We start from the raw sequence: 72,089 nt of genomic DNA, 5'->3' as shown, positions 1-72,089 counted from the left end.
GAATGAAAAGATGTTTAAAAAGATTAAAATAGTAAAAAGGACTATTACTGTAACTATTGTCCTATCTAGCAATAAGGCGCTGTACATGGGACTTGAGGGAACGTTTTATCACAGTCTCTCTTACTTGATGGCCGACTGAGGGCTTTTATGTCTCAGTTTTCAGTTTCAGTGCGGCTCGGATTGCGTCTGTGAATTTCCCTAGTCGGGCCGCAATTTGAGGTGTTTTAGCGGAGAAGCACAGGTCTGTAACTTCCCTGCAACTTTGTAGGCCAAGAAACCTACAGATGGGGAGAACCAGATCCTTGTACTGGGGTGAATGTATGACATTGTTCTACATTCTGTCCATCAACTGTGTTTTTGCAATTTTCACCCCGAGTGTGCTGGGGATGCTCAGACGTGAGTCCCAGGCTCTCCACACCACTGGAGTCATGGTATCCAGGCTGATGAAGGCTGATAGCCAGAAACCGGTCCTTGGATGCTTGATTCCGGTCTGGGAAAGACATGGCTTGGTAGTTCGGACTGGACTGTTCCCATGAGGCACAGGGTCAGAGCTGAGTTGCATATAGCCAGTGTCTAACCCAGGGTGGTGTGGAGTGCAAAAAAACAATGGATTTAGGCCCAGATCCTTGTACTGGGGTGAATGTATGACATTGTTCTACATTCTGTCCATCAACTGTGTTTTTTGCAATTTTCACCCCGAGTGTGCTGGGGATGCTCACACGTGAGTCCCAGGCTCTCCACACCACTGGAGTCAAGCTATCCAGGCTGATGAAGGCTGATAGCCAGAAACCGGTCCTTGGATGCTTGATTCCGGTCTGGGAAAGACATGGCTTGGTAGTTCGGACTGGACTGTTCCCATGAGGCACAGGGTCAGAGCTGATTTGCATATAGCCAGTGTCTAACCCAGGGTGGTGTGGAGTGCAAAAAAACGATGGATTTAGGCCCAGATCCTTGTACTGGGGTGAATGTATGACATTGTTCTACATTCTGTCCATCAACTGTGTTTTTTGCATAATTAAGAGAGGGCACTAATTTTGCATAAGGACTTTCAAAATGGGCTCAGCAGGTGGACTGTGCAGTCGCTGGTTAAGGCTTTTTAAGTAAAAAATGATGCCTGCTGCTTTCCTTCTCAGATGTTTCAGGTGGGCTGTAGGTTTTGCCCCTTCCGATAGCCAGGAGCCCAAATAGTTGTAGCTCATACTTGTTTTGATTTGCAGGGCCCCAAGTCGCCATTGTATGGTCTTCTTTCGTGGGTACTTCCCGAATATAAGTATCCTGGTCTTCTCCTGATTCACCAGGAGTTTATTCTGTTGATTATATCCGTGAAAAGCTTTTAGGGCCTTCTGTAAGCCGGTTTGCGTGTGGTCCATTATTACGATGTTGTCCGCATACATGAGAATTTAAAGCCGCTTATTCCCCAGTCTTGGAGGCAGTAGACTTACCCCCTCCAGCGCTTTCCCAAGGTCAGTTGTGTACAGATTAAAAAGTGTAGCGGCAAGTAGGCACCCTTGTTTCAGACTATTATTAGTTGGTACCTTGGCGGTGACTGATGTTTGACTGATTTTAATACGGACCCAGGTCCCCTGATATTGAGAAAGTATGGCCTTTAGCAGCTGTTGGGGAATTCCTCAAGAATGCAGTTTTTCCCACAGCTTCCCACGATCGACCCGATCAAAAGTTGCACTATAGTCCACAAAACAGCAGAAAAGTGGTAACTGAGATGGCTGAGTAGCGCGATTAGACAGATGGCCCAGTACTAAGATGTTATCTGTGGTAGAGCTTTGGGCCCTGAATCCTGTTTGAAAAAGGGGAAGTATGTTATTATCTGTTGCCCAGGCTTCCAGTTCTTTCAAAAGTATTCTGGCATATGCTTTCGCCTCAACATCTAATAAAGCAACAAGCCGGTAATTTTCGGGTTTTGGGCTGTCCCCTTTTTTATAAATTGGGGAAAGTATTGAGCCTTTCCACGATGATGAAACAGTAGAAGTGGCGAAGGTATGCTTAAAAAGTGTTGTTAACTGTTCTGCCCAGAATCCTTGCGAAGCTTTGAACAAAGATGCGGGGACTCCATTGGGTCCTGGAGCGCCATCTGACCTCATTGTTTTGATCAAGGTAGTTACCTCGGCCACTGTGATCATCTTCTTTACTAGAAAAAGGCCCACCTTAATTGAAGAGATGACGCAGCAGTGCTTGAACCACCGCTGCATCTTTGCAATGTATAGATTGCAGGCAGTAGTGCTGCGTGAGAGTGTGGACACTTTTCCATGTTGCAGCACAGCACATTTTTCCCAGCGAAAAGAGCTGCAGACGTGGACACTGCCCTGGTGGAATGTGCCTTAGACTTACTTGTTAAGGAATTGTTAGCCTTGTCATGGCAGAATTGGATTGCTGAAAAGACCCATCAGGTGATAGTGGACTTAGTAACTGCTGTTCCTTCCCATCCCTGTCCATAAGCTACCAGTAGCGGATCAGGCTTCCTTATGTCTTTAGTCTTGTGCAGGTAGAATTTGAGACATCTATTAGCATCTGATGTGTGCAACACTTGCTCTGCAGGAGGAGATGGATTTGGGAAGAAAGACTGAAGTATGACTGGTTCATTAAAGTGGAACTGTGTCGGAACCTTTGAAATAAAATTTGGGTTTGTCTGCGGAGCCACGTAGTTGTCTTTGAAATGAAGAAATGGCTCCTTGACAGTAAAAACCTTGATTTCGCTAATTCTCCGTGTGGAAGTGAGAGTCAGGAGAGTCACTTTCCAAGTTAGAAATTTTAGCTCAGCTTTGTGAATTGATTCAAAGGGCTGTTTCATAAATTGTGTGACGACCAAGTTGAGCTTCTACTCCACAGGAGATGCTTGCACCGGAAGGAAGGCACGGAAGAGCCCCTTCATGAATTACTTTACTAGACTCCAGGCACAGAGAGATGGAACTTGAGGAGATCTTCTGTATTGGGAAATCGAGGCATGGTGCACCTTCACTGAAGAAAATGTGAGACCTGATTTTGCTAAAGAGAGGACATATGGCAACATCTATTTTGGAAATGCTTGCCATGGATGTAAGTTGTTACTTTGGCACCAGTAGCAGAACTGCTTCCACTTTAGGCGGTACGTCTTATTAGTGCTTTTGGCTCTGGGTTTTGCAATGATATCCCTGTACTCCTGTGAGATATTCATGTCTCTGAACTCCAAGAACTCAGAAGTCATGCATGCAAATGAAGAAACTTTGGGTCTGGGTGACATACTTGACCCTTGTTTCTGTTCAGGAGTGATGGAGGTGGTTGTAGACGTATGGGTTTAGATTCCGACAACAGAAGAAGTTGCAGGAACCAGTGCTGCCTCGGCCATCGCGGTACTATCAGGACGAGGTAACAGCTATCCATTTTCCTCTTGGTCAGCACCCTGGGAATTAATGAGATGGGGGAAAAGCATTAGCATATATTCCTGACCATCGCATTCAAAGGGCATTACCCCACGACCCTCGGACAGGAAACCTACTGGCATTTGGCGTTCTGTCATGACAAAGAGGTGTAAAGCTGGCTTTCCCCACATCCGATACACCTTGTTGAGCTGATACTGTTCCATTTCCCATTCATGGCAACTGGACTATGCTCTGCTTAACATATCCGCCAGTGTGTTGTGTAGCCCCCGGACATGCTCAGCTCTGAGCGAGATTCTGTGTTGCATTGTCCAGTCCCACAGCTCCTGCACTACCTGTGACAGTGTGATGGATTTGGTTCCCTCTTTTTTGTTGATGCAATACATGCTGGTCGTATTGTCTGTACAAACCAGCACGGAGGAGCCTGCTATCCTTGGCAAGAAAGCCTGAAGATATAGACAAGCATTGGAAATGCAATAGGTCTCGCATTAGAAAAGTTTGAGCTATTGGTGTTGTGGAATTGTAATTATTTTTTTAGTTATGTTTATGTTTTTCCAATAATAAAAGTATTAATTTTGTTCTTTGAAATGGCAATAATTATAAAAGTATCAAATGTGACACCTATAGCATTAGTAAAGGTACATGTTTAGTTTTTCCCTGTCTTACATGTATTGATCTAACAATTCCCAATGGCGTAGAATTTTTCTAAATAATTAATACTGACATAATATTTGTTGTAATTTATAATGGTACTAGATTTAACGTTTGTAATTTATCACTTGACTATCGATGGCAGAAAGGGGCGTCGAAAGATGGGAGGGGAGTTGGTATACTTGGTTTGCTTGCGCTGGACGGTAAGGGTCAGACATGGTGCGAATGGGGGTTGGTTCTGGGCAGTCGAGGTGCGGGGGTGGGGGGATATGCGGGCAGCTGCAGTGCTCGTGGTGGCTTGAATGGTGGTGCAGTCTGAGAAGAGAGGGCTGCTGATACAGGTTGTGAGGTGGGGGGGGGGTGGGGTGTCAGCCGCATGGGCCGCTCTGGAGCATAGCGTTGTAATATAGAACGTTACGGCCATTAAGGGGCTCCTGATGGCTCTGGGGATGGTGCAGTGCAAGGCGACCAAGAGGTAAGCGAGGTAAAGGGGAGTGGGGGGATTGTGGCACCAACGCAGTGCCCTCTTGCGCAGGACATGGGGGGGGTTGGCAGGCATCCAGGGGGGAGAGAAAATAAATGATTCACAGGTTCTTGAGCGTTATTGTCAAGACTTCAACCCTGTTTCCCAAGTTGTATTTTAAATTAATTGGTACTCCTTTGTATGGCATGGTAATGCGGGGTTGAAGGAGAGGGACTGCCGAGGCATTCACTCTTCTAAGAGTGCATGCTGAAAAGTTAAATAAAAAATGCGAGACACGGCCTGGCGGCCGTGAAAGTGAAAATACGGCCGGCCAGCCGTGTGAATATAGCATCTGTACTCGCAGATACAAACGGACCTTCTGCTTAGCGTAGATAAAAAACAAGGGTTGAATCCTGGACTTCCGATCAGTTACAAAGTAATAAATAAAGACAATCCCCACGTGTAAAAGGCAAGATTTACATTGAAATAACAGCAATACGGTATGTTAAATACGCCACGGATAAATAGCGTAAAGGGGAGAGATTAAGTGATTTGCCCAGAATCACAGGTTCTTGAGCGTTATTGCCGAGACTTCAACCCTGTTTCCCAAGTTTTATTTTAAATTGGTACTCCCTTGAATGGCATGGTAATGCGGGGTTGAAGGAGAGGGACTGCCGAGGCATTCACTCTTCTAAGAGTGCATGCTGAAAAGTTAAATAAACAAGTTAAAACGAGACACGGCCTGGCGGCTGTGAAAGTGAAAGTACGGCCGGCCGGCCGTGGCCAGTGAATAATTAGGGGAGGAGAAATGCCTGAGGCAGAGCGCATGCTGGGGGATGCCTGTGGGAGGGCAGCAGATGGCTTTGATGTGCACGCGCTTTGCGCTTTTTAGGTCAATGCGCTTGCGCATTGAGCTTGCTTTTCACGGGCACAGCATCAAATCGCCGCCGATGGTTAAGCTCTCGTTAAGCCCCAATATCTATCGCAAGCTCAATGCGCAAGCGCAGTGACAGGCGAGACCTAAAAAATGTCTTTGAGCTCTAGCCTGTTGATGTGCTGTTGCCTTTGCGCACCGGACCATTTGCCCTGTATTTGCAACTCCTGCAGATGGCCTTCCCGGCCGTTCATAGAGGAGTCTGTCGTCAAAATGAAATCTAGGATGGTTTGAAGGAAAGTAAGTAAGGCCTTTTGAGAGATTTGGTCTGTGAAACTAACATTGTAGGGTTCCCTTCATGCATGTTGTGACTTGTATTATATCATCGAAGGTTCCAGAGCCTTGCAGCCATTGCCTCTGTAGTTCTTCCTGAAGAGGCCTCATTCTTAGACTGGCTAGTGGCACTAGATCTATCGCTGATGAACACATTCCCAGGAGCGATTTGTATGTTTGTACTGAAACTGACCCTTTTTTTTTAATGTATTCTTTCCCAGTTGTTGCAATTGTATCTGCCTCTCTTGTGATAGGAAAGCTTTGCAGTTAATGGTATCGATATTAGATCCCAGAAACTATATAACTTCACTGGAAAGGAGTGAAGAGTTTTCCTTGTTTACAGTGAGGCCCAAAGTCTGGAACAACTGAAGGCAGGCTTTAATAGTTTGACTGGCCTGTGCTGTGAGTGCTTTGAGCAGCATAGCATCCAGGTATGGGAATACCTGGAGTCTGTGAGATTGTAGGGCTGCTGCTACCGGGACAAGGCACTTGGTAAAGATTCTTAGTGCCAATTTGAAGCCAAACGGAAGTACTTTGAATTGTTAGTGGGTACTAGCTACCACTTTCTGATGCTTATGATGGATTGGGATGTGAATATATGCATCTTCCATGTCGAGCGAGGTCATGAAGTCTCCTTTGTTGAGACGAGGTAGAATCTCTGAGAGTTTTACCATCCTGAACGTCTGTTTTCTATGAATTCCTGAGATCCAGTATTGGTGTCCATTCTCCAGATTTCTTCTTTATCAAGAAAAAACAGGAATTGAAACCTCTTCCCTTTTGAGATAGAGGGACCTCTTCTTTCGCTCCTTTGGAGAGCATGACCTGAGCTTCCTTGTGCAGTAAGTGAAGACGAGGGAGAAGGCTCCTCTAAATTGAGTATTCAGGGGGCACTGAGTGAATTATAGGGATTTTTCAAAAGTGACGATGTCTAACACCCACTGATCTGCTGTTATATTGTGCCATTGATGCACAGTGTTGGAAATCTTCGCAACCACAGGTTGGGAGAGGAGGGAAGCTGGTACCCGGACGTGATAATTGTTTCCTGTTAGAGCTACGACCTTGTGAAGGGGTTCTTTTGCGGCTCCCTTGGTGAGAGAAACCAGCTGTGGAAGACTGACGGTAACCTGGAGGGTTATAACTTTGTGGTATTGAGGCTGATAAGGCTGATACTGTTGGGCTCTCTGGCAACCTCCTTTGTATGAGGTAAAACCTCGTCCTTTAGACCCTCGGAATGGCACTTTTCAATAATGTTACGTGCCCAACGATTTTGCAGTGCCCCTATCAGTCTTGATCACTAAAAGTGACTTGTCGATAAGCTTTTCAAACAGGGAATCTCAGTTGAAAGCCATATCCAAGATCGTTGTGTGCACCTCTGGTCTAAAGGTGGTGGCCTTCAGCCACCCATCTCTTCTGAGCATTGTGGTACCTGCCAATTGTCGAAAGCCTGTGTTGGCTACGACGAGAGCACAGTTGATGTCTTCCGATGCTAGACGTTCTCCTTCTAATAGGATCTTCCTCACTTTCTGGCTTCTTTCCTCTGGTATACAATCTAGTAAATCTCCCATATCCAATCACATCTGGTGGTCATAGCGGCAGATGATGGCTAATGCATTCGCCGCCCTTATCATGACTGCGGCCATAGTGGAGAAGAGCTTTCCAAGAATGTCCATCCTGCACCCCTCTTACACGGTGGAGTAGTGATTAGAGTGGCAGGGTTCTTGGATCTTCTACGTGCCACTTAGGAGATAAACAAATCTGGCTTCGGGTGTCCTATGAGGCAAGATGGAGATTCCTCTGTAGCCCTATACTTCTCCCCTATATGAGGGTTTACCGGAGGTATGGTCGGCGGTGTTCTAAAATGTTGATGTCTTCTTGCTATATGTAAATCAATAATGGGTATGGAGCGCACCGACTTCCTGCTGTCCTCCTTGAAATCATACAGGAAGCAGTCGTTCTGCTTGACCGTCCTTGGCAAGTGAAACCTGGTAGATGCTTTCTCCATCAAATTGTGAAATCCTCCAATGTCCTCGGGGGAAGAATCTGATGGTAGGTGCAGAAGAGGGGAGGACCTTTGTATGATATAGTTCTCCCAAGGACCTAATGCAGAAATAGGATCCGGTAGCTCACCCTCTTCTCTCTCTTTGTCTAAAGCAGGCGTATAGCCTGAGACAGGGTTTGTTGGTAAGGGGCTAGGAGTAATTGTAGGTGTAACCGGAGACTGTAAAACTGGCGGGCTCGGTGGATCTGCCTGAAGTAATGGTCTCTCTTGTTGATCCCCTTGTGGCAGAAACCGTTGCTTGTAATCCGCCAATATCGCCTGCAAATCTTGGATGAGAGACAACGGTAAATGGGCCATGTCTCTGGAATGCGGTTCTGGTTGAAAACCTTATGGATGATAGTGTTGAGGTGGAGCCATTTAGCTCTGCTGATAGTATTGATTTTCATCCTGGTAATCCTCATCCTCCTCGTCTTGACATTTTACGTGCCTCTTTGATGGACTATGAGCTACACCATAAACACCATCATCATCAGAGTCCTGCATGTGCAAGAGATGTGATGGGATTAATGGTGACACCTTACTATTTTCAGAAATGTAAAACATCAAGCGAACAGAGCACAGCACCAATATAAGTACTATCTCACCAACTCAGGTCAGTATTGTATTTTAATTTCCCAAGTACAGCATAGCATACTCCAATCCAAATGACAAGAAAGTAAACAGCATATATTTGTTTGTACAAGTTGACACGTCGTTGTAGAAGATCCACAGCCGACACGCGTTTCGTCATAAGAACGACTTGCTTAAGGTAATAAATCCGTTATTTGTGGTCAAAGTTTTCTCAATAGTACTGGACAGTCTCTATTGATCCATATAAGTAAGGATCTTTAAAAGTATCTTAAGGTCAGAAAATCCATGTTGGCACTCTTTTCGAACTCTCTCTCTGATTAATGGTTTATGAGAGTAATAGTTACGTAATTTTGATAAATGAAGACAGGAGTCCAAAAAGTTGTCCGTATTAGTATCCAGTTCACACTAGTCGTCGGCAAAGGCTCCTTAATAAGAAACATGGATCCATTCCCCAACATCCGTACTGTGTCCCAATGTGTTCAGATACGGTGCACAGTGTTTAACATTGACCACGCCATAAGACAACATAGATAATAAGTGTGCAATACGTCAACAGAGGTGCTGACTGTTCTTGTAGCTACCACTGCCATCATATTAATATTGCATATTCAGAAATGGTTGGGTGATAAAAAAAGTCTTGGTTACCTTTGTGATCTGAGTAACCCTTGTTGACGGAGGAGTCAACGGAGCAGACATAGGTGGAAGGGCAGATTCCATCGTTCACAGTGTCATCATTGTCGGCAACAATGTCATTGTTGACGGTGTAATCATCGACAGTATCGTCCTCAGTGGTAGTGTCTTTGATGTGGTGGTCGTCAATGGCACACTCACTGATGGATCTCTCGCAGACGTAATCTTCGTTGGCAGTCTTCGATGAAGAAGGAGCACCCGGATAAAGACTTAGATGGAGATCCTGATGGACGGGGTACCCAAATGAGGGGGACGAGCAGACTCTACCAGAGACATTACTCGGAGCGAGGATATACATTGAGCAAGGGAGGACACAAAGCTACTAGTACCTTCTCCAGCCCAAGTTATGGAACAGGTGGCACTGGGGTGTTTCCTCACGCCAGGGCTCCAGCTTATGGCACATGTCGCAGGGGAACTCCCTCGTGGACCAGGAAGTGGTCACAGGACTCCCCTCCCATACACCCAACTTCTTATTAACACTTTTGACTTTCTCTGAACTAATTTAACTGAATGATACCTGTATCAGTTTGAATGTTTTAGTTCCCTTAAAGTTTGTTGCATATTAGATGCTGCAGTTCTTTTTGTACTGTCTTTTATTGCCTTGAATCTTGTTCTACACAACAGCTTAGCTCAAGCAGTAACAATAGTTGGGACACTTTGTTACCTGTGTACAAAGCACGTATTTTGTAGATCATTGCTTGGACGCTGAATGACTACGGATGAACTGGAAAGCTCAGAATATTGTTGCCACTATGTAGTACTGATTTCACCTCCGGGTAATGTTTATTATAAATGCCAATAAACATATGTTTAAAAAAAGAGTACTTACCTGGTTCAAATAATCTGAGTGTCAAAATTTATATAAAATTCTGTCTTATTTTTCTGAATTGGTCCCAAATTTCTTATTGAATGTGTGTCTCATTTATTGAGTTCGTGTTATAACAAGTGCTTAACTCTACCCTCTGATAAGCTAAACTGCTTGCCCACACTATCACAGAGAGAGAATTTGGGACTATTAATTTTACCCCTGTAAACCAATAAGGGTCACCTGGACTTTCTACATAATGTACTTCATTTTGGTACACTAATAAAAAACAAATTTCCTACAGTCCTACTTCTCTGTTGCACTCTGGATCAATTGATCACCACTGCCTTATCTCCTCCTACACATAGTACCGCAGGGTGCTGTATTAGGTATCTTCTGTTCTAAATAAACACCACTCTCAAATATTCTCTAATCTTTTCTTTCAATTATCTTGAAAACTCTGCACAACTGATTCCAAAATTATTGTTTATTTCAAGTCCTGCAATATGTGCCTTAATGTTGGTATCTCTGGTTGTCTCTCCTATCTAGACTTGGATGTAAATGTCTCCCTCCACTATTGCCCCACCATCTATTAAAAATATATATTTTTGGGATTGGGGGGCTGAGAAGAACAGGAAGCAAATTTCTGCCAGTCCCTCCACCTTAAGTAAAAAGCACTTTTATGCTACTTCTTTATATTATCTTGGATCGCTTTGAAGCTGTGTCATTTTGTAGGTGTAATGACAGGTGAGTGTGCCTGTGTCTTTAACACCTTCGCTGCAGCTGCTATGCCGCCGCAGCACTAAGGGGGTGGGGGGGGACGCGTGGCACGCCCATGCTGGTGACGGAACTGCTCCGTCACCAGCCTCGGTTGAGCTGTGCTCATGACGGAGCGGTTCCGTTATGGCCCCGCCCGCTCAATAGAACGCGCCGCACAGGCGCAAAATCAGCGCCGCACAGGCGGGCCATGACAGAACCGCTACGTCATCAGCACAGTGCTACCGCAGCTGATGACGGAGCAGTTCCGTCATCAGCGCAGAAGTGGTTAAGTAGGTGCATGCATGTTTAATGACACATAGACACTCCATCCTGCATGCATGAACACAAAATGATGAAAATGCACCACTGCATCTCTTCGTTTGGCCAGGGTGCATAACATAATGCTTATGCTGTACAATGTCAACAGAAGACTTTGACAAAGCCAATAGATCCCAACGGTAGGACCTACTGGCTTTGCGAATGCTTGTTTAATCTATCATAAGTCTGGCGCTAGCCATGACCTTTAGGTCTGTAAGTCTGGTATTAGACAAGAGCTTTTGATTTTAATACATTTATACGTATGATATACTTTATATGGACTTTCCACCAGCCTGCTTCATCCATCGGTCTGTTTTCTTTATGTTAAGTATACTGCAGGTTTTTCACGATTATGGAGCCTTTTCCACAGGTTTTTCAATCTTTACTGAGAAGTGGAAATTGTCCACAGAAACCCTTGTTTTTTTCGCATGTGTTTCCTCACCTGGTAAACTGGACTCTGTATTATTTCTTCCAGCAATCCAGGGTGTGGGAACATTGGGCGTATCAGTCTGGAGCTCTATTACTTATATCCCCCATTTTTAACCTTTCCCCACAAGGACATTGCTTTGGGCTACTCTTAATGAGGGCTTGAAAGCTGACTGACAGGAACTCAACTGACAGGACTCAAACAGCAGCAATTCTACACCGATGTTGGTATCCCCTGGACTAACTGTCGCTCATTTACATCCACCCTCCTTTCTATTATTAATCAGTAAAGGTTAGAGTGTAGGCTGGAAAGCTTAAAAGAACAAGAATTAATCAGTGCAGTAACAGGTTTGCAAGAGGGGGTTTGTTGACATTTATGGCCTGATTTCGATCTCGGATGAAGGGTTACTCTGTCACAATGGTGACGGGTATCCCATCTGCCGAAATATAAATCCCATTATATCCTGTGGGTTTCTATTATGTGGATGGGCTATCCATCGGAGTTGTGATGGAGTAACGCATCCGCTGAAATCTAAATCAGGCCGTTAGTCATTGTGAAATCCTTCTGCAGTAACAAATGATCCTGGAGTAATATAGCCCACCCTGAAATCACTATGGAAATCTAGGAGTAACATGGCAACACAGCAGGGCAGCAAAAATTAAATAAAAACTTACCTTCTCACTGCTCCTCACCACGTCTCTCCTCCGTAGTCCTCCCTCGCTGACCTGAACAACAGGAAGCACACCCAGTCTCCCAGTCAGCCAATCACAACGCTGCCTTAGCAGTTGTGATTGGTCTGAGTGCTGTGTTTCGGCGTTCAGATGCTGACTGGGAGCCTGGGCATGTTCTCCGTGCAGGCTGTACTGAACATGCGAAGTGCGCAAGACTGTTTTGGGCGGCCCAAGAGGGCTCAGCCAAGCAGTCATTGCACACTTAGGAGGGTGCTACAGCTCCTCCCCTGCCCCCGCCCTCTCACGCAAAGCTGCGGAAGCAGGAGAAAATAAAATGATAATAACGTGAGTTATCATTTTATTTTTTCTTTATATCACCGCTAAAAAGCAGTGGGGCAACGCTCCTCTGCCTTAGAGTAGGAGCTGCAAACGCACCTCATATAGGTACGGAACACTATATAAATGCTGCAATAAAATACAACTAATTTTCTACATGTTATTCTCTCTAAAAACAGAAATGCTGTCCTTTTTTGTTGCCTCTCTGTTCTTGTCTCATCCCCATTCATTGTCTTGCCACGGTGTCTAAGTGACATCTTCAGCTTGCCTTCTCGTGATATTTGACCCCTCTCTCTCTCTTTAGCTGATTACCTTATTTCATTAGTTTGCACCAGTCACGTTCATCTCTTTAATCTCCCTAAACCCCATCCTTTCCTTATATATGGCCCAAAAAATTAATGTTTCTACTCCTATTGTCTCCTATCTGGACTGGTGTTAGTCTGCCTTAACTGGGAATTACAGTTTATGCCCTTGCACCAATCTTTAGTGTCTCTAATCGGTTGCTCTTTCCCCTCCCTTCTGCTGCTTCTGTTTTTATGTTTCCCTGGCTTCTCCCACAGGCTCATGTTCAGTCACTGCATTCTTTATTTCCTCCCATGTGTCTTTCTGTGCATACATGGCCTTCTCAACACTTTCTTCCTTTGTCTCATTCGATATCCACTGCCACAATCCACAATCTGCCTTCTAGGGCCTGGGTATTTCCTCAGCCTCCCCCCCAGGTGCTCAGAATTGTTTATATTTCTAGCACTGGATTGACAATGTAGCTGTATGAATGCCTATTGTTAACAATTAATTCAAATACACACAGAGTGGCTTTTGCTCCGTCCAGAGAAGTATTTCTCTTGACTCATGATATTGGTTGTTTCGTGTATCACTTCGCCTTCTTGCATTGCAGTGTATGGGCGGACTGTTTTACATCTCAAAAGTACTCTAAATCATCCACATTTTTTTTATCGCATATGTGTGTTGTACTCGGACACAACCTTTTGGGATTTGTTTTTTTCCATACTGTATGCTGTTTTAATGTTTGGTCAGGAATCAAATGTAAAGCCAGACCGATTGGCTTTGTAAATGCTTGTTTACTTATTCTGTATCGAACACTGGAATGCGTTATCTCTCTCTATTATTTGTCATGAACCTGCAAACCTTCAGACTGCTCCTATATCTCCTCTCACCCAGTTCTTGTCATTAGTCATTGATGATCCTTAATTTACATTACCTTTTGTAGCTGTATGTATAACTTGAATATCCTCTTGGACAAACATTCAAGGCATTAAACAAGGAGGAGGGGTAGAAAAATCAGAGAAGATAGTCAGGAAGGGGCACAATTCATAGGTGCTTATTAGATGATGTGTTTAAAGTTGAAATCGTGGAGCCTAGTGCATAGATTCATCAAGCTTAAATCCGCTCGCAAAGGGCCAGATTAGCAGAATCTGGCCCTCTGCGAGCGGTTTTTTTGCATTTGGGATGCATCATCCCAAATGCAAAAATCGCAATTCCAGAAATCGCTAAATTGCGATTATTTGCATTTAAGGAATCTCAATTTGAGATTCCTTAAATGCAATGCATGAAAGTGTTTAAAATTGCGAATTCGCAAATAGGGCACGCAAATTACCACGAAGTACAACTTCGTGGTAATTAGCAAAAACGTTCAAAAATGCACTAAAGTGCATTTCTCAAAGTTCCTTGTTGCGCACACACATGCCCTAAGGGCATGTGTGTGCGCAACATATGTGCACATATCAATTTCAAGGGTGCAACAGGGAGTCCTTTGGACACCCCTGCACCCTTGAAATCGCAATCTCAATTTGAGAATCGCTATTTGCGATTCACAAATTGAGATTGTCTTCCCATTCATTCCTATGGGCCTCTAGGCCCATAGGAATGAATGGGGAGGTATTTCTTAATTGTGACTTGCAATTTGCGAGTCGCAATTAAGGAATTCTAAGAAATCGCTATTTTTTAATTGATTTCTTGATGCATTCCATTTTGCAATTCCTTAATAGGGAATCGGTATTTTTCGCTATTAAGGAATCGCAAATTGGTTTGTTGATGCATCTGGGGGTAGGTGTTTGGACTGAACAACTTTACAAAAATATAACAATTTACAACATCTCAATTATGATGAAACTAAATTTGAGTGCAACATTGTATCAATACATCTAAGATAGTTTAGTTCATTTGGGAGCAAGCTCCTCACACACCTCTTAAGAGCTATTGATGCTTTTCAGTAAGCTAGAAATAAAAGGATTTTCATCATTGAAAATTAGGACAATTCATACAATATCCCACTACAATAGTCAAAGAGTAAATTTCGACATTTAATCTACAACAAAAGCCATACGTTGCACTGACAAGAGTGTGACTCCTAGTACTCTGATGCAAGATTTCGCAAATTATACTTACAAGCAAGTCGCCCTACCAAAAAGGTGGAGGGAGTCTGAGCTCCTCTATAGAATCTTATGTGCAGTGGCGCAGCACAAGATGGTGAGATGCACACTGGCAATTGAAGCATGCAATCTAGAGTGCTCATTATGTATATGTAGAAGGAAAGGCTACTCTAGGAATTAGAAAATTATGCTCATAAATACTTATGGAGAAGCTGAAAATAAAAACCGACAGCAGCAACATATTAAAAAGACACCCGCATTATGTATTTTCAAAATATGATCATAGATTTTAAAGATGCACACATAATGGCACAAAGTAAACCGTTTTTGCATCTTTAACTCAAACGCATTTGTGTCTCTTCATTTCATGCTTTAAAAAAAAAAGATGAAACCGGTTTGTTCTTTTAATTTCTCATTTATTTAATGTTTTTGTGATATAACATAGATCAACCGTGGCCCCTGAGATTGACGAACCATTGTACATGATTGGATGGAAGCCTGGACAGAGTGCAATAGAAATACAGTAGAAATGCAAATGATAATATAAGGTATAACAACAATCATTAAACTGGTGGTGATGACAGACAACAGTTCTCCCAAAAATGTCTTTGGAGCTCTACAGGAATGCTATTCTGCGAGATCACATCCCTGAAATACTTGTTCTTAAAACAGACTTAGAAAGAATGTAAATGCGTTTGTAATAAGCTGACCATTTCTCAGCAGATGGGATGACACCATTATATTTTATATCCTGATTATGTTTTTAAAAGCCTGCTCTCTACTTGCACGTGAATAACAGGTGGTTACTATGCACACAACATTAAAACGTGAAACTGTTTAATAGATTGCAATTAAAAGACATTTTTAGAAATGTATAAAAATAAAAATGTGAATGTGAGTAAGACCAGGAACAATTGTGATTTGTCAACGCAACCACAGTTGTGTTAAGCCATTGATCCTCTACAGAGATGCACAAATCAACCTCCCTGTTAGAGCCTCCACTTAGTCCAGGTGTAGCCTTTATGTGTAGATCAGGGCCTCATGTATGAAAAATGCATTAGCTAAAAGCGGCTCGCAATTTCAGCACCGACTTTTACAGAATGCATTTTTATTTTGCCAACTGACCTATGTATTAAGAGGTCAGTTCACAAAATGCCGAATTGTAGTGGGTTGCAATTCGACTACCTTATAAATATTGATGAGGCAGGTCACAAACTGTGATCCACTATGATTGGCTACAATGGAAGGCATAGTGGCCTGCGTGGGTCAGCAGATCATCAGGATAGTGATTGCTTTTAAATAAAGCCTTTTTTTTTAAATGCAGCCAGTTTTCCTAAAAGGAAAATGGGATGTGTTTAAAAAAAGAAAATGAAAATATATTAACATATTTTTGGCGACCTCTGCCTACTCCTAAAAACGTTCTTTGATCATTCACAAAAGGGGAGGAGTCACCTGGGGACCCAGTCTCATTTGTGAATAGGTTATCACCTCCTTTGTGTCGCAAAATCTCCTTTCCGTCATAAAACATTAATATATACAATAAGAAACAGGCATTGGTAGAAATGCCCTTAAAATGCTCCTTCCAAAAAGAGATTCCTTAATGTTTCCTAAACCCATTTAACAATTTGAAACATCTTTTCTCAATCCTTAAATTGGTTTAGTGCATTTAAAAAAAGGCTTTAGCATTCTCAAACCCTCTTATTGACCAAATCAGAGGCTTTGAAAACGCAAAAACCCGTTTGTACATGATGCCCCAGGTTTGAGCAGAATAGTTAAACTCCTTTTAACAAAGTCATCTTAAGTTTGATTCCAAGTACTACAAGTGTGTAGCTACATTTCAAAATTGCTGCTTCAGCGTCTATAAGTATGCATTTAGAAGCATTCCAGTGGCAAAATTTATTCATATTAACCGGCACCTTATATTGGAATTACGTGTTCTATAACTTATCTAAATATATCTTAAGAAATGAAAAAGAATGGTTAATATTACCTAGAACATAAACATTGCTAATAGTAAATAAAAGTTTTACACAGATAAGAAATACTATGAGCTATTCACAGATCACTATTGACATTTTTGAAAATTAAAGACAAATAGTAACTTTCACATACTTCGTGAACATGTGTTTCAATTTTGAACTTCCTTTTTTTAAAATTCACTTTCCCAAGCCAGCATGGATAACAATGTATAAAGGCACCTGCATAGAATCGCCATTCAACACAAACCCAACTTCTGCTTTTATTGATTTCTACATTTTGTATGTAAAGTAACAAACACCGATTAGCTCAATATTGATGTTACCTTGAAAATGGCACCTATATTTACCGAGTGGCTACTGCCTTTAAACAATTTATCAGCACATTTTATGATCATCTGAAGATTGGCTTTATATAACACTTACTAATATTTTAGTGTGTGAGATTGTTTTCTCTGCAAATGTAAAGCAGATTTTTTTCAACTATGCTAGCTTTGCAAACTTTGTAATGGCTGCTGAGTTTATAGTGCAAGAACAGTAGGCTTTCCTGCAAAAACCCACTTCTCCAACAAAAGGTTGGTTAACATACAGCTGTGAGAAGCGCTTTCAGCTCCATCACGCTATAGAAAAAGGCAAAAGGGGGCTGCCCGCAGCCCCTGCAGCAATACATAAGGCTCCTGGTCCTATATTTCCCGGACCAGAATGAATGGGTCGGGTATTTTGGACCCAATATTCCCAAAGCCAGAAATACAGGCTTTGGGTTTATTGGGACACAATGACTTGAAGTGGTATTTTAACCCGGGATACCACCGCTCTGGGCCACTTGTAATAAAGGTCTTGGCACAGCCTGCAACTCTTTCCCCAGTCTGGAACCACAATCTGCAACCTGAGGGTCTGAAGGGATGAGTCTTTGTTATTTAAGCCACAAAGTTGTTTCTGCATTCTTCCTCCCACTTCTGACCTTCAGTAAAACCATCTTTTTAGGGCAGAAAGACAGTGTTTCAGGCTGGTTAATGGCAATGCCTTTATCTTGCCCTGCCAACTATTTTATATCCAAAGAAGAAGTTGGGACTATTCAGCTGCCCTTCTCATTCTTGGCTCTTCACACTAGCTGTCTGTATCTTGCCAATCTGCTTTGGCTTTCAAGAGGCAATCATATCCTATTTAAATCTCAGTGCATCGGCCATCCTTCCAATACCAAACAAAAGCCCTGATTTACTTCATTCACGTATATTATCGAGCATACTTTGTGGTCGCCTTGCTCCGCTTGCTGCTAGTTTATTAGATTCATTGGATGCGTGTTGGAGGGTGGCCCTTTACATCGCATACATAAACTCTGAAATTTTCTTCGTTTATCTGTATGTATGTAGTGTATTTTGTAAAGCGCACAGCTGCCCCAACGGGGCGTCCCAGCGCTGTATAACGCTGTGGAACCCTTCCTGGCTCTCCCTGTGAGATGCCCCTCCTTGGCACCCCCAAGGTGAAGCTTGGCATCCCAGTGTTGATGGGGCCGTTGTGGAGATTAGGCAAGCTATTGCCCAGAGTTGCAGCGTGGGACCCATGATTAGAGTAGGCGCTGATGCGAGAATTATCGAGTCAGGCGGACATTGAGCCCAAGACCCTGCCACGTCGGGGCTTGAACCCTGGTCCCGGGCCTGATCTCTGCTTCAGAGTCTGCCGCTCTAAACAGTGAGCCACACTTCTCTCGGGCTCCAGAGTAAATTGATGGCCTTCAAGAAGGTAGTGGTTCTCCATACAACTCCATGTCCTCCTCTTGTTAGAGATCAGTCCACCTAACGCTAAGACACAATTTCTAAGTAAGAGTGCACTTTTAAATACCAAATTAATTCACACATTCAAATACATCGTTGACAGGAACACTAATATTATTGCTATGGGAAGAGGAAATTACGTGACCAATTGTGATAATCTCCACCAAGAGCATTCCCTTTTGAGGTTGTGTAAGCAACTCTGTTTTGTTCTGAAGATTATCCAGAAGTTCGGCTTTATGCGTGGACTTCATACAACTCCTATATTTTCTAAAAAAACATATTTTAACAAGCACTTCTCTCCACAAAAAACGTTCTTCTTTAATTTGTCACCCTCTTCCTTTTTTTCAGTTTTCCACAACTTTTGGAAGTGATGAAGTTGTCAAATGTTTAAAAGAAACTTTGTGACGTGGGTGGAAGCGAAATTGCCCATCTTCGCTAGAGGCCACTTATCCTAAAGATAACCTTATCAACAACTCAGCCTTCTATCTGATGGTGTGCGAACCATGGACAACAGTCTCCTTAAACAGCTGCACCATGCAGGTACAGGCAGGCATCAGAGTTGCAGAATAAACTTCGCAAGTGAGCACTATACTAAGTTATAACTTGGGGCCTGATTTGGAGTTTGGTGGACCAGGTTACTTTGCCTTATATATATAAGGCCGCCATATTACAAGTCAGTTTTATCCCATGGCACTTGTAATACGACGGGCGGGATATCCGTGACCTTTGTGATGGAGTAACTTGTCCACCAAACACTAAATCAGGCCCTTCGTGTTTTTTTCTATCTTGACACAAATATGGGATGTTCCAAATATTGCAGCCAGGGATGTATGACATTACAACGCATGCTTTTACATCGCATGCTTTTACAACGCCAGTTTTACAACGCATACCATTACAACGCATAGTGCTTTGGGGCGCTGGATAGTGAATAGTTTAATTTACTATTCCAACTCCAGTACCCGTGGATAGTAGGGAAGGTGTTGGATAGTAAATTAAATCTATTCCCTATCCTAGAGCGCCCCCCCAGCGCAATGCGTTGTAATGGTTTGCGTTGTAAATACCGCGTTGTAAAGGCACTACATTGTAAAAGTTGTGTTGTAAAGGTTGTTCACCTGCAGCCGGGACAGTATTTAAATATAATTGAAATCCCCTGTCCATTCTAAATCTATTTAGCAAAACCATATATTGTCAGCATTCTATAAAGTTTTTCAAATAAACCTGTAATATAAAGTGCAGTATGAGAAAAAAAAGTAGGATAAAGAAGATTAAAATCTAAACCTAAAAAACTGTTTACAAAAAGAACAAGATTGTAATGCCGCAGCTTAACTGACATCCAGAATGAATTATTGTTATGTCCACAGTACTACTCCATTACCTATTATCTGCTTTTACAGGTTACTATTTTTTCAATGGACTAAGGATGTAATTTTTGTTTGGTGGACGGGCACTTATTCTGCTAGGGCCCCAGCCAGGCTGTAGCCAGCCCACCAGATCAAGATCCCCAGCTGAGTTGTCAGGGTACTGACAGGTTGGGAGCACTTTTGATGATAACTAATTGCCACTTGGCCTCAGTGTCATGGCGGCTCACTTTCAATATTTGTGTTTCGAAGAAAAAGAATTAAAGAAAGTGGAGTTTGTTATGTGGAAACGAAAAGTAAATACCCTAAATGTGCAGCGAGTTTTCTACGGGCACGCTGAAAATGTTCCTGCTTCTGTGCAAGGGCGTAACACAGGCCCACGCAGCCCCCGCGGGGCAGGGGGCCTCTAGTTCCAAGAGGCCCCCTCGGCACTGCAATGTGGCCGGAGAGCTCCTGATTGAGCCCGGAGCGTGCCCCTCTAAGTACGGTGCAGGGAGGGCCCCTCACTTTTCGTTACGCCAGTGCTTCTGTGTCCTTGCTTTCATGGCAGGGCCGGCTTTTGACATGGGCAGGCTGGGCGCCTAGAGTCGGGGGAGCGCACATGTAGCCGACCTCCCGAGCGGATTGGAATAATGCTTTTATTCCAGGCCACCTCACACCTTGCCTACGTAGGATGGGCCACCATCCCCTGTGACCCGCAGGCCCTGTGGCGAAAGTGGCGAGCCGTGGGTTTGGCAAAGGGGGGACACTGACAATTTATGACCTCCGTTGCCTTGGATTCCCTTACCAAGGTAGCTTAAATACCTACCACTGCTTTAGGCAAAATAATTCAAAGGCATATCAGACCCATTTGTATGTTTTTGTGTTGCTTCATTTTTATGGGCCTGATTTAGGAAGAGGAAAAAGGTGGGACCACTTGTTGATAGTAGTGTGTAGTGTTTAATCATGAACCGTTCTCTCCTTTTATACAAATGATTTTAAAGGTCCTATTTCTGATCACAGCAAACTTGTTGCATACTTATTTTAACCAATGTAAATATGTATTTAATAACTTGAAATTATTTTATATGAGCTTTGTGCTTTTATGGTCTATTTACAAAAGATCGAATAAAGCTGTGTGGCTGACTGGCATCCAACTTATTGTCTTGCAAGCAAAAGAGTACTACAGTGAAAATCCAGATCTCTGCGTGCTTGCTTTTACAAAGATACCTCGTGCTTGCTTTTACAAAGATATCTAGTTCAATGAGGGGAAATATGATACTAGACAGTTACAAAAAAGGGGAACGGAGTCCCTGTTGCACCCAATACCATCTGCTATGGTTAGCCTTCCAGTCCTTTGTTTCCTGGTGAAACCCCTCATTATTAACATTTGACCTGATTTATTAAGTTTATGCCATGCTGAAAACAGCCTAGGGATGTTTTAAGTCAGAAAGCATAGGTCTGATTTGCTCACTGTTTGACCTAAAGTTTTCTTATGCAAAGACCAAACCATTTCTAAACCACGGGCGTGTTTGCTGGTTTACAATAGTCTCAACACCCTCGTAAGATAGAAACAGAAAACCTTGAGTGTATCAGGCCCAATCTTCCAAAGATTAAACCGCATTCTTCCAAAGGTTAATAAAAACATTTTCAGTGTTAAAAGAGGTGAAGGAGACCTGCGTAAACTAATGATTCTTTCAGAAGATGAATATGTGAGAAGAAGGACTTTCCCAAAATTCCCAACATCGAATAGTACTCGTGACAAACAAATACCCAGAAAAACATACACACACATATTTCTCATGACCATGAATAAGGCTGTAAAAGTGTGAATGAAACTGAATAGCTCTGCTCCCAACTTTCTTTGAAAGTTGGCACTGTATCCGGTGCTATTTTTTTCCGGCTTATTTGCCACCCCTCTTCCCCACAATCAACACGATTTTCTTCCTTGATTAACAAAAACAGTGTCGTACTAATCACACAGGGAATGTCTGTGTAAGGGAAAAGAATGGAGTATCAGCGTTGCAGATGAGTCTGGAGGAGCAGAAACAATCTGAGAAGAGAGACAGTGGATAGAAAGAGAGAGTTGAAAAGATGAAACAGGTGAGTAATGGTGCCACAGATCAGCAGCATGTCCAAAACAGAACATTAGGTGTGGATCAGATTCTTAAACATATTTTGCATGCAATATATGTCATCAAGGAGTTTTCATCTTTGTCCTCTAGGCGCCTTCAGAGGCTGAGGTCTCTTTCCTTCACTTTAGCCATGACCCTCCACATTCAACCTCCTCACTTTAATGGATGTCGCTGGAGGTGTGCCGGGCGGGATGGCGAATCAAGCCAGATGGACTTCTGCTTAGTGGGACATGTTCAGTGGCGTTCCCATCATTAGAGCTGGAGTCGCATATCCACAAGACCTCAAAGTTTCTTAGACATATCGCCTCAAACTGGGACCTCATCCTTTGGGTGCTGGGGTGGGATAAGGAGCCAGAAACATGTCCATCTGTCCAATGGCAAGGAGCCGAGACTGGTGATATAAAATACTAGGCCACCACTGAAATCTGTAAACTCCTGAATGAAGTCAGTGACAAAATACACGTCAGCAGCAGAGAAGATGGAAAGCATGGAAGGTGATAGCATAGGCTCAAACCTTCTGTGGCGCCGATACAGGTGTGCAAGATAATGACGTCAGCATGTCTCCGACTCCACACCTGTGAGGGAAGCAAGGCACTGCCATTTGCAATGAGATCAGAGAGCTCAAGCCGATAACCAGTCTTGCCTTCTCCAACAAAATCAACTTCTACCCCAACCAGAGCTATAAGAGCAGATCGAGGAGAAAAATATCGTCCAGACAAAATATCAGATTGAAAATATCGACTCCCACAAAATCGTGAAGGTGAGTATATAAGGGTAAATATGGATTTATTCATCTTAACATATATATATATATATATATATATATATATATATATATATATATATATATATATATATATATATATCTTCGCTCCAAAACACCAGCCTGCCGCACTCCAGAGCGGGTGCACACGTAACGGGGGTGTGCCCGTTAAATATATACTGCTCCCAACATCCCCAGGCACTCCACCTGCTAAGGAACGTAGCACTCACAGGGGTGGTTTCCACTTCGATTTTATTGGGAAACACTCAGCACATCGAGATGTGCTGAGTGCTTCCCAATAAAATCTAAGTGGAAACCACCCCTGTGAGTGCTACGTTCCTTAGCAGGTGGAGTGCCTGGGGAGTTGGGAGCAGTATATATATATATATAAAAAAAATATATATATATATATATATATATATATATATATATATATATATATATATATATATATATATATATATATATATATATATATATATACACACATACACCCGCACATGTAGGTGTATATTCTTTGTATAGGTATGTGTATATATAAATATATATATATATATACACATCATATATATATAATTATTATATATAAATATTATATATATATATATATATATCATTAAGATACAAATATGAGGCGCTAACACTATTACATTTATACTTACCTATGCATGATATTCATGATATTGTACTTGCCAATATGTTGGCCACAATCATTTAGAAAGAAAATACTAAAATGCCAATATTCTGTTAGGATACAATTTCCCATGTATTATTTGTTCTCAGTGGTGGCGCATTGTGCTGGGAGGAGTCTGAGATACCTATTTTATGCACCATTGTTTGTTGTCATTGGTTGAGCAGTGTTTAGTGGAGGAGTCTCTTGGGTACCTCTTCCCTTTTGTTCAGCAGTGTGTGGTTGAGGAGTTTCTCTCAAGGGCCAATCTTGAGGGACTTGGCAGTGTGTATATGGGTAAACACTGTGAAAAAGCTGGTTCCCATTGGTGTAGTAGCATGGAAGGAGGGAGTTGCTCCTAGATACCAATCACTATTGGTTTAGCACTGTGTATGGCAGAACACTGAAAGAGCTGCCCTCCCTGCTCCCCTTGGGTTTGGAAGAGAGTGTGACGAGTCCTTCTTTGTCCCACTAGACGCACCAACTTGGCAGTCTGAAAGGGAGTAGTCTCTCTTCATTTCTTGCCGGTGTGGCAATGTGGGCACAGAGGCCTCAAACAACATCGCTTTAAGCTTTTAGGGAAAAATGTTGAAGGAGAAATTCTCTTCAGCCGAATTTTCATAAGAAACATGCATTCTTGGATACACACTCGCTAGTTCTCTGGTGTATATTGCCTTAGTTAGGTGTATGTTTCTATGTACACTTGTACATTTTCTTTGATATGTTACTGAGGATTGCAGACCCACATTAAAACTGGACCGCAGAGGCAAAGATTTAGGTAATCCTCGTTTTCAATGATGTTCAGTAGTAGTCAAAGGGTGGCAGACAGAAGATCTGCGGGTAGGTTAGTCCTTTTCATTTAGTTTTCTCTAGTCACTGTTAGTTGGCACTGTGGAGTGGTGCATACACATGTGCGTGTGTGTGGGGTTGTGTGTGTGAGGTGGAGGGTGTATGTATTTGTGTCTGTCCATTGGTTCTCAGTAGTGGTGTGGGATGTGAGTGGATGATCCACACTTTGACAAATAATACCCTAATGCTCTGGAAGATGCAATGTGCTTATGTCCCAAGGGGGGCAGCACACCTCCTTACCATTAGGATGTATGACATTACAATGCATGCTTTTACATCGCATGCCTTTACAAAGTGGTTTTTACATCGCAAACCTTTACAACGCATAGCGCTTTGGGGTGCTGGATAGTGAATAGTTTAATTTACTATTCCAACTCCAGTCCCCGTGGACACTAGGGAAGGTGTTGGATAGTAAATTAAACGTATTCCCTATCCTAGAGCGCCCCCCAGCGCAATGCGTTGTAATGGTTTGCGTTGTAAAAGTTGCGTCGTAAAGGCACTGCGTGGTAAAAGTTGCGTTGTAAAGGATGCTTCCCTTACCATTACAGTAGCAAGCACTTCTTCGTCTTTTTTGAAGGCTTTGGCTGTGGTTCGAGGACGGCTCTGATGGCTTCATCAAACACGGTCTTCAGATTCCGCTGCGTCATGGCAGAACATTCCACATACTTCACAGCGCCTACGGCGGAAAGAGAGAGAAGAAGGTGAATTCCTGTTAGCGACCTCTATCTCCCCAAAGGGGACTCAAGGACCACCCTGGTCAAGATAGCCCATGCCAGCCTGCTCTCTTGCCCAAGATGTCCACAAATACCATACCCAGGCTGGCCAGACGGTGTCACTGTCATACACACAAGAGCTCTCTCAATGACACAGACTGAGTGGTCACTAGATGCCATTACTGCACTAAAGTGAGCTATGAAGAGGGGCGAAAATAAGAGTGCTTTGCGAAAAAACGTTGTAGGGGAGAGGTAAAGACTACTAACATGCAAGATACAAAGGATGAAAGAACGAAAGACAGTCTTCCACTGATCCACTGCACTGGTGAGATTTTGCACTAGTAAGAGCATACTGTCCACTGGTTCTCAGGTCGCACTTACCTATTTCTTTAGCCAAAGCCAGACCTTGCGGATAGGTGATGGGCGACAGCCTTTTCTCCTTCAGTTTTTCAATTGTTTCCTTAGCGTCACGCAAGTCCATTTTCGTGCCAATAAGGACAATGGGTGTCTTGCTGCAGTGGTGGTGAACCTCGGGGTACCACTGGGGAAGCAGTGGAAATAAGAAATGAGATACAGCACCGGCTCCACGCGCAAACATTGCGTGCAAAAAATGTTTTGCAAAGACAGGTCACAAAAAGTGGTTGTAAATTGCACATCAACTGTTTGCATCGTCTCTGATTTTGTGATGCGACCTATATAATAAAAGGTTGTGCAGCAAATTCTTCAGTCACAGGAGGTTGCAGTATGACCTGCCTAATTATTTTTTACGAGCCTAGTCGCTGCTTACGACGCCCTGTGATTGTTTACAAACACAAGGATGCAGAATAGGAACAGTTAACCACCAACCCTGTGTTGGCATTCCCAAATAGGAAACTTTTTTTTAAAGCAGCTCGTGATCCATAAAGGAAAAGGAGTTGCATCAACGAAAAGCGTTTCTCAAGCAGGGCCGGACTGGCCATTGCGGGCACCGGGCGTTTCCCCGATAGGCCGCTAGGGTGGGGGCTGGTTTTGGCCCATGAGGGGCCCTTTTTGTTACCGGGGTCAGCAATATTGGCCCCCCGTAACAAAATCGGTCGAAACCGGCACTCGCAAACTGCTCGGCTGCACTCCCCCTCACCCCAGGGGGTGCCGGCTGAGCAGTTTGTCAGGGCCGGTTTCTGTTCCCAGTCCGGCCCTGTTCTCAAGGCTTGCTGATATTTTGTGAATCAATTGCCATCACCTTGGAAGTGTCAGCAACTGAGCAATGGTTTGCGACTGCAACTGAGGCCGCAAATAATTGATACTTGAGGACTCCCAATGAGGAGGTGATGTCCCTTTCACGCTCCCTCTCTATTTAGATTCAGAATAGATTTAGTAAAGAGAAAAAAGCAATTTTTGCAGTCACAATCCCTGTGATTTTGAGAAACACAGAGACTCCGATCACAAAATGGTTTTGCACATCATGCCTATAGTCTCCCAAACGTATTCTGGCAAGATGTCTAGCTTGCAGAAATATCTCTCTTCAGCAATTACGATATGTAGTTAGTTCCTGAATCCAGTCAAACACACTTCCTACATATTTTAGGGCTGGTATATTTTTACTATTCTAACATCAGTCCTACCAAATTTGAAGGCTGGTGCTTGATACTGGGATTAGGTTCAGGTTGAAATTCTTATATGGAGATATTTAAATAGTTGAAAGCTTGGTTGCATATATTTTGAAATTTATGTTTTTGGAAAAGATGTTTTTGAAATCTATGTTTTACTTACTGCCACTGTAATGTTACACATGTCGTAAAACTCCTTTAGTACCCAAGAGGGGGGCTTTTGGCACTGAAAAGCTGTAAAGCAATACTGTCTGGCAAGGAACATTACCCTTATCAAGCGGATGTATGACGTTACAACGCATACTTTTACAACGCCTACCTTTACATCGCAAGTTTTACAATGCATACCATTACAACGCATAATGCTTTTGGGCGCTGGATAGTGAATAGTTTAATTTACTATTTCAACTCCAGTCCCCGTGGATAGTAGGGAAGGTGTTGGATAGTACATTAAACCTATTCCCTATCCTAGAGCGCCCCCCAGCGCTATGCGTTGTAATGGTTTGCGTTGTAAAAGTTGCGTTGTAATGGTAGTTTGTTGTAAAAGTTTCGTTGTAAAGGCTGTATACCTTATCAAGCATGCTAAACTAACTTCTCGTTGCAGGTTCCCCTGCTAGGATGAGCCTCTATATCATTTTCCTGCAAAATAAAGGCATACACGAGCTAAACTGGAGGCACTGTTGACATCTGGATTTAAAGCTTGCAGACTAAAGCCTGGATTGGCAAGTAGTAATTTACAATGTAGTACAAATAGACTGACACCCATTTTGGGTGGAGAGGTAGTGCATGGGATAAGCTCCTCTCCTGTTGTTGGTGAAAGTAATAAACAGAGATTCTCTTCTCCCCTCAGTTTTTACTCATCACGTCGCATGTTCATAGCATAAGTGCCCCCTCCCCAGTCGGAGCTGACTCCAGGATACTCTTACCTTGGCGCGGACATTTTCATAGGATGCGGGGCTGACCACGGAGAAACAAACCAGGAAAACATCCTGTGAAGGAAGATCCAGGGAAGAAAGAAAGAAAAAGACATGCTGTAAGTATTCAAAGCAAAAGGGGGTGCGGGCACAGCAAGACAAAATTTAGTTTTGGTTTTTGGAGTTTGGAGTCCTCTTAACAGCGCCAGTCTCTGACCTTTCTTGTATCCTTAGATATGACGAAGCCCTTACAAAACATGCAAAGCATCACCATTAAGTTCTTCTTTATCATCCTGGATCGACAAACCAATAGAACTGGGTGACATTTCTAGCGTTCATCCCTGTAAATTCTTGCTTATTTAAAATAAAACCTGATCCTAAGATGAGATGCAGAAGCAAGAATTTTAAAGAGCTAATTCAAACTTAGGCCCAGACTCCCACTAAGATATCATACATGATATACAGAACTTTTCAAAATGTTATGTTGTTTATTGAAACGTCACACTATTTTAAAAACTACTATACGAGCTATTCTTAAGTTGTTATTTTGTATTTAAAACACTTTAAAATGCGTGTACAAGTGGTGTGTAAAATAGGCCATTTTTTTCCAAAGGCTACACAAGTTATGTATAACTTAAACATGATCCACATTTTTCATAGCACTTCAGGAAATAACTGTATGTTGTAACCTCCTGCGTGGGTTCTGCTCTGCGGTTTCCCCGCAACGATTGTGTTATAACTTCACTAAAATGACCAGAAGATGTTCTCAAAATAAACTAAGTTTGTAACAGATCAAAGATTCAGGTTAAAATAAAAAATCATATTCCATTGTTCAGGAAATCAGACTATAAGAATAGCAATGTAATACTACAAGGTTGCTTAGAAAGGTTTAGGTTTCTTTTATGTCAATTTTCTCATTAGGCTTTATGTACCAAAAGCACTTTAAAGCGAAAAAAAAATGTTTTGTTCTTTAACCCTTTCTGTTTTGTTTTTAATTTGATCTATATCTCACCTAAAATTCAAGGAGGGGCTGGTTGACACAATTCATGAGTCTGCAGTTGTATGGCCGTGCACAGGTGCGTAGGTGTACGGTTCAGGAATTCACAACACTTTCCACAAGCATTCTTTCTAGAAGTCCACCTGGATAGCTGGGGAAACATCATTTACTCCGAAGGCATCACCACGCATAACGTTTACCACGCTACACTTACCACGTAAATGTTTTTTCAACGCGGGTGCCTTCCACGACCGTCTTTACCACGCAAGTACGTTCTGCGTGGGTTGGGGAGAGACGTGGTATTCCTTCCAGTCGTTCTGCGTGGGCTTGGGGGGGATGGGGGGGGGCTCGGGGGGCTGGGAGGGAGGGGCTCGGGGGGGCTGGCGGGGTCTCCCCCCCAAAATAACAAGCAGTTTACATAAATAAAAAAAACGCACATTATTTTTGAAGTATAAGGAAAAAGCCTCCCCCAAAGACGTGCCGTGTACGTCAAAATAGCAGTCCTTTTTTTATTTTGGTAGACGTGTTTTGACGTTTGTTTCCATGGTGGATGGAAGTAAGGGCTGCTGGTGAAAGACGTGCAGGTAAGACGTTTTTTACGCGTGGTATAGTCCTTCGTTGTAAATACCAGCGTTGTAAAGCCACTTGCGATGTAAAATTCGCGTGGTAAAGCCATGCGTGGTAATTGTAAGCGTGGTATAATCATATATTCAATAGCTGTGACAGGAACGTATGTCAACTCCTGGTTGCAACAAAGTGAAGGCTTATTGCCAATAACGCTTGGTAAAATGTCAAACTTCTACAAGAACTCAATTTTGTTTGGGTTCTGCACAAGTAAGTCTCTGACCATTTATTTGAATTGAAGGTGGTTGCAGAGGAGCATGAAATGGGACTCGAAATAGGGACAAACCGCCCTGCATAAAAGTCCCTCAACTTGGGTTATTATGCTGATATAATCTTGCATAATTTTCGGTATTTCGCCATATGCTTGCAAGCGAAAATCCCCAAATTATGTCACTATATGGTGTGTAATTTCATGTCTATTCAGTTAAAAATACTTTTGTGAAAGCACGGTACATTATGAATGACAACAACACTTGCAGATGTGTTGTATGATCTATTTTTTAAAGCAAAATGAGTCCTTGTGTCCAAAATTGACAAGAGAACGCATTTGGTCTAAAATATTGAGCTAAATGCGTGGTTTGCATTTCCCAAAATTGTACACCAATTTGCTAACATTTCACGTAATTGTGCAAAAGGAAATGACATGAATTTCGTGCTCCCCTACTTTAATAATTCAGATGGCCTCGATGCTTAGGCAGCTTCCCATGGAATCTTCCCATTAAGTAGTTCATGGTGGGGTCAAAATCTGAACCTGCTAGCCAGAGGTGCAGCCATCCTATGGCTGGGAACCAGACTGGAGAAGGGTATATCCGATTAAAATTGCAGATGCCCGGTTAGCTTGGCTTCAGGAACTGTACAAACAAGGAACGTACAAAGGTTTTTGTATAGTTCCACTTTACAATCAAAAGGGGGGGTGCAGGGCCGGCTCTAGGCTCATGGTGGCCCTGGGCAGGGAGCGTAGGTAGGGAGCCCGGAAGAGGGGGTCCGGGCGGGGCGGAGCGCGCAGGCCAGTAAAGAGGGGAGGGGGTCAGGGTGTTTAGAAGTGGAACAGAGCCGGAGGCCGCCAAATCCCTGCCAGGGGCCACCACGCAAATATGTATCCATCCTCAGAGGATTAATATGTTAAGGATATATATTGGCGTGGTGGCCCCTGGGGTTTGGTGGCCCTGTGCAGGTGCACAGCTTGCACATGCCTAAAGCCGGCCCTGGGGGGTGTATGAATTTGGGAAGTTCCACGCTTCACAACTTGAGTTAACTTTTTTAAAACTTTGACAACATGGCGAGCTTTACAAACAAGCATTGCTAAAGCAATGCTTTAGGTCGAGACCTAAAAAGTGAGCCCCTGCACCCTGCAGGAGACAACTCCGCATCTTCTCAGGGAAGCGAGCGTGGCAATTCCACTGCACAGCAACTGCCATGTTTGATGAGAGAATTCTTGACCTGCCTTATTTGTAAAGTGTTCTTATTATTCGGAAAAGCAAAATAACTTACTGTTGTTGCTGTAAATTCTATATCAGAACCTGAAGCTCAGACAATGCAATCTTTCTTCTGGTTATTTTCTCAGCAGCCATAACAAATATAACACTGTAACAGTATACAGGAGTAGATTTTCCATGGGTCCCGTAAAAACATTAACACAGTAACAACAATCACAGTCCACTAATCATACCACTGTCCTTCCACATAGAGGCTCCAAAGAAAAGTCCTTCCCTTCCGCTCTCTGCCCTGCACAGTAGCCAGTTAAATACTTCCCCTTGTTTGATGCATTTGATCGCTTTGTGTGACACCCCAAGTGCCGAGCTTTCCACATGAGGTGGGTCCCGGCTCGGAACGCTGAGCACTGCTCATTGTGTGGGGGCATTGTTTATTAAGTGCAGGGCCTAGTAGTGCTGCATATCGTAAAAGAACAAGCATTTGCAATGCAATAGGTCTCGCATTCACCAGAGTTTGAACTATTGGATAGAAATGACAATGCCTTTTATTTATGTGTTGTTTTTAAAAAAGAGAAATAAAAGGCATTGTCATTTACAATGGCACTAGCTTAAACTCTCGCAAATGCAAGACTTATTGCATCACAAATGCGTTCGGCGCCCGTGCTATACATTTTTTTTAAAGCGTTCGGAGAGAGCGTGTCCTAAGCTATTTGGGAAAATAGTGCTTGCAGGCTGTAATTAAAGCATATCTGGGTAACAACACACATAGCAGGGGGTATCACCATGGGAGGTTACAAAATGAGACAAGGCGGTACTGAGGGACTACTGAGTGTATTGACCAATGAAGAGCCACAGTTTACAGTGAACAATGCCACAAGCCAATGAAAAATATGGGTGGAGAGTGGGCGGAGCTTCAATTCCCTACCTGAATACAGCATGCCTTGCAGCGCATGCGCTGCCCAGGCTAGACCTTAAAAGAGTTGGGCCTTTCAGTTATGGCCTTGGATGGCCACTAGTGTGTGGGGTGATCGTTTTGGGATCTGTACCCTTGAAGGCGGTTTTCGCCCAATTGCCTCTCTGCATGAGATGCAGTAGTACCGCAGCACCACTTGTGGGCATAGAGTCCTGATTCACTCCTCTACATGTCTCGTTGGTTTTCCCAGTATCAGGGGAATCAAGAGACAAGTGAACGGCGGCAAACACCCCACAAAGTGCAGGATTAAGCAGGCCACAGGATTAACAATCCCTTCTCCGCCATAGACTCGTCATTGAAGAGGGCAGCGTCAAATGCCCTGCACAGTGGCGGCCAGCACTGAACGGGGAGGTGAGGCGGCCGTCGTCTCTTCAGTCCAGAACACGGAAGCAGGAAGCACCTGGCTCCCCATAGCCAATAACAACACTGCAATGCAGTATTGTCATTGGTCTGAACGCCGTGGTTTGATGCTCAGCCAGGGACTGGGGGCCTGGGCAAGTTATCCATACAGGCTGTAATGCAGCCTGCGTGGAGAACATGCAAAGTGTGCATCAATGTTTGGTTGGCCGGAGACGGCCAGACAAACATTCATGAGCACTTGGAGTGGGCAAATCCCTCATCCCCTGCCCTGCTCTCGGAGCAGAGCAGCCCTGCCCCGCCCACAGAGCAGCAGCAGCAGGGTACATAAAATGATAATAACAACCAGTTATTATAATTTTATCTTTTCTTTATTTACACTGCTATAAAGCAGTTGGGTGACGCTTCTTCGCCTTAGCGAAGGAGCCGCCACTGACCCTGGGACCCTTGGGCAGGCAAATCCTATTGCTGGCCACTAAGCATAGCATGACCCTTCGCCGAGGGAAGATTTCTGGTCTTCTAAGACTTTGAATCCCTGGGTGTTCTGAATACCAATGGCAAGGCCAAAGTCAAGTTGGTTAAATCCTCCTCCGCCCCTTTAGATGTGTTTGAAAGGTTGAGCCAGGCCCTTTTAAAGAGACAGGCTCGGGCCCTTGAGGATTATACGGAGGCTGATCCAGAGAAGGCTCAAGAATGAGCTGGAAGCTTTCCACAGGTGTATACCTGTGATGACGTAGAGGATTCAGCTAACCCTGACCAGGATGGTGAATCATGAGATGATCCCAGTCTGAGCAGCCAGAAGGTGGCCTCAAATGCCCCAAAATAGTGACACAAACTGACATGGCTGGGGTTCCCCATAAAATCATGCATGGGGTGTTGGATCCAGATGTTATGTATCATCCGTGTTCAGTGGATTGGGCTCCATCGTCAAAAGTGGTGGAGTATGTAGGTACAAGAATCAGAAAGCCTCTGGAAAAGGAGGTGAGGGGCATACTTAAAGCAGAATGCCCACAACCACTGTTAGAGGGGACAGTAATACAAACCCCTAACATGGATGGAAAAATAGCTACCTGTGTGGCAAATTGTATCAAGGACCTGCAAAAGAGCATTGATAGTTCCTGGCCGGCGTGCCAGGACAACCTCTGGGATATTTTAGACCACTAAAAAAAGATCCTGGATATGGCAGAGAAAGCGAGGGAGGCTGGCAATGTAATAGCCCCTGATTTACTAACAGGCTTGGCACATCATGCCATATGTTTCTTGGCAAAGCAAATTGCGCTCTGTCACTGGAGAAATGCAGCTTCTATCAAGATACACCCCAAGTTGTAAGAACTGGCTACTACAGAGGCCGGCATGGTAGCAGATGGGGACATTTTTGAAGACCCATTTTTAAGGAGTTGAGGTATTTTGTGATCCCTTTCTCATCTTTCGACAAGGTCAATCAAGAAGGTCTTTGGCAAAAAGATTTTTGGAGGGGCTGGTAGAGGCAGAGGATGCTCCACCGCCATGCATATGTCTAAGCCTCCCTAAAATATCAAGGAAGGAAGCCATATCAGTGGCAGGATCAGAAGAAATTTGGAAGTTTCTTCCCCTCGATAGGTACCGACAGAGGTCATGGAAGAAAGAGAGGATTCTGTTGTGCATTCAGCTCCCACGGCGAAACTTCAAGTAAGGAGTACCCTTTTTTCCTTACCAAAGAAGGGTGGCAGGAAGACTGTTTTATTTACAAAATAAAATGAGGTGACCAGCAATGCGGGGTTCTCCAGAGTGTGGCAGGCTTTCACATAGAGTTTTATGAGACTCCAGTGCTGAGGTAAAAATACAACCCACTCTTCTTCTCAGAAGAGGATCCTCCAATAATAGATAAAGAAGTACAAACCATGTTAGAGAAGTAGGCGATCACTTCGACTTCCTTACATCCCAGGGGATTCCTCAGCAATTTCTTTCTGGTTCAGAGAAAGGACCAGGAATATCAGCCAGTAATACATTGACAAGAGTTCAATGTGTGGCCTTTTTATCATAATTTTAAGAAGGAGGGGATTCACCTCCTGATGGACGTTCTACTACTAAACAATTGGTTAGTAAGGTTGCATCTAAAGGACATCTATTTTACTATTCCAATGTTCTCTTCCCACAGATTATTTCTGCAATTCCAGTGGTGGAGGCAGGTGTACAAGTTTGTGGCACTTCCTTTGAGGCTCTCCTCCACTGTCTTTCACCAAGGGGCTAAGACCCGTGGTGGAGCTACTCCGTTTCAAGGGGGTTCAGAATTAATGTCTAGCTGGACATCATTCTTACCATGGCATATGTGCAGAGCAGCTACATCATGATTTAGCCTTGACTCAGTCACTCTTGCGAGAGTTGTGGTTTATGATCAACAATCAGGTCTGTTTGCGAACCTAGGCAAAACATTGTCTTTCTGGGCTTTGACATGGATTCTGTGCAACAGACCTTGCGGCTCCAACAGAGAAAGATGCCTCTCATTCGGAAGGGAATTACTGACAAATCTCACTCAGATACCTGGCAAGAGTAGTGGGTCTGCTAGCATCGGCAATTCAGGCAATATTTCCTGGACCACTACAGTACTAAGATGTGCAGCAATTGAAAGCAGTTCACTTACACAAAGGGGTGACTTATGCCAGAGATTCGATTGTCCAAAGAAGCCAGAGTGGAAGTACAATGGTGGCTGGACCAAGTGGAGGTGTGGATTGACAGGATCATCTTTGCTTCCTTGCTGGATCTATTAATAGAATCGGATCAGATTGGAGAGGGTGATGAGGAGATAAAACTATAGGGGGGCCTGTGGTCATCTCAGGAGAGTCGATTGTACATCGACCGCCTAGAATTCCTTGTGGTGGAATGCCCTATGAAAGACAGTTTGTTTTGCACCATTCTCTTGAAGATGGACAGCGTATCGGAAGTCTGATACATGAATTGTCTGGGAGGTACAAGGTCAAAAGCCCTGGCAGATTTGGCCCGGAACTTCTGGCATTATTGCCTGAACAACAAAATCTCTGTCATGGTGGAAGACCCTTCGGGAGACCTCAATTCCATATCAGATTGGAATTTCAGTTATCTAAGGGATTCCAGTGCCTGGAAGATGGACCCTGTGGTGTTTGACGATCTTATGCCACACTGGGGTCTGTGCCAAGAAGACCTCTTCACATCACAACCGGAACTCAACTTCCACTTTTCTTCCGTTGGAGACGAGATCCGATGGCGGAAGATAAAGATGAGTTTCTCCAAGGTTGGAGCCAGATCTTATGGTATGTGTTCCCCTTCGTTTTCCATGATCACTAAGATAATAGCTCCGGTAAGGAGGCAGAAGGCAACAGTGGTACTGGTGGTGCAATTTTGGAGGTCGCAAGCATGGTTTCCAGTTCTTTTGGAACTTTTTTCTGGATTTTCCAATCTCACTTACCCAGACTCCTCAGATTCTGCAAGACATCATGACAGAGCACACCCTCTGGCACTGGAGATAACACTTTAGTTGAAGTCAGGTTTGATTACAGGAGTTGCTGGGATATCCCAGTACTTTTGGAATATGCTTCTTCACTTATTAGGAAGGTGTGGGCGGATTCTACAACAAAGCAATGTGATTCAGCTTGGCAAAAATGGTCCCATTGGTGTGTGGGATGGAATCTAGGTCCTGTGAAGGCAGATATAGTGCATATTCTCAACTTTCTGTCAGAATTGGTGGAGGGCGGTATGGCACATTGCATGGTCAACGCCATTAGATCAACTTTCTCAGCAGGACATGGGCCTAACAATAAGATTCCAATTGGGGAACACCCACTTGTATGTAGACTTTTGAGAGGAGTGTATTTGTCCATTCCTCTGGAGTCAAGACAGTCTCATCTCTGTTACATTTTTGAGGTATTGGCCGAATAACACATTCTTGACAAGAAAACAGTTATGAGGTAAGTTAGCCAACTTTTATGTCTCATGTTATGCAAGAGAGTTTTGGGTGTTAGAGCACAGCATATTTTGGCCACAACGTTCTCTCCTGAAGGGGTTACTTTCACCGTATTCAGGAATACCAAATTGCATACCAGGGTGGTTCATAACCCGGCTTTCCCAAACAATCCACTATGTGCAGAGCAATGTATCAGTGAGTATGACTCAGTAACATGAGAGTTGAGATGTCTGATAGTAGACAAATACTGAAAGCAAGTAAGAAACCATAGAAACCCATGTCTTTTCCCTCGATTGCTAGATGGGTAAGCTACGAAAGGAGGTGTGATTAGTTCATGAATCAAGAAGAAGGACCTTTCCCTGGAGACTGCGTTACGCGGAAGGACTGCGATATAATTGGTGGGGCTGTGATTGTTACTGTATTAAACTTTCATCAGAACTAATGGGAATTGTAGTCCTGTATAGTGTTCTAATGTTATATTGGTTATGACTGCTGAGAAAATAAGACTGAAGTGTGATCCACTGTGGTGAAAAGTACTGCTTCAATGAACAGGTGTTTGGTGAAACAAACCTTCACCTTGGGTGAAGTAGATCAAAACTGGGAAACGTTATTTTTCTTCATGAAGTGCAACGTTTCCTCACTTTTCAGGCGAAGATTAAATATTAACCAACCGTTATCTGAAGTGGTTTCGGGGCACAATCCAGTACTCTACAGATCACACCAAAAATGTGTAAAATGCATACATCTGCTTATCAGGATAATATTTGGGGCCAATCAATTTTTAGGTGCGTGTGAAACTTGCTTAATTAGCTTTTGTGTAAGAATGCGAAATTCCCCAAAAATTCAGCATAAATATGTAAAATGTAAATCTGTCTTCTAGTTCTATATTTTACTGGGAAATGCATCCTTGCACCAATTTTTGACATGAGAGTGCATTTCAAGCTGAATGAAAGAGAGGGAAAAAGACAATTCCTGCGATCAACATTCACTCACGTTCTGGTTGTTCGAGTTGTCCTGTGCTCCACGCAACAATTTTGCAACAGACTGTGGCATAATTACACAACATGACATAATGGCAAGATTTCAGGAATTTTGCATAACAAGTGGAACAGAAATTAAGCAGTTTACGAAAGCGTATTTAAGTTTAATAAGGGCATAGTATTTTTTGTGCTGGAATCTTTGAAAACACAGCAATGAAAAATTTGCTTATTTAGCAACATGAGCATTCACTAAGACTTCAATCCAACCTAACAGCTGTCATACTGGTCGGCTACACTAAAAGGACAGTTACAGTTACAAAATTCAAACTTTTACTTGGCACTTAATAAGCCAGGCAATAGTGTTTCGCTTTTGTAAATTGTGCTCTGCGTGTTTGTTTCAAAATATTTGGTCAAAATTGCAAAAGGCAAAACTATTTTCAATGAAACAATCTGGACGATGCTGTATTGAGTTTGATAAAAAATAAAAATTAGAAAGACAAAACAATACATTTTAAAAATAATAAGAAAAGAAGGATCCCCTGGTATTCTTAGTCCTCCTTATATATCGAGAAAATACACAATTGTTTGTTAAACAATATTTTGACTACTCTATGTCAGAGGATATTTCTGTATAACATATTCTGACATACAACAACTTTGGGGCCCATTAGGATGGCGGGCGGATCGCCCCCGCCAGGCTGGCGGTAGCCACCACCGGCCTGGCGGGGGCGATCCGCCCGCCATCCGTCCTGGAATGACCCCCCGCCATATTAGTATGGCTGGGGGTCCGCGGCGGACGGAAAGACCGTCTGCCGCTTTTCCGCCCCGGTCGCCTTGCGACCGGGGCGGAAAAGAGTTTCTATGGTGGCGGTGTCTATCAGACACTGCCAGCCATATTAGGATGGGATTTTTAAATGCCGCCATGGAAAGGCATGTGGAGTCTGCATCGGGGGCCTGATGCCGGCCCCCATGAACTCCGGGGGGGTGGGGGGTGCACATGGGGGGTACCTACCAGCAGTTCCATGCACAGCATGGCAGGCACCGCATGGAAGAGCACTGCATGCCTTCCTGCGATTGTGGCGGGCGGTGCTGAGTGCACCGCCCGCCACAATGGTAGGAATGCAGGATGCGCCTGCCACTGTGGCGGGCGGATCCTAATGCCAGGCACGGGACCCCTGCCCTTATGGCGGGCGGTCCCTGGTACCGTGAGCATGGCGGGCGGGCAAGGTCCGCCCGCCATCCTAATGGGGGCCTTAGTGTCAACACCAGACGGTGATTAGTTTCGAGCACTTTTGACCTGCAACAGGTGAGAACATGCGCCTCCTGGTTTAAGTTCTTTAGGTATCCTTGTCCCTCCACCCCACACTGCCACCCTGAGACAATTAGGCCCTGAAAGTAACGCACCGTTTGTGGATATGAGAGGGGGCGGAGTCGGTCGTACTCCTCTTGTCCAGCTGTATCCCAGAGCCCCAGGTTCACAGTTTTGCCATCCACCATCATGTTGGCTGAATAGTTTTCGAATCTGCAAAATGGGCATAAAGGAGATTGGAGAAAAGCACAACAGGGATGTATAAAGGCAAAGGAGGAGATTATAAGTCACTGGAGAGACAAGGAGGTAGTTTTTAAAGAGAATTACATAGAAGAGACATATTATAGGGAAATGGGTGGGGTGTTACGGCAGCAATGTGCGGGATTGAGCGGGAGTAAGCAGAAAGATATGAAACAATTCTGGTGACTAACAGGCAAAACAGTTCACATGGACTCTTCTTTCATGGTATTAATGGATACTCACACAGTCGGGATATATTCCCCAGGAAAAGCATTGCTGGTGAAGCTGATTAGAAGACAGGTTTTACCCACAGCACTAGAAGGGGAGAAAAGAGAGAATAGCTGTCAAAATACCGCCAAGCACACACCTGTCATCCCCTTCCTCGTTCGGTGTTAAGTGTGAGAGTGTGGCCCATGTCAACAACGGTGAATTGTGAATTAAAGCAGAAAATTAATGCTATTGACAGTTAAATTACAGATTGTAACAAACCCAAAACGTTCCTATATTTAAAATGTTCTTGTTTCTTACTCCTGTGACAGCGGGTCTCCAGGCTAGGTCCTGCGAAACCATCCAACACCCTTCACTTTGTTTCTTGCTCTCCTTTTATGTTTGGGAACTGCACCCTGCGATTTTTTGGCATTGCAAAAGTTCCTTTTGTTGTCTTTTCACTTTCTGGGGTACTTGCTCCCTAAATCCTAACTTAGGTCCTCATTTTGATATCGGGTGGACCGCCGCCGACAGGCTGTTGGTGGAAGCTGGCCCGACATCCAGGCCATCGGACCGAACGTTGGATTACAATATCGGTGGTCAGTGCAATAATGTCAGGGGTAAGACCGCTGCCTCCGACAGGCTCAAGGAACCCGACGGGCGGTGGTTGGAGTCTAATATTTACAATGGAGCCAGTGCATGCGCAGGCACCGCCTTAGTGATTAGGATGTCCCTGTCCAACTACCTTTTCATGGCGGTTTCAGCACCATGAAAAGGGACTTTGGGGACCCAGACTTTTCCCCTGTCCCCTGTGGGCCACTGCTAAGTGGCCAGAGGGGCAAATGTGGTGCCCCCCCCACACATCCATGTTCCGTATATGAGGCACCTTATGGCGCCAGGAACAGGGTGCATGGATGTTTGTAAAGTGCCTTTTTCTACTTTTCCAGGCCGCAGTATAAAAAGGCATTTTACGACCGCCTTTAGGGCGTTCATATCGTAATAAGGCGGGCCTCCCAAGAAATGTAACTGCCTTATTGTCGCCTAAAACCAAGGTCTAGAGGGCCATGAATCCTAAAAGGGGGTGAAAAGTCATCCTACTCTCCTCATCTTTATTCACTGCTCTTTTCTAACTGTGGTGGTATATTGGTTGATTGATGTGACATAGCTCTATTTCCTATGTTTCCACCCCATGTCTGATCTCCATCTGGCATGTGGCTGACAGTAGGGAGTCTAGAAAAATAGAAGTAGGATAAAAGCTGGATAATGGGACTTTTCAGCATCTACCAGCTAACATGAGACTTGGTTTTATTTACAGTTTAGCCAACAGGATACTCCTCCACAAACGTGGTGGATATATCCTGTCTGCCAAATAACAAGTGCATTTTAGCCTAAGGTACTTGTAATGCAGTGGACGGAACATTCGTAATTGTTTGACAAAGTATCCCATCTGCCAAACTCTAATCAAGCCCTTCAATTGGATAGATGAAGGGATTTTCTAAGGAAATTGAGCCATTCAATGAAAACTGGAGCAGGTGGAAGGTGTATCAGAGTTGTGTCGCCCATCATAAATCGATGTTTGCCTTTGAAGTGGGACAGGGCTGCCTGCACCCAACAACTTGGATGTACCCGGGACAAGCAGAAACGCAAAGTGTCCCAGTACACGTTCAGTCCAGTCCTCTATTCTCCTTACATGCAATGATGCAACCCTTTTTTGTTTGCCTTGCTGAGATGGAAAAGTTATTTCTTGGTGATCCGTTCGCCATCCCTAGCGCTTCTGGTGGCAAAAAGTCATAGAGACGTTGCTGATGCGGACTCTTTTTTTTAAACTTATTTCCACGAAAGTGATTGATGACTTGCAAATACACCACTGCTTTGTAAGCAGTTAACCCACCCGTGTGCAGGCTTAAAATTCTACATTCAACAAAAAGGAATAGAGAAGGGCTGCACTCCTACAAACAATTTAAAACCCTCATGCATAATGTGCTATTTCATCCTGTGAACAAGGGCTCAGTTTTCATCTACTGATCCAGACCAGTAAGTAATCTTTATTGCTCAGTTAATTAAAACCATTGCAAATATTAATACATTAATTATATACAATTATAATAAAATATATAAAATGACAATTGCTTCTTATGATAAATAGTGATTACTACAGAAATGTATGCTTCTTTTCCACTGAGCTTGGATAAAAATAGCATAAGTCCCTTGTGTTGCTTGCGCAAGCTATATTAAAAGTCTTGCACCTGGGTTTTAAAGATATTAGAAGGCAATAACTTCATGCGGTAAATAGTGGTTACTACTGCAAATGATGCTGCTTTCCCGCTGAGCATTAATTAAGGTGGTGTAAGTCCCTTGTATTGCCTGTGGTGGCTGTGTAGAAGGTCTTGCCCCTGGGTTTTGAGCCACGCCGAAAAGTAAACTAGGTGCATAAGAAAAAATTGTTGTTCACCAAAGTCTTAAAATCTATAGCGATCCCCTAATATTTTTTTGTGTGCTGATTTGTATTAGGGAGTCTGTTCCTTGCCCGTATTAGAAGATGGTTCACTGTTCAATGCCCGTTTAGGTTTGCTTCTTTGGTAAACTTCAGCCAGTGTCTTCCATCTGATTTTCTTGTTTCTTTTCTGCTTTTTCCAAGAATTTGACAACATGGCTTGCTAATTGAATGTTTTTTCCGTCGAAGCAAGCCTTGACCGCTTGCCGGCATGTTCTTATGCCCAGCTTGTTGAAGGGCAATTTTAAGTGAAATCTGCGTTCTATGTCCAAACCTTTACAGGTGCAAATTAGATGTAGGATATCTTCTTTTACGTTCCCACATATTCGGCAGTAGATTGTTGCTTGGGGCCTTTTCCATGGAGGGAGATGTTTTTGTGATGGGAGTTGGCCCAGCCGTAAACGTAAGAACTTCTCCTTTATGTGCCTAGTAAAGTCCACATTTGTAAAGCGCACAATCACCCGTAAGGGTCTCTAGGCGCTGGGGGGCCGTCGGGAAGATTAAGCGAGCTATTGCCCAGAGTCACATGGTGCTGGGCTAACCTGCCGCCGGAGCCGGGGATCGAACCGTGGTCCCCAGATTCCAGCGTCAGTCGCCCTGGCCGCGGCGCCACACCTCTCCCCGGCGCCACACCTCTCCCAGTGAACCCGACCCGACCCCTAAATAGCTTTGGCAGAGGCTGCTTGTGTAGCTTTGAATGACCATCCAGCCATGGGCTCGGTCCAGACCAGATCCAAACCAATGGTACGATTTGGCTACTGCAAAATAACTTCACCAGATCAACCTAAAAAAAACACATAGCAACAGGCTATCTGGAATACAAAGCTAGGCAGACATATTGTGCGTTATCACACATGTCCTAAATGGGGGGGCGTGGCCAAGAACCGATCATGGCGGACGTGCAGTAAAGAAGCTCCGTCCGTAGCCCGCTAAAACTAGCTATTAATCCGGTCTACCCTCACCGCAACCCACCTTAAATCGGTAGCCCGGACCTACACCAGACGAGCGGCGGGCAGTGGCGCTGAACTGCCTTTTCCGGTCACCGACAGCCACCCTGATAAACTGCGGAGACTGCTGAGGCCCTCTGCGCTGGGGGAAGCCGCGGCCTCGATTAGCCCGGTGGCCAACTTGCCGCTGCTCTGCCGGCGAATTACCGAGGGGGCGCCGGAGGTGCACTGGGACGTGAAACTGTGTGCGCCTGCGACCGGAGGCTGGCGCTTGATCCTGCCGGCGCCGGGCCGCCTCCCCAATCGTTGGTGGACCCCTGGGGCCCCTCCGGACCTGACTGTCCCGTTACGGCCGGGGGAGCACCGGACTGCGCTGCGCACGCTGGGCTGCTACGGAGGTGCCCGCACCCGGCGAAAAAGCGCGTCGGATGAGCTGAGGGGAGGACGCTGGTGCCCCGAAGACTGCTGCAGCTACCTGGGACGCCCGGCTGCCATCCGACAAGCATTGGCGATGGGGCAGTGACGCGGGCGCCATCTTGCCTCCACCCTGGACACTTGCGAACCCAGGAGCGACTGCGCGGACACTGGCGCCACTCACGGCTCTTGAGGGTGGCGGGTGACACACGGCCCTAGGGACGTAACGCGGCGCCGGCTTGACCCCCGAAGATACAATACCGCTGATGACCCCGAGCGGCATCGAGGGGTCCGGTGGCACAGAGGCCCACGTGGCAGGTTACTGACTGCAAGATCGCCTTCCCTGGGGCAGGTAAGAGGCACCGCACTGCTGTTCTGCCTCTGGCGGCCCCCTCATCCTGCAACCCCTTGACCATACCCACCATCTCACCGGGGCCGGCGCGGCAGCTGCATAGAAGGTCCTCCAAGGAGCGCCGCCGCACCGACTGCAGGTGTCGCCGCCGCCACAACGCCATTGACCCTACCCGGCGCCGGGGACTCGCCATTCCCATTGCCTTCCCTGCTGTGACTCCGGTGACCGCGTGGAAATCCTAGACCCACGGAGCGGTGCACTGATGGCTGTGCCATCTGTAGACAGGACAGCGACTACCCCGACGCCGCTCTGCATACCAGATCAATGGGACGACACAGGGGCAGGACCCAGGATCCCGGTGCGTCGAAGGACATGCAGTCCACCGGCTCGGAAGACCCTCTGTCCTCCTCAAATATGGACGTTATCCCGCCAACTGGGGAAGGTACGCAGGACGCCAAGCTTGACCTTATCCTTAACGAAATACGAGCCACTCGGGAGGTGCTGGAGACGCGTATTGATAGCATGGCGACGGGTCTCTCATTGCTCCGAGCAGACCATAATAAACTTGCGGAGAGGGTCTCCGAACAGAAACTTGCGCTGAATGATCTCATACCCCAGCAAACGGAACATTCGACGAAACTGGAAGGCGTGGAGAAACAACTCAAGCAGCTATGGGACAAAGTGGACGATGCGGAAGGACGAGCTCGCCGCAATAACGTCCCCATCTTAGGCATTCCGGAACGCAGCGAGGGAAGGAACCCTACCCAGTTTGTGGAGGACTGGCTTAGAAAACTGGTGGGTCCGGAAGATCTTACGGCCCTGTACAGCGTGGAGAGGGCGCATAGAATGCCGTCCAAACCGCCGCAGCCAGGTGCGCCCCCACGTCCTTTGATCGCACGCCTCCTTCACTACAAAGACCGCGACACTGTACTACGAGTGGCCCGAGAGAAAGCGCCGATTCGCTATGAAGACAAGAATATCTCCATGTACCCTGACTTCACACCCACGGTGCAGCGTGCCAGGCCCACCTTCCTAGGGGTAAAACGCAAATTGCGTGAGAGAGACTTGAAATATGCCCTTCTGTTCCCTGCCCGCCTCAAGATACTGTACAGTAACAAATCATACTTCTTTGACTCGCCGGAGGAGGCGGCGGAGTGGATGGAGGTAATGCTAACTCCGCCAGCGTCACAAGACCCTTTAACGGACCCGGGGGAGACGGCCGTCGGGGTCGCACAGATCGGAGAGGCACCGCTTCGGACACCGGACAAACCCCATCGCAGAGGACAGCACCGAAGGATCAAGCTGCTACGGACCGTCTAACAGACCACATGCCGGTGGCACAATTGACGGAGAAGGCACTCGCCGCCCATGGCACAACCAGGGGCTTGATTAGCAACTCTGACACGCACACGGAAGTGTCAGGGTCAGCGGACAGCTTACAACTCTTCCCCAAGATCACGGCGCAGACGGCAGAAGAGTTTTAACGTCAACAACATGGCCGCATTCCGGGTGGTACTGTATTGACTGTATCATTTCTTGCACGTTGGTGGGTTGCACGAGGGCTTGGTTTACTAAGGGCTGCCATGCCACCACAGGCCAGTACAAGTGAGGCACTAGTGGACTGCGCCCCCACCGCAGGCACATGGAACTGTTTGACTTTTGCCCCTGTTGGGCGTTAAGGTTCGGACCTCGAGCCCGTTGGCCTGGGGACCTTAGAGTTCGGGGATTTACTGTTTGCTTGACACTCCTATTCTGCTATAAGATGTACCAGGCGCATGCACCCACGTGCTCAGTTAAGCCACTCTGCACGATCAGACATTAATGTTTATAACTTGTGCACCTGGAATGTGCGGGGCATGGGCTCAATCCACAAACGGCACAGGATACTCGCCCAGCTCAACCGCCGGGGAATTGTGATAGCCTGCCTCCAAGAGACACACTTGAACTGTGCTGAAAGTCTGAAACTGCATAAGAAGTGGAAGGGTCACCTTTTCGCCACGTCCTACTCTGCATTCTCTAGGGGGGCCGCTGTTTGGCTCCGTAATTCTGTCCCCTTCGAGCCGCTACAACAGAGGATTGACAAGGAGGGCAGATATGTCTTTGTGCGGGGCTTGCTGGATGGGGATAATGTCGTGATTGGATGTGTGTATTCACCAAACTCGGGCCAATCAGATTTTCTGATACATGTCAACGGGGTCCTTGCGGATTGGGCGGATCATCAATGGGTGGTTGGAGGGGACTTTAATGCTGTGTTGGATGTTGCGCTGGACAGATCACACCCCCCACTACACGCCACGGAAAGCAGAAGGCAGGCGGATGCACTGGTACAATGGGCGGATGGCTGGGGGCTGGCAGATGCGTGGCGCAGTACACACTTACAGGACAGGGAATATACCTTTTTCTCCCCACCACACCAACTTCACACCAGGATAGACCGCATTTTTTGTTCCCGTTCCTTACTAGGATCGGTTATTCAGGCCCAACACATGGGGAAGACCCTCTCTGACCACAATCCTGTCGAGATGACTTGGCAATGAGGCCGACAGACGACCCCAATACCAACTTGGAGATTACCCACGGAACTACTGGAAGATGTAGTCTTCAGGTCGACTGTGGCGGATGCCATTGAGAGTTACTTTGACATGAACACTGCTACTGCCAGCTCCCGACAAATAGAATGGGACGCATTTAAAGTTTTTATCAGAGGGGAAGCGATGGCCACTAGAGTGGGCATGAGGAGGGCGGTGATTGAAGACCTGAAAGACGTGGAGGGTAAACTGGCAACACTGGAGTGTGAAGCTGCAGGCACGAACACACATTTCACGCCACTGCAGGATGCGCATGTGAAACACGCTGAATTGTTAGAAGACCTGAGATTATTAGATTACAGGGAATACACAACTAGACAGCACACACAGGCGGACAGGTCGGGCACTCTGCTGGCCCGTATCATACGTGACTCCCCAGTGCACAATCCCGTCTTAGAAATACTGGACCAAGCAGGAATACTAGTTTCGACTCAAGTAGGAATCAACGCCGCTTTCGAGGAACATTAGACCACACTCTACAGCCCACACGACTGCCTCTCACAGACCGCGTTTGAGGGATTTATGAGGGATTTAGAACTACCACAACTCACTGACAGGCAAAGAGACGATCTGAAGCGTAGCATTACTGTTGCGGAGATTAAACAGGCAATACACGCACTTCCAAGAAACAAAACCCCTGGGACGGACGGTCTACCGGACGAGTTCTATGCCACATTCATGGACTTATTAGCCCCGCGACTACATGCCATTTACCTAGAAGCGCTGCGGACAGGCTACTTGCCACAGTCCTCCCCCCAAGCCTTGATAACCTCCCTCTTAAAACCAGGTAAGGATGGACTGTGCCTTGATAGCTACAGACCCTTATCTCTCCTTAATACCGATTACAAAATTCTGAGCAAAGTACTAGCGACGAGACTGGCACAATACATCCCGCAACTGATCCACCCTGATCAGTGCGGATTTGTTCCGGGTAGGAGCATGGCCATGAATCTTAGATGGCTAGCCCAACTGATGTTACGAGACCCGGCAGGCATGGGCTCTGAGGGGTGCATCTCATTAGACCTGAAGCAGGCCTTCGATTCCCTCAGGTGGGATTTCATGTTTGCTGCGTTCACGAAGTTCGGGATACCTCTCGAGTATGCCGCGTGGGTCAAGCTGCTATACACACACCCCACGGCACGGGTACGCACATCTAGATACATCTCAGGTCCCATAGCCATAGCGAAAAGGTACAGGGCAGGGCTACCCACTCCTCTTCATCCTGGCACTTGAACCACTGCTCTGTAAGCTCCGGACTATGGCCCCCCACTGTGGCATTCGGAGAGGTGAGACAACTCATATAGTGTCCGCCTATGCTGACGATATTATCCTGTACCTTCTTGATCTGCGGGGCGACCTGGACCCTATCCCTTCTATATTTGAGGACTTTAGATCGCTATCTGGCCTCACCATAAGCGAACAGAAGTCATACGGGTTTACCTTTGCTGCCGCTGACTCGACTACGCCACTGCCCTTCGCGCCACATGCGTTTCAAATGGCAGATACTACCTTCCGATACCTCGGGATACAAATTTACAGGGATGCCGGAATGATGATTGACGGCAACCTCGGAAGGGCTATTAGGACACTTAAATCTCAGATACAATTCTGGTTGTCGCTTCCTATATCGGTGGCCGGCAGAATAGCCATTTCCAAGATGGTGATGCTCCCCCGTCTAATTTACTATTTCACGAACCTGCCGTTCCTGATCCCTGCCGCGACGTTCAGGACGCTAGACACGCTCCTTACGGAACTCATATGGGGACAAGGGAGAAGGCGCATAGGCCTTGCTAAGTTACAGCTCACCACTGGCGCGGGAGGTATGGGAGTGCCAGACTTCAGGGCCTACAACTTTGCATGTCAGCTGCAGTGGCTAGCCTATTGGCTTGCCGGTAGAAACCTACATGAGATTGACATGAATGAAGACGATCGCTCCAAAGGGAAAATTCATATCCTGCTCTTACCCCACTCGGAACTGCCAAGAGACGCCTCACCGCTCCTCCGACTTGCGGTTCAATACTGGCGGAAGGCGGTGAAGTACACGGCCCCCATGTCTTCATATGCCCCCACTATTCCACTGCTGGGAATACCACTGGGGTCGGGACCGCTCCCCACTCACAAACTAGTGCCGTGGCAGGACGCTGGTGTAACACACGTGGGAGACCTTTTTGCTGACGGACAAATGCTGTCCTTTGATGACTTCAGGGCTGCACGTGGCGTCCCCGGGCGATCGTTCCTTCTGCATGCTGGCCTCCGATGATATGTGCTGGGAAAATGGGCGCCCGAAGGAGTAGAACCACCCACGAAACCCCTACTGACGATGCAGTATCTCATGGGAACGGAAAATCATCTAACTAAATGGCTCACTGCTAGCATCAGAACAGGACGGGCGGCCTCACTGTCGCCTCTCAGGACCAAGTGGGAGGGTGATATAGGGAGGCCACTACGGGACAAGGAATGGGAACGGATTCTTCAATTCCCCAAAAAAGTGGCTAGGAACCCCAAATTCAAGTTCATCCAGCTAATGGTCCTGCATAGAGCATATTTAACACCACACCGTATACACGCTATGTTCCTCACTGCTCCATCAGGATTCAAGCAAGCCGGGCCGAAGAGGCTGAAATGCCAGAAACCGGTCCCCGGTAGCTTGTCTCCTTTCTGGTGAAGAATTGGCTTGGTAGTTTGGTCTGCCCTGTTCCCATGATGCACTGGGCCAGGGACAGACTAATTTGCATATAGCCAGGTTCTGAGCTGGGATGGGGCAGTGAGATAAATAACGGTGATGGATCAAGCCCTGATCTTTGGACTGGGTAAGAGTGGTCTGCTTAATTCAGACACTCTGTTCATCACCACCCCCTTTTCTGTATCATTTTTGGCCACTATAGGTGTGGCAGGGTATACTCAGACATGAGTCCCTTTCTCACTGCTCCATCAGGATTCAAGCAAGCCGGGCCGAAGAGGCTGAAATGCCAGAAACCGGTCCCCGGTAGTTTGTCTCCTTTCTGGTGAAGAATTGGCTTGGTAGTTTGGTCTGCCCTGTTCCCATGATGCACTGGGCCAGGGACAGACTAATTTGCATATAGCCAGGTTCTGAGCTGGGATGGGGCAGTGAGATAAATAACGGTGATGGATCAAGCCCTGATCTTTGGACTGGGTAAGAGTGGTCTGCTTAATTCAGACACTCTGTTCATCACCACCCCCTTTTCTGTATCGTTTTTGGCCACTATAGGTGTGGCAGGGTATACTCAGACATGAGTCCCTTTCTCACTGCTCCATCAGGATTCAAGCAAGCTGGGCCGAAGAGGCTGAAATGCAAGAAACCGGTCCCCGGTAGCTTGTCTCCTTTCTGGTGAAGAATTGGCTTGGTAGTTTGGTCTGCCCTGTTCCCATGATGCACTGGGCCAGGGACAGACTAATTTGCATATAGCCAGGTTCTAAGCTGGGATGGGGCAGTGAGATAAGTAACGGTGATGGATCAAGCCCTGATCTTTGGACTGGGTAAGAGTGGTCTGCTTAATTCAGACACTCTGTTCATCACCACCCCCTTTTCTGTATCATGTTCCCCAATGCAGCCGACACCTGCCCTAGATGCGGTATAGAGGATGCATCACTAACACATATGTTGTGGAGCTGCCCCAAACTAGGCTATTACTGGACTACTATTAACGACACACTCATGGACGCAGGTGCATTGCTACGGACGCTCACCCTGGAATACGTGCTGCTGGGGTTGGGCCCAGCAGCGCGTAAGAGGAGCGTAGCAACACGTTTTGCTGATATAGCCATGTTACTTGCGAAACACGCCATCACGATGAGGTGGAAGTCTCCCAGGCCACCTGACCCCGAATTGTGAAAAACGGAAGTGATACGTTGGGGCAGGGCAGAGGGTGAGGCGCTACAGCGTGAAGAACGGAGAGGTCTCAGGAAAACGCCGATCTCATTGGATTGGTTTACCATTTTGGGGAGGTTCGAGGCAGGGGGTGATGATGAGTCTGATATTTCAATGCCGTAAACTGCAATGTGTCCTGCTAATGGTGGGCCTCCATGTGACATGCACACACTTGTTGCACTAGAATGTAATACGGGATACCCCGTGATATTATTGCTTATACCACTGACTGGTTGTGTAAAAATGCATGTTTGATCAGATCTGTTCGTTGGGGGCGACCTGGTACTAATTGATGTATAAGTATGTACAAGAGGGTGTCTAGGGTGGGATTTCTTATTGTGGGTGGTGGGAGGGAGTTCTTTCACTTCTTACGGGGTTTATTCAACAAATTGAAAATATAACAAAAGTTAAACTGTATAATGCACCTACTATTATTGAACCCGAAGGAGCTACATCACTTCGGGGCATGCCATATGATAACAACGCTGTACTGGTGTTCTAATCATTCTGCTAATAAACAGATTTTTCAAAAAAAAATCACACATGTCCTAAAAGCACTTCTTCACCCCTCCCCTGCTCAGTTCTAAGGACATATGCAAAGCTCTCTGCATCTTCAGATGCTGCCCACCGTTGGATCAAATGTTGGGTTATAAACATGGTTAGTCCGAGGTCATACATGGTTGACCATCCATACGTCTTGCAAAACCAAGGCTTGTCCATGTGCGCAAAAACAGGTGCTGACACACCTAACCACCCACCAACACAATTTATGTGATTGACACACTAAACCTTGTCCCACAAAGCATTGCGCCCTCTACTCTGCCACAAAGTGATGAAATTGAGAGCTCAACTAACCCACCACATTTGCTGTTCGAAAACAACTAAAAACTGGCAGTGAGCTCAATTAAAATTCCTCAAACTACGTTTTTTAATACTTTTTGTGCTTGCAAAGTTTCTGTACATCACACAAATCTGCCTTGAAAAGTAACAAAGTGGGAGAGGAACCGGATTAATGTAATGAATACAATGTGCTAAACAGGCACCTGGGGACTTTCCTTATGGTTTACCAAAAACGATGTCCGCACTACAATGTAATTGAATACAAATAAAAAATGTGAGTCAATTGTAGAAAAACCGGAAAATAATACTAAAAGGAATTTGGGTCAATTGATTGGTATGCTAATCTTAAAGTGTGCATTAAAAAAAAGGAACTAAGCATTATTAAGTCAAAAAACCAGAAATTCCTGTCAAACCATTGAAATAATTATTGAATAGGTCAAATGCAATTAATGCCTTACAATAAAAAAAACATGTAAGCAAAATAATTGCAAGTAATTATTGTTCTATTTGATAGTCTAAATAGGTTAGAAAAAGCATAACAGATTTAATTTAAAAACATTTAATCGGTAAGAATAAAGATTAGCAGTACTGTGAGGGGTTAGTGACCTGGTTATGGTCAGGCTGTAGTAAGCCTTAGTAAGAAGGGACAATGTTAAAGCCACTAGTTTTCTTCAGGTGTGGGTAAGAGTTACAGGTTGAAGGAACGGACATAGAATTATGGGACCAGGCAAGTATTAGGCTTTTAAAAAAAAGAAAAACTAAGGGCCTGATTTAAATCCTATGGGATTTATATTTCGGCAGACGGGATATCCGTCAACGTTGCGATGGGGCAACCCTTCCGCCGAGATCCAATCAGGCCCTAGATTTGCTGTTGAAGGATGTCCAGTGAGAGGGGCTTCAAAGCGTCGCTGCTTGCAAACCAAAGGCGGCAGTCACAGGTTATGGTAACATGCATGATCCAGCCAGAATTGAAATTTCAAAATAAACTTTTTCATCTTTATGCCACGCTCTCGCACTTGGGGGCTGAGGGCATGCATGCCATGTTTGTGCCTGCCCCAGCATCTCTCACTCACGTTCTTACAATGAGACCAGCTGATCCAAAACTGGACTTATAAATCCAACATGGCTGATCATGAAAAACAATTTCAGAAGAGATTTATCTTATTGCTCAATATGGCCGCTGGCTTTAGTTACTGCTGACCATTTCGTGAATTTGTGTGGGAAGGGGAAATATTGTCAGTGGGAAAATGTACTTATTTTTTCAATGACCCCCTTAATATAACTTTTGAGCCCTTTGATCCATTGTTACCTGACCCGGCATAGCTGGTGTCAGTCACCCATGCCATGGCTGCCAGATATGATGTGCAGGCTTGTGTGAAAAGATGATAACTCTGAGAAAGGAGAACGCGGAGTGATACTGAGGGATGATAAGTGGATACAGAGGGGCTTGGATGTAGTGGCTGTCAGTGTGGGTATTCGTGCATCTGGAAAGATGTGGAGGTATGTGGTCTTGTTTGGTACGTCATGGAGTGTCTTGTCTTGTCAAGGTTAATACAGTCTATTGGTGAAGTTGCTAAATGTGGAAACAGGAGATCTGGATCCAAATCCCGGCTTCTCCGTGTGGTCAGAGTGTGCGAATCTGGACAAATGACTTCCCCACTCTGTGCCTCAGCTCCTCATGGATCTCCTGAAACAAATTGTGAGCGCTTGAAAACCAGCCAGGCGCATGTATGAGGCGCTGTTCAACTAAATGAACTCCCACAGGTGCAGTGTGTCTGGGAGTGGTAGTGTCAGATTTGAATGATATCTCTCAGGCCACATCTGAAGCCTCGTGCGGAGGCGTTCAAAGGATGCTCTTGTGTTGGGCATCTGGGACTCTTAGCAGAGAACCACTCACCATAACGTGGCACGCATTTAGAGAAGGGCAGTAATGAAGCCCCGTGCATCACCATCAGGCATTCCTTCAGCGAAAACAAAATCCTATTCAGGCTCTCAGGAGACACTGGTGGGCTAGTATTACATTTACTGGTCGGTATTTCCGCCGCAAAGACCGGCGTTTAGGAGTTTCGCACTCGGATTTACTAAGCCCGTTACCACACATTTATTTATCACTGGCGTCCATTTTCCGCTGCTCTGAGCAGGAGTATATGCGGGTCTGCTGATAGGCAGTGGCACGGCGTGGGCATGGTGCTTCAAGTGCTTCGCCTGTGTAAGGTGAGAATTATCTGGGCTGCTGCAGGTGGCGAGCAGGGGCTTGGCAATGCTGTTGCCTTCTGTGAGAGGCCTGGTGTACAGTAGCAGCTGCCAGCAGGGAAAAGTGGGAGGGCAGCGCAGGGGACAATACAAAATACATTAAAAAGAAACCTTACCTGCTGCCTCGGTGCTCCTGATCACACCAGGCCCGATTCTAGCGGGTGGGCCGGGTGGGCCAGGCCCACCCAAAAATGAGCCTTGGCCCTCGCAGTGAGGGGCTTGGAGGCAGGCGCACAACGGCATTGGGCTCAAAGGGCTGTCTGTCTATGTGTGTGTGCCCGGGCTGATACAGCTTCCTGGGGGCGCACACACAGTCAGTTTTAGAGATTATCGCAGCCTGCATCAGAGTACTTCACAGGTCTTTAAAGACCATTTACATGTTAATGAGGCTTTGTTTATTTTTTCACCCCTTCATCTCCACATGGCAAAGGTGACAAATCCTTTCTTTGACAACGGTCACCTTTACCTACTTTTCTGCTGCGTGGATATTTCTTTTTCTGCAGGAGAAAAGAAGTTTGTTTATTCCTATTCACCTTTTCTGACCCCTGCAGCTCCTTATAACATCAGGCTGTGACACAAAGTTTGACTAATGGAGTAGTAGGTAAGAGAATGTGTTACTATTTGTTTTTCTTTTTTAAATCTGCACAGGCCCAGCAGGACACATACTTCGTGTGTGCTTAATTTAAACAGTGTTTATCATTATCATGGCCGATGCAGGACAATAATAAGACAATACAATATGCCCATATAATGCTGGTGATTAATGATCCTGCTGGAAATCAACCATTTGTCTGTTAGTAGCTTTTTAAATGCAGATGAACTGTATTTTCTGTGGATAGCTCAGTGGGTTACTGTCTTTGTCACAGAGATCCTTGTGTTACTTGCAGTTCAGAAGTTACAATCCTAACATAGGACAGTGACCAATGAACTGTCACCAAAGAGCTGTGTACAAACATGAATGGTATAGTAATAACTTTCCTTTTTTATTTTGTGATATAGTTAGAACTTCCCCAGTCTTTCATTATTCTAATGTTGCTAAAATGAGTATGTTTGGGCACATATACATTTTTACCAGTAAAGCTGACCTCCATGGAATACTCTTTAAATCCTGAGTTTTTGCTTCCCCAGCCCAAACCCTCTTAAAATATACTGCCCACCAGTATGGATGACATGTGATTCATACACCTTGTAATCCTCATTGGCTTATGTGACATTCCCTGTAAACTGATTTACATACTTGCATGATTCATTGTCTCTGTATTATGTGTGCGTGGTGTAAAGTACTTGCACACACTACACTGATATGAGTAGCGCTATACAACAAATGAAATGCATATGAGAGAGGGGCTACGTAAAGATGAGGGGCGCTGGTGGAGGGTGACAGTGAGGGAATCCGAGGAGGAGGTCATAGGGGGAAGGTGCTATGGGGAGATGAGGGGCACTTGTGACGTGTGGCAGTGAGGGAATTCGAGGAGGAGGTCAATAGGAGAGTCATGGAGGGATGAGGGGCACTGGTAGAAGGTGGTAGTAAAGGTATTTACAGAGAAAGAGGTTATTGGTGCGGCGCCAAAAAAGACTTTCGCATCAGTGCTTACTGTCATGGCCTTTCTGTTTTTGTTTATTTAATTAGCAGTCGGGCCATAAGGGCTACTGTGGAACATACTTTAAAGTGCATGCTAATTATATTTACTGCTATATTTAATGTTTTAAGTTTGAAGGTGATTTTACTAATGTTTTTACCGGGAAAAATTAAAGTGGAGCCCGATAGTGCCTGATATGGGGCTGGGGCCGAAGGTCATCTGTGAGATAAGGTGCACTGGGAGGAGTAGTGGATAATCAAGCCTGTAAGGGAGTGTGTTGCAGAGTCCGTGGTCAGGTGGAGGTAGTAATGAAGAGGGATTCTAGGCTCGCACAGAGGGAGCCCGAGAAGTGTCACTTGCCTGATACTTCCACCTCAGAAACCTCCTTTTCCCATCAAAGGAACATTACATGGAAAAACACGTTTTGAGAGTGCTAATATTTAGAAAGAGATTTGGAAAAGAGTGCATTTTACTGGGCCTTGTAAGACTAAGAAGAGATAAAGGAAGGCCCTGAAGCAAGCCTGCCTAGACATATATGCGACAAATCTGGAGAGATCTAAGTGCGCATGACGGTTTGGCCGTCCTAAGACAACTGGCCAATACGTCCTGCGCACTTGCAGTGCCCTGTACCCACCACTCCTCCTGATGCTGCAAGAGGATGCCCTGCCCTCAAGACTCCGCTCTGGCTCCCTCGTATAAAATAAAATGATAATAAAACTACTTTATTATCATGTTATGTTATATGCTTTTATTTACTGGCTGGGGCAGTGGGGTGATGCTCGTTCGCCATAACGGAGGAGCCACTGCTGCTGGTATACACAGGCCGTAAAATACTTATCATTTTGATTTGCATCTTTTCTATTGGAGTTACCACTCTGGGTGAAGTAGAACAACTTGTAATGAGGGTTGAGTCTGGCCGATTGGTTGAAATAACACAGGCTATTGCCGTCATGTTAGTTAAGATTTCATGGATGGGTGCTTACAAGGTGCCTCTACTATGGCCCTCACTATGAACGCCCTGTTAATTGCGAAAGGTGCAGTCATGAATTTGAATTCAGGGGTTCGAATTTTATCAGGTGCAATAAATATCACTACAATTACCCGCCACTGGTAATGTGGGCCTCAGTGGTGCATTAAGAGGCATAACTTACGCCATCTGACAAGAGCATTGGCAGAGTAATCTCAGAGGGATAAACAGAGCTAAAAATGAATCCTTTTCAAAGCATGTAATTACAACATGGTTGTTACAACAACCGTGTTGTAACAACGCATACCATTACCCTGCAAGTCGTAACAAAGACTTGCGGAGGGGGCTGAAGGTGCTGGATTTAAAATCCAACACCTTCCCTACAGTTGCACATACTGGAGTTGGAATAGCAAATCATATAATTCCAGTATCCAGCGCCCTCCTAGAGCAAGTCGATTTGCAGGGTACTGGTATGCATTGTTACAACGCGTCGTTGAGACGACCACGTTGTAATTGCATGCAGAGAAAAGGCATGCGATTTAAAGAGGCATATTCTCTCAGAGGTCTTCCACTAACGAGTGACTCCTTCAATGGCAGATTCAGCGACTCTGGCAGGGAAACTTGTAATGTCACAGTGGCTGACTATAAATATGGTGGGTTTCCATCCTCTCCTCGGCCATGGTGGTGGGGGGAAAGTATGCCGCAATGGACAGAAACTCCATAGCTGAACTCTAAGCCAGGCCTTTTTCCTTTTGTTTCTATCTATTGTTGTGTGGGCAATGACTGAATATTTGAACCATTTGTGAAATGTGCAAAGCTGACACTAGATATGCGTACGTGTCAAATATGATGTTATGCACAGATAAGAGGAATTTGTTATGAAATTCTTATTATGCGGAAGCCATTAAAAAAAATTACGTGAACGAACTTAAAAAAAAACTGTTTTGTAACCCTCATTTGCTACTCCTCTAATGCCGATAGACATTATGGCTGTACAAGCCTTTACACCTGTCCTTACAAAGAGCTTCACACCACTAATACCAAGTCAGTGATAATGATCAAGACAAAATGATCAAAACAAATATTAAAAACATTTTTTTACATGTATGTAATGTTGTGTCAGTGACTACCAAACTTCAGTGCAGCAAGTATGTGTGCGTGTTAAGACTAGCCAAAATGTGGTGATCTTTAGGCAATAATTTCAAAGTCTGAGGTAAATTACGATATTTGAAGTCTCTCTAAAAAGAATTATCAACAGTTACTTTTGTGAGATTGTGTCACTATTTACACATATGTTTCAAAAACCAAAGTTTCCTGTGGCAACAAAGGCGACATACACTACATCCCTACTCCAACATCTAAACAAGTTTTAGCAAAACAAATAGGTCTGGCTTCATAGTCACGTATATTTTTATTATTTATTTCAAACCCAAGCTCCAAAAATAAAAAGTGAAGAAAAATTGGTGTGTCCTAAATATGGATTCCATATGCATGCAAAAACATTATCCATAGCCGGACCCTCTCTCTGGAATAGTCTCCCAATATCCCTCAGGCTGTGTGTAGATCATCTTCCTTTTAGGAAAATGCTAAAAACTTTCTTGTTTGAACAGTAGATCACATTAGCTTCTAGCATCCCTTCCTCTTAACTCTTTGTAGAAGCCAAAAGCGCGGAGATACTCCTTCGGGAGTGAAGCCAGCGCAATACAAACCCGCAAATAAATAAATAAATGCAATACTAATGTTTAATTAGAACAACATTGAATTAATTTTAATAGTGCAGTATGTTACTTCCTAGCTGGCAGGCACAATACAGGTATACAAAGTATTTTACTTTCCATGCACATCGCAGTATATTTTTCTTATTGGTGCAATGGCGCGTATAAAATGTAGAGATGGCTTTGAAATATTGTAACATAAAGACATTGTTTGTACGTGCAAGGATTAAAAAAAATAAAGTATGAGGAAAAAAGCTTTAGCAACATAAAGTATTGGCTGAGCAGCTCTGGCACTGTTGAGCATTTATTTTTTGGCAGATATGCACATGAAATCAAGCAAAATGGTGTCACGCACTGTACAAGACAGTCAATGGATGAAGTGGGCGGACAAACTCGCCCATGCTGTGTGCTGTGGCGAGCAGCAACAAAATGCGAAAGACAGTTTAACAGACCAATGGATGTAGAGATGGAGGCTTGCAAGAGACACAAGACCTCCCCCTCTGCATTTGGAAAGTGCTAGTATTGCCAGCAATCCTAAAAAAGTGAATAATTCTGAAAAGGGCACTGTTGGGTGCAGACAGCTAGCAATGGGACAAGTGACTCCCACTATGACCACATTGGAACTCACATTGATGAAGCTGTCCCACATACAAATGTTTCACTTTGAAAACGTGTTTTGACTGACAAGGGTAGTCTGTAATCTTTCAGTGCTTTGTAGCTGATGGCGTAGTCCAAAACCACTGAGCCATTTCGTTGGGAATCACAAGAAAGGGTGGAATACCACTTACTAAGCACTCCTAAATGAGATGTATCCATCTTGCCAAACAGAAATGAGCAAAGAGGCAGGCCAACTAAAAACAGATTTCTCTCTAAGTATAAATAACTTGAACAGTAAGAACACATGTAAGAGGGGCAGTCCTCATGGGAGGATACAAAATTCCAAAAGTAGTGGACTACTAAGTGTATTCACCAATGAAAAGCCACCATTTTTAAAGGACAGCAAGAGGAAACAAAAAAAAAGATGGGTATTTTTTCAAGCCCATATCCTGGATACAGCTGGTCTCGAAGAGAAAGCACAAGCGCTGCCTAGACGAGACCTAAAAAGAAAAGAGGAATACTCCTAGATATTGCCCCTCCCTTTCATGCTGGAACCTACATAGGCAATACTTACTCAGTAATCCACCTGAACTACCAAGCCCTCCATATGAAGGCTGACAATTTGGGAGGGAGGGAGGGTGTGATGAATGGGACGAGGCCAACAGGACCAGGTGTAATGAAGATAACCGGTAAGTAATGAGACATTAGGCAGCCAGTTTGGGCCCTTGTAAAGGGGCTAAGAGTTGCAGAAAGCCATATTTAATCAATATAGCTGACAGCTCAAGTCTCTCTCTCTCACTTAGGGAAACACAACAAAACCACTTTGGTTCCTGCACTGCGTTGCGCTATGACTTAGTAAATGTATGAGTTGCAAATCATTTACAAATTGCATTGCAATTTTGCAATATTGGATTCTTGTTTTCCTCCCTCACAAAGACACCTCTGTGAGGATGAAAAATATGTCATACATCGTTCCTTACATCTACAAAGAATGAAGATCTGAGGAGCATAGTCTTCTGCTGAAAACATATAAGAATTCCTTTCAGATTTCGGAATTCTTTTATTTTTTGCACACATTTTTGGGAATTTCTCATGTTTTCTGTCGAGGCCTGAACGGTCAGAAAGAGACAAAGTGTGCCTAAACACGAGAAAGCAAGAAGGAATGACTGGAGCCAAGAAGCAGTGCTAAGGCAGCAATTATCCATATATGGCAGTCACACGGCAGGCAGTAATGACTGAGGCTTTACATTATTGTAATGGCAGCTCAAGTGAACAGGAGGTTGAGGGTTACATGTCACTATATCATGCTCAAAATATTTACTTGCAAAAATATTGCATCTGTAAACTCAACTGCCAGTATATTATCAACATATAGAGATGTACATAGATATTTATGAATTTCATCTCCACATCCACTTACCCTAACAATATTGTGGCTAAGATATTTTTCCAGGTCTCTATTTCGACCAGGAGGTAGTGATAAGCCCCCCTTTCTGAGTAGTGGGGACCTGCATATTAATTATTTCAGGGAAGTCATCCAGCCATAGTCACTCAGAAGAGGCTCTGCTCCACCCACTGATAGTGAACGTGCCAGGCACAAACACACAGCAGCTGGGTGTGTAAAGGAGCAGACCACATGGCATAAGGACATAGGGGGGTTGACAAAGTATATGTGAGAAGAGAACAGAAATGTTGACATCAAGATGCAGGGGAGGGCAACAGAGGCCTGACGTATTTCAATTATTGTGTCCCCAAACATTTAAGAAGATTGAAAACAAACAAATACAGCTAAAACAGTCTGATGTAGCGTAGTTCATTATTTTGGCATTAAGCAGACATATATTTACATGCATCAAATGTGTTTTATTCAGACTTGGAAACGTTCCCTACACAATTTAACATTTTATGGATGTTTTCACATATTTTTTTATGAAGAATTTAACCGCCAAAACCTTTTTCTTTGTCAATTGTTTTTTTCTTTGTTTTTGTACCACCTTGTTCACTATTGCTTCTGCTTGCCATTATATCTGAATGGTATCCATACATATATCCAGAATTGCTTCTAACTTTGAGAGTGCTGCATACATCATTTCACCCAGACAGTGTTTGAACATGCATCCGTAATAGCTTCAGACGTGCTATGCATAGCATATGAACATGCCTCTATAATGGCTCTGGTAGTGTTGTGCACATCATTACATTAGCATAGTATTTTAACATGCCTTTTTTATGGTTTCAGTAGTTCTGTGCAAACCATTAAATCAGCATAGCATGCTACCATGTAATTATATTTGCTCAGGTAGTGCTGTGCATGCCATTATGCCTGCATAGTAAACAGACATGCCTTTAATATAGCTCCAGTAGTGCTGTGCACGCAATTATATTCACACAGTATACCAACATGCCTTTATCATTGCTCGGGTAGTGCTTCACATACCATTATATCCACATAATATACTAACATGCCTTTAAAATGCCTTTAAAATACCTCAGGTAGTGTTGCGGGGAACACCCATTACAACGCGGTGTTTACACCGCACTACCATTACAACGCTGGTTTTACAACGCAAGTCGTTACCATGACTTGCGCTGGAGGGTGCTCTAGGCTAAGGAATAGTAGATTTACTATTCCAACACCTTCCCTACTGTACGTAGGCTGGTGTTGGAATAGTAAATCTTACTATTCCTAAGTCCAGCACCCTACAGCGCAAGTCATGGTAATGACTTGCGTTGTAAAACCAGCGTTGTAATGGTAGTGCGGTGTAAACACCGCGATGTATTGACATACAACCAGTGTTGCGCATGCCGCCAGATTCACTTAGTATACAAATATGTATTTATAATGACTCCAGTAGTGCTGTGCGGCCATTATATCAGCATAGTTTACAAAAATGCCTTTATTATCGCTCGGGCAGTGCTTCACATGCCATTATATCCAAATAATATGCTAACATGCTTTTTGATGGCTCCAGTAGTTATGTGCATACCACTTTATCCACATAGTATATAAAATGCCTTTGTAATGGCTACAGTAGTGCTGTACATGCAATTATACCAGTATAGTATACTAACATACAATCATATTGGCTTGGGTAAGACTGCTTACTCAATTGTATCCGCACAGTATACAAATTTCTGTTTATAGTACAATGGATTATGCATTCCCTGTATAAACGCCTGTCTCTAATTTCTTTATAATACATTAAATTCTAGAATCCCTGTTTAAACGGCAGGCTCTAATTTTTTGATAATCAGTGACTTGTGAGACACCGATTCGCCGATTACAAAGAATAGACATCAGACCTCAACTATTATACATTATGACAGTCGAGTTCTGACAGCACAATACCTGCTGCTAAAGCCAGCAGCTGAGATGAAAGTCACAGAGCATAATTGAAGCAGCAGTTTAAAGCAATGAAAACTGAACTTTGCTTTTCTTTCTTCTGCTCAATTATTTATAATAGCTTACAATGACAAATGTGTTTCTTTGTTGCACTCCTTAGATAGCGCAAAGCTAGAATCTGTCTGCATATTTCTACACATTCCGAGTTAATGCAGCTTTATTTATTTTTTAAAAACTGACTTGTATTGAACTGTTTCTAATATCTGTTTGTGACAAATATCTAACAGGTTTTTGATGTATTTAATTTTGCACTAGGGGTTTTATTTTTACCCTTCATGTTTGCAAACAAGCTTGCTCTCCTGCATATGAAAGAGCTACATATCAAGGAGCTGGTGTGACCATGTATTATATGGGATAAAGTACCCCCTGGCAGGTGTCCCTGATAACAATATTGCAAGTCACCTCAGAGTTCCATAACCTTATAAAGGAACTCAGTCTTCGGCCTTGTTCCTCTCTATGATTCTGTAATTCCTCTGTGATTTGCATTACCCCTATAATGTGCTTTAAGGGGTAATGTATCCCTTATATAATCTGTGACTTGTGGCGCAACTAGTTGCCGATTATGAAGAAAAGATGTCAGAACTCAACTGTAATAACTTATTGCAGTCTAATTCAGACGTCACAATGCCTGATGCCAGACCACCAGCCCAGGTAAAAGGCAGGTCATGTCAAGGAGCCGCTGTTTAAAGCAGTGAAAACAAAAAATTGTTTTTCTTTCTTCTCCTTTATATTTATAGTTTGCAGTGACTACCAGAAATAACAGGATTCTTTTTTCATTCCTTAGATAAATATAGAAAAGTTATAATATTTCTTCGTGTTTCTATACATTCTGAGCTACTGCAGTTTTTTGTATTAAAAATAACTGACTTCTATAGAACTGTTCCTAATATCTTTTTGAAACAAATATCTAACAAGGTTTCGATGTGTTTAATTTTGCTCTAAATGTTCGACTTTTATTCTTCATATTTGCGAACATGCTCTATTTTTCATATGAAAGAGCTACGCACCAAAGTTTTAAGTGGCTTGTGGGAAAGGTGAAGGTGTGACCATGTAGTATATGGGATAAAATACCCCCTGGCGTACATGATAGGGATATGGCAAGTCACCTTGGAGTTCCATAACCTTATAAAGGAGATCAGCCTTTGGCCTCGGTCCTCTATAATGTATGACAGGGGGTACTTTATCCCTGATATAATACATGGGATTCTGCAATCCCTGTATAAACAACTGTCCAATTTCTTTATAATCAGCTACTTCTGACGCACTCGGTCCCCAATTATAAAGAAACAATGTCAGAAGCCAACTGTAAAAACGTATTACAGTTGAGTTCTGACATCAGCAGCGGAGGGGAAAGGCAGGTCAGGTCATGAAGCAGCTAATTAAAGCAATCAAAATGAAATGTTGCTTTTCTTTTTCTGTTTTTTTCCCCTCGACAGTGCCAAGCAAATATTTATGGCAACATATTTATTTTTGCACTCCTTTGGAAATGATGGAAAAGTTAGAATATATCCGCATGTTTCAGCAGCACCTTTTTTTCTTTAAAAACTGACTTCTATTCAACTGCTTCTAATATCTGTTTCCATCAAGAAGCTAACAACTTTTTTGACATGTTTGATTTTGTACTAGTTATTCAATTTTTATTCTTCATGTTTGCAAACAGGCTCTCTCCATCATATGAAAGAACTACACACCAAGGAATTAATGGGCCTATGGGAAAGGTGATGATGTGACCATGTATTATAAGGGATAAATTACCCCCTTCCGAAAGTCTCCTCAGAGTTCCATAACCTTATATGTGAACTTGGCCTTAGACCTTGTTCCTCTATATGGCCATGAAACTCCCCAGTGACGTGCAATATCCTAATAATGTACAGCAAGGGCGAACTTAGTCCCATATATAATGGCTCCAGTGGTGCTGTGCACGCTGTTATAGTGCACAGCACCACTGTATTGCGCTAAGTGGGATGGGTTTTCCCAGACGTGGGTCCCAGGCAAACTGTGTCACTGGATCTAAGCCATTACCTGGCTGATGAGCCCTAACTAGGGCTTAACCCAGTTCTCAATCTGAGCCACTGGTTGCCGGTGGAGGCCACATGCACTCATTGATGGGGAACAGCACTTTCTTTTACCGCTCCCGTGGTAAAAGAGAGAAAAATACACAATTCAGAAAGCTGAAGGAAGGGAAAGAAAGTACAACTGTCACAAAGGCACAAAGCAGGAACATGCAAGAGTGAGATAAAGGATCAGGGAGTGTCTGGTAGTGGATTAAAGAGGCATGAGCTGGATTTAAGACAACCATCTTTGGTATTTGGTGTGCTGGCAGTATTTAACTGCACCAGCCGCAGACTTCTGAGAAGAGCTTTGAGCACTAGCACTCATCATTTTATATATTAAGCACTGGCTAAACCGGTCCTGGGTTGCTTGTATTTCCGTTCCGTGAGGACTTGGCCTGACAGTTCGGGCTGGACTGCTTCCATTGAAGCAGGGTAAAGACTGATTTGCATACGGCTGGGTCCAAACTGAAGCGGCATGGTGTGAAAAATAATGATGGATTGGGATGCGGCCTGAGTAATTACCAGTGGATGAGATCAATTTAAGCATTCCCTCCATCACAGTTTTGTATACTTTAGTTTGCTGTCCTAAGCTGAACAGGTATGCTCAGACAGTCTGGTGCATACTGTGTCACTGGAACTAAGCTATACCTGGCTGATAAGCCCTAATTAGGACCACACCAGTCTTGGGTTTGTGTGTTCCACTTCAGGGAGAACCTGCCCTGGCAGTTCGGGCTCGATTGTTTCCTTTGGAGCTGGGTCAAGATTGATTTGTATATGGCTGGGTCCAAACTGAAGTAGCATGGTATGCAAAATAACAATGGATTACTCACTTTTTTTTATATACTTTAGCGTGTACACCGTTATACAGACTTTCTTCACTATGGTTCCAGTAGTGCTGTGCATGCCATTATACATGGGAAAAGGCAGTTATAAGGATTTTGCAATTCACTGAAGAGTTGTGACTAGAGTCGTCACAAGTCCCCTATATTAAGGACATTACAGACAGGCTTTTTTACAGTAAATGCATTATCCCACATATTATAAACTGAAAAGTTGGTAAGCATCTTCTAGTGCATTTGCACACATTCTAACACTCTGCAACACTCCTTGATTATACACAGTAATATTCGACACACCGTGCTCACTCACTAGAAGACTACAACTCATCCAGAACTTGGCGGCCAGACTCATCCTCAACCTCCCAAACAGCACTCACATCACACCACACCTCAGCGAGCACAACTGGCTCCTAATACACAAACGCACTCCTTTAAAACACCTCACACACATATTCAAGGAGCTGCATAATTAGGCCCCACCTACCTGAACAGTTGCAGCTCCTTCCACCAATCACCCAGACGCAGAACCAGATCAGCTGGACAGGTGTTCTACTACATCGCTCTTAAAACATGGAACAGCCCCCATTCCACACCAGAGACTCCTCTCTTCCTGAACTTTGCAAGCTGATGACTTGGCTTTCCAATAAACCAACCAAAGTACCATAGGCAGGGCAAGGACCATAGACCAGCGCCAAGTTACCCTAACGGGTGATAGTGCGTTTTACAAATACATATAAAATACAGTGATTTATGTGGGTGGGATCAACGGGGCACGACATGCCCCTACTTTTTCGATTTAATAGAATCCGTTCCCCTACTTTTTTATTTTAAAAATGCATCCCAGGGCAGCAGAAATAGTGAAGGCCTATAGATAAGGCTCCGCCGTTCGTGGCAGTTTAGGGACTGGCGGATGGGCAGAGAAGGAAAAGGACTCTGTCGTTTCCTTCTTGCCCACAAAAGACAAGGACAGTGATGACTCCTCCTGCTCTGACCCCGTCAGCAGCACCCCCCCCCCTCTTTCTTACTCCTATTCCTTCTCTGTCTGTCTCTGTCTCGCTCCTCCTCACTTGCTGAAAGCCAAAGCCGTAACTTCAAGAACCGGCTCATGCCCTCTCTTTTTTCACTTTTCCTTCATTTGTTCCCCTGTGAAATGGATCCAAAAAGAAAGAAACACTTTTGCTGGAAATGTCATGGGACTGAGAGAAAAAAAAAGTTCAAAATACGAAGAATAACTAAATAAAGTAAGTCAGAGTGGTTGCAAAGTGACCAGATTGGTTTTATTCACACCCAAACATAGTATCGCCACTTTACAGAGTTTGCCAGTGAAGCGCTACTTTCGTTTTCTCGTCTTTCTTTCAACAACATTGTTTTCCCTGAATGGGGAAGTGCTGCATTCCTGGAGGTAATGCAATACCTAGTTGATGGGTGGAGTGGAAAAAGCTTAATGTGATCCTTATCATACACTGCTCTGTGTTGTGGGATGTGGTCTTTTTAAACCATACTGTTTGCGGTTTGTTAGGATATAAGCGAGGGCCATTGAAAAGGGTCCATCCAGGGCCTGTAGCCACGTCCTTACCTTTTTAGTCCACTCATTGATGTCTGAATAATGAGTGTAAAAGGGTTAAGGATGTTGTTCCTGCTTACATTTCACATGCTTTACTTAATCTTGCATTCCCTAGAAGTATTTGCTTTTTCCAGGATGTTATTACTTTTTTTTCTCCAGGAAACATACTACTCTTGTCTAGTGCATTATTTGAATTGAGTCACAACCAGGTTTGGTTGTAGCTGAAGGCAGTGCAAGTTTCTCTCAGTAGGGCAGGATATTGTTCAATGGGGGTAAAGATGTGGCACTATGGCCAGAGATGCCAAATTTGGAACTGGGGAACAAGGTTCAGACTTCATGACCAGTCCACCAGACTACTCTCCTGAGGGAGCACATTCCCCTGCTAGACCTTAGAAGACCCCACTAGACTTTAGAAGTCCTGGTGTCTTAGCACCAGCAGGTGGACCCTAGCGGTGGCAAGTGTGGATTAACCGAAAGCCTGTCAGTAAATCTGTCTGCAATGTGTGAATGTTGCACAATGATGGAAATGCTGATGTTTTGTACACTGCCAACTGTTATAAAAAAATGTAAAAACCTTGAAGGCCTGTCTGCCACAATCAATACTAAAGTTGTCCTCCAGTATTGTGGGCAGGCCTACGAAGCAGCACATCCTAGAGTGACAGTGAGTCTATCACTGAGGTCACAGGACCCTTGAGGCCAGTCTGCCTCACCCATTGGTACCTCCATTAGCCTTGTTTCAGCAGAAGTAGTAGGGCAACTCACCAGGGATCAGCAACACAAGATTTGCACGCACACCAAACTAAGTTCGCAAACTTCACGGTCTCTCTGATTCATGCAGAAGCACTTTTAACATGGGCTGCCTGCTTTGGGGGCCCTGGAATTATGCAGCAATGGGGGACAAAATTATGTTGCAGTGTTGACTAAATTCTGCAGCAAAAAAAAGTCTGCAGCACAATGCAGTACATTCTCTTATACTTTATTTTGACATTTTTACAAACACAGTCTCTGCAAAGATGTTATCTCATTAGTACCAATGTAATATGCAAATCCAGCAGTGAGAAAGGTGAAAAGTTAACACAAGGCCCTCCATTTCGCAGCAACACAAGTCAAATTTTTTGTAACTTTTGAGCTACATTTTTAGTCAAAATAGTCAGAATATGCCGCAGATGATGCATTGTATGGCAAATATGGCAGCACCAGAATTATGTGGAACATTTGCAAAGTAGGATATTTTGCCATTCATGTTTGAACTGCTCTTGTGGAAAAAGGGAGAAGTGCTGATGACAAAAACTGCATAACTCGGAGACAAACGGCTGGTGATTCCACTTTGAAGCGTATTTGGGACATTGTGTGATTATAAACATATCCCGCTTTGTGAATGTATTTTAATGTCAATAATTAATATAAAACCTTAAATAAACATGTGTATCCCTAGGTTGAATTAAATAACATTAGAGGCAGTAACTGGTCAGTGAAATGCCAAATAAATACTAAAAATTGGGATCTTTTGCTCTTTCTGGCACACCTGCGACTGCCCACTGACCCAATCCTCAGGTTATTCCCGCCCTCTGATTCTACCCCACAATTCCCCTACTTTTTCTCCCTGACTTCGACCCCTAATAACATTACATTCTAAAACCACATCTTCAACCCCTACAGACCTCAACCAGCAAGCCCCATGCATTCCCCATGCATTCCATATAACCATGAATACCCGTTTTAATCAGGCACTGAGAAGCGCACACAGTAAACAGACGCATATCAGAGTGCTTCACAACCTTGCTAAGGACACGAAGCGCTATGTAGATTATATAACTCACTCCCTAATTACTCAACTTCTCTGAAAGTGTTTTTGGCCTCACGGGTCGTAAGAACGCTCTTTACGGGTACTAGCAGTAGCACAATGCATGGAGCGGGGTCTTCAGCACTGGCATGGTGTCTAAGGCACAGGTGGTGAGAAGGGTGCTATCTGGCTATGGTGATAAGATCAGGAAGACTTTTCCGCTTTAAGAAACTTTGATATCCATGTAGGAAACAGGAAGCATATTGTTTCATATCAAACAGACACATTGTGCAATATGCAGAAAATGTTTCTCCACAGTACTGGTCAAACTTGCTATTCCTGTCACGGCGCCAAAGCACCAGACAGTGTGAGCTCTATCAACCGGACCCTGTCAGTGCTACAGGGCGCAAAGCCAGCTCCGTCGGTACAGCGCATGTAACTCCGGCAGCGAGAACATCCCCCAGCAGAGCCCTGTCAGATCAGCACGACCCGCAGGGCGAGCTGCTTCCAGCAGTGCCACGAGTGTGACCTTCCTCCAGCAGTGCTCGGTACACCGTGTGCTTCTGTGGCTCAATGTGTAAACCTTGCTCAACCCCTCGCTGGTACAGGCAGGCACTGAGGCAACAGACATTTCACAGAGTCAGCGGAGAGCCGGGACGAGATTCACATAGCACGCACTCCATGACTGACCCCTCCCACTCCAAACCTCAGCCCCCACCCTTAACCCCCCAAAAGACACAGAAAAGCATTTCACCTACCCGTCTCCCACGACCACACACTTGATGGAGAGGGTCTGCATTGTTGCCGAAAATTGAGTGGAGGCCTGCCCCCCACGGAGGCACCGCCACTGGAGGAGAGGTTCGCCTGCCCAGGTGCGGGGGGCAGTGAGACTGCTCGAGTGTGGGGATAGATCAGCAGTTGGGGGTTGCTCAGGTGCGGGTCTGAAAGAGAACAGTGAGCTCGAACAGAAACAGTATCTGGTGGGAGGGGCCCCCGCTCAGGTGTAGGGCTGGGAGAGAGGCCTCGAGGCTTATGGGACGTGGGAAGAGGTGCGCGGCTGTCACGCGTACAGGTGAGGGATCGAGGCGGGCGCGAGGTGAGAGGCCGAGGGTGTCCACCTGCCTCCTGGCCTCTCTGTGCAGGGTGTGCTGCAGCAGGCAGTCCTTCCTGGTGACTCAATAGTTTCCTGGGACAGGGAGCGGGGGCAGAGCAAGGGCCCCTCCCCAGAGCCCCATTGGAGGAACCTTGGACATTTTCGTCTCAGACTTCCTGGAGTAGGTGTGTGACAAGGAGGGTGGGGAGGACTTTTTTCAGGTACTTTTTTCCCCGGAGCGGCGGTGAGGAAGGAGGAGGGGAGAGAAAGGAGGTAGAGGGGAACGGGTAGCTAGAGTAGAGAGGGCGAGGAGACAAAAGAGGGGAATTGGCGAGACAAACAGGAAACATTGCGAATGAGTGGCGAAAAGTGAGGGGGCGGAGACAGGTAACAATAAGAGTTAAGAAAGGACGTGAGAGGTGAAGCAGGTGAGTGGAGACAGGCACACACTGGAAGGAAAAAGAGAGGAAGGAGATGATACAAAGTGAATGTGTAGAGGAAAAAAAGCGAAAGAGGGATGGAAAGAGTGGAGAGTGATACACGGAAAAGGGGCGCGTGCCAGAGGAAAGGGGAAGACATAAAAGGCACCGGGTAAGAGAGCAGCGCGGGAAAGAAAACTACGAGCCTACAGGAGACGAAATTATTGAGGAAGACTGTGAAAGTGGCGGGGGAGGGCGAGGGGATGAGAGAGACGGAGAACAGGATGTGCGACAGAGAAGATGATTGTCAGAGCGAAAGGAAGAGACAAGTAAGGGAGAATATTAGAGCGTGAGGTAGTAGGGAGAAAAGAGGGGGTGATGTAAAAAAAAAAGACGCGGGAAAGAGAGCGAGACAAGAGAGAGCATGATTCAGCATCTGGTGAGGGTGGTACTGGCGGCCTGCGCGGAGAAGCAGCACCTACTGTGCCGTCAATGCATATAAAGCTGAGCAATGGCCAGGGGCAGCACCACACTGTTTTTAGGTCGAGCCTGTCCCATTCCGCAGGAATGGATAGGATCGAATTCATGTCGGCAAAATCCTCTTCAAACTAAGGGGTTTCAGCCCGGCGTTTTCTTGCAGTTCACATGAACATGCACAAGCATTCACGGCCAGGGCTTCTCCTCCCCTAGCAGCACTCCTCCCACACCAGCAACTCCCCCCTCCCACACCAGCACCTCCCCTCTCTCTCCCCGCAAACACAGCACATCAAAGGGCTTCTCCTCCCCTACGGCCGGCCGTACTTTCAGTTTCCCGGCCGCTCTGCATTTATCAGGTACGTGTTTTTTTTTTTTCACTTTGTCCCCGTGCGTGCGTTCCCCCACCACTCGTGTTGTTCTCCCTTGCACTTTATCCACTGAGTCACTGTAAATATTGATCACTTGCGCCGTGTTGTTGACTCATTAGACAGCATTTACCTATGAATAAATTGCAGTAAAATTTTTAAATTCCTTCTCTTTCTGAGAAAATCTAATCGGGTGATATAATCCCTTCTTTGTTAGTATTAATGAATGTAATTTTTTTCATGTTTGATTGCGCCACCGTTTGATTCTGCTCTTCATATTATTAATTTCACCCAAATACTCCTGCATTGAAACCGGGAGTTGCCTAATCGCACAAAACTATGTGTATCATACTTTGCTAACTAACTCGCGCGATCACATACCCAAGTCAACGCAGTCAGCCTACTAAGGGTGACAGGAGACAAACCAAAGTTGGAACATCGGCGCTGTGCTACTGGTGTTGTGCAATGCCGCCTGTGCACTAAATTCAGCATGTGTGCAAATAAATCCTTTTCTTCTCAAGGTCCTAAATCCTTCCTCTTATGTCAAACTGAGCAATCAGAACAAGCGTGCACCAAGGTTCCTACCCCCACTCGGCTCCGCTGGAACAGTCACTGCTGTAGATTTATAATCGTGACATGCCCCGTAAAACTATGTTCAAACAAGCAAATCCCTATTTTGAGGTAATGCGTTCTTTGTACCCCGCTGGTCAAATTCATTATTATCGGGAAAGTAACAAGCAGAATCATAATGGAAGAAAAGTGAACATAAATTAATTGACAATAAGAAGGACTGCGAGTGATTCTCTTCTGCCCTCCTTTTCTGCACAGCACTAGCGCAGCAGGCGCTCTTAACCTTTTTAATCCTTTTAATAACGAGTTCGTTTTCACTCACTCAATTGACTTACTAATTGTGTAGTGTTGTTACAAATTGTTTGTTTTTTAAAACTTACCTAATTGTTGCTTGCTGGTCCCCCTGCTCCCCGGTCCACCGCAGCTTGCCAGTGCCGATTGTGTGGAGGGACAGGTCGGGCGCCATCTTGGGAGTCCCGGACCCCTACTGGAACAGAGTTAGCGCTCCAGCTCGGGGAGGGGCTTGTGCATTAAATAGGATTAGTTCTGGCAGTCCTGTGCGTTTGAGCGAGGTGGTGGCAGCGCCTTGCGATAGCGCTTGGAAAAATTAAGGCGAGCAGACTGCGAGTGATTCTCTTCTGCCCTCCTTTTCTGCACAGCACTAGCGCAGCAGGCGCTCTTAACCTTTTTAATCCTTTTAATAACGAGTTCGTTTTCACTCACTCAATTGACTTACTAATTGTGTAGTGTTGTTACAAATTGTTTGTTTTTTAAAACTTACCTAATTGTTGCTTGCTGGTCCCCCTGCTCCCCGGTCCACCGCGGCTTGCCAGTGCCGATTGTGTGGAGGGACAGGTCGGGCGCCATCTTGGGAGTCCCGGACCCCTACTGGAACGGAGTTAGCGCTCCAGCTCGGGGAGGGGCTTGTGCATTAAATAGGATTAGTTCTGGCAGTCCTGTGCGTTTGAGCGAGGTGGTGGCAGCGCCTTGCGATAGCGCTTGGAAAAATTAAGGCGAGCAGACTGTGAGTGATTCTCTTCTGCCCTCCTTTTCTGCACAGCACTAGCGCAGCAGGCGCTCTTAACTTTTTTATCCTTTTAATAACGAGTTCGTTTTCACTCACTCAATTGACTTACTAATTGTGTAGTGTTGTTACAAATTGTTTGTTTTTTAAAACTTACCTAATTGTTGCTTGCTGGTCCCCCTGCTCCCCGGTCCACCGCGGCTTGCCAGTGCCGATTGTGTGGAGGGACAGGTCGGGCGCCATCTTGGGAGTCCCGGACCCCTACTGGAACGGAGTTAGCGCTCCAGCTCGGGGAGGGGCTTGTGCATTAAATGGGGATGCCCCCTAGGACGCGCAGCGGGCGCGCGCAGCGGGCGCGCCGTCTGCGCGCCGAAGGAGCGCCAAAGGAGGGCCCGTCTGTGCCCGTCCGTGTCCCGGACGGGCCCAGGGCCTGCCACTCTGCTCGACGATCTCTGGGGATGGCCATCTCAGAGACACGCAAGTACTCGCGCCATGTTCTTTGGAGACTTGCTCCCCCGTCAAGGATGTGCCTTGTACACGTGCGGATTTGGACTGTGTTATGTCCAAATGCCCCACCTGTGGTTTTCTTCCCCAACCCTCCCCCCCCCCCCGTTTAGTCAATAACGCTTCTGCTACCAACATTAGGGCGGGATTGATTAACGCTAGATCTGCGGTTAGGCATGCCGCTGAGATCTTTGAACTACTGGTGGACGGCCAGCTGGAGGTACTGTTCCTCACGGAGACATGGATGACCAGTACTTCCGCTCCCAGCGTAGAACTTGCTGTCCCCAGGGGGTTTAAGATTGTTAGGGTGGATCGACCCTTGGGTAGAGGGGGGGATTAGCAGTTGTTTTCAAAGAAGAGTGGAGCTTTGCTTCTGAGCCTCCGATTGCAGATGTAGGGGGTGAGGTTCTCCACTTTTCCATCAAAACTTCCCCCCATTTTACCTTAGGAGGTTCTCTGATTTACAGGCCCCCGGGCCAGGCTACCCACTTCCTGGACTCCCTAGAAGAATATTTAGTGCCGCGGGCCTTAGGATTTCCTAAGTTTCTTTTGGTCGGCGACCTAAATATTCACATGGATGTTCCTGACTCCCCTGAAGCCCGCAGGCTTGGTGAATTTCTTGAGCTCGCTCAGCTCAAGCAATGGGTGACTGCTCCGACGCATACGGGTGGTCATCTGCTTGATTTGGTATGCTCTAATTTCCCCATTCAGTCCGTGATTGTTGAAAAAACTACCTGGTCCGACCATGATCTGGTCAGGTTCATGTGGGAGATTACAGAGCTTAGTCTCCCACCCTCTATTTTTCACTCCCAAAAGATTAATCTGCCTGCGTTTAGACAGGCCCTGGCTAAAACTCGCCCAAAATCTAAGACGCTTCTGGTCGATGC

General features: G+C 45.0%; 1 protein-coding gene across 3 annotated transcripts; it reads right to left on the bottom strand.

Annotated features, from left to right (window-relative positions):
* Positions 1–15,112: 15,112 nt before the first annotated feature.
* LOC144825019 (ras-related C3 botulinum toxin substrate 1-like) lies at positions 15,113–68,037 on the bottom strand. Of its 3 annotated transcripts, none has more exons than XR_013609244.1 (9): positions 67,509–68,037; positions 38,508–38,579; positions 38,120–38,237; positions 27,448–27,510; positions 25,317–25,476; positions 24,763–24,898; positions 20,845–22,515; positions 18,892–19,075; positions 15,113–18,796 (listed from the first exon to the last, which is right to left on the bottom strand). XR_013609244.1 is itself a non-coding variant. In XM_078683935.1 (7 exons), the coding sequence occupies exons 1-6, from the start codon at positions 67,547–67,549 to the stop codon at positions 24,765–24,767; spliced, it is 588 nt and encodes a 195-aa protein (XP_078540061.1). In that variant the 5' UTR covers positions 67,550–68,037; the 3' UTR covers positions 15,113–22,515; positions 24,763–24,764. The 3 variants fall into 3 exon arrangements, 1 of the variants encoding a protein (XP_078540061.1); XR_013609245.1 differs by having other exon boundaries at positions 20,845–22,534; positions 67,509–67,914; XM_078683935.1 differs by having other exon boundaries at positions 15,113–22,515.
* Positions 68,038–72,089: the final 4,052 nt, after the last annotated feature.

Source organism: Lissotriton helveticus, chromosome 1_1 (genome assembly GCF_964261635.1).
Source record: "Lissotriton helveticus chromosome 1_1, aLisHel1.1, whole genome shotgun sequence".
NCBI lineage: Eukaryota > Metazoa > Chordata > Amphibia > Caudata > Salamandridae > Lissotriton > Lissotriton helveticus.
The sequence above is the reverse complement of the archived record's forward strand: the minus strand, read 5'-3'. Positions and strand labels throughout refer to the sequence as shown.

Bases quoted from the DNA above. Each gene is read 5' to 3' on its own strand.
- LOC144825019 (XM_078683935.1), bottom strand. From the start codon at position 67,549: ATGCAGACCCTCTCCATCAAGTGTGTGGTCGTGGGAGACGG. The intron at 38,238-38,507 runs GTGAGTATCCAT...CCCATTTTGCAG, and splicing joins GGGGAATATATCCCGACTGT to ATTCGAAAACTATTCAGCCA. The intron at 25,477-27,447 runs GTAAGAGTATCC...CTGCTTCCCCAG, and splicing joins ATGAAAATGTCCGCGCCAAG to TGGTACCCCGAGGTTCACCA.